At 47.7% G+C, this 72,089-nt stretch overlaps 1 protein-coding gene and 1 long non-coding RNA gene across 2 annotated transcripts; one reads left to right on the top strand and one right to left on the bottom strand.

Annotated features, from left to right (window-relative positions):
* Positions 1 to 20,497: 20,497 nt before the first annotated feature.
* On the bottom strand, positions 20,498 to 24,627 carry LOC141025600 (uncharacterized). The gene is made up of 3 exons (XR_012187573.1): positions 22,901 to 24,627; positions 22,055 to 22,143; positions 20,498 to 20,832 (listed from the first exon to the last, which is right to left on the bottom strand). It is a non-coding gene; the product is annotated as an uncharacterized lncRNA (long non-coding RNA).
* Positions 24,628 to 45,816: 21,189 nt separating this feature from the next.
* On the top strand, positions 45,817 to 47,253 carry LOC141025964 (uncharacterized). The gene is made up of 2 exons (XM_073501894.1): positions 45,817 to 46,225; positions 47,207 to 47,253. The coding sequence occupies exons 1-2, from the start codon at positions 45,817 to 45,819 to the stop codon at positions 47,251 to 47,253; spliced, it is 456 nt and encodes a 151-aa protein (XP_073357995.1).
* Positions 47,254 to 72,089: the final 24,836 nt, after the last annotated feature.

The raw sequence follows: 72,089 nt of genomic DNA, 5'->3' as shown, positions 1-72,089 counted from the left end.
AAAATACTGAACATGGCTGAAACAGCATCAGGTAGCAATGTTCAGAGCAAGAAAAACACATGCTACATGAACTTATCATATCAAAGCAAGGCATGGAAGGATAGTACTACATGCATAGAACAAAAGTTCCTTACTGATCATGAGCCAAAAAGGCACAGAAGATATGATGGCACCCATGTAAACATAGCAAGTTTCGTTAACAGGTTTCAGACTTGGCAGAAAACAGAGCATGGCAGTAACAGCATTATGAAGGCTAATTTGTGAGCTCGATTCACTCATCACAAAGAAATGCATGACAAAACAAGCATACCTACAGAAATATGGCATATTCATGAAGCTAAAAATGGCAAGAGCAAGTTCATAGCATGTATGGATCAACTACAACAACCTTGGCAAAACTGAATATCATGTTAACATTCTGCCAAGAACATTTTCTAGCAAAAGTAGAGCAAGATTGAGACATGCTAGGTCACTCCAAATTTGCAAACTGGGTCATGGATGGATAGAGAACAACTATATCTACAAAACATCCTTACTGAACATACTCAAAAGAATCATGGATCTCACTTTAGACACATGGATACATGGCAACAAAATAACAGCAGTAAAAGACAGCAAAATCCTAAGTCCCTGAAAACAGAAATATCACGAAGCCTAGTTTGCATGCTTGTGCTAGTCGCCACATAGATCACAAAAATACATGAGATACACCTCTGTAAAGATGGCATGGCATAGATCAAAACACCTGTAGAGCTCATGCCCATAAGATGCACACATCAAATGCTACAAAAATAACAAAACATCAAGTTCTGATAAGTAACAGCAGTAAACATCATATAGCACTCTTGCACCAGAGATTTGGGCATCAAGATGACCTCAAACAAGCATGGCAGAATGGAACAAAATGAATAGCATCTCGTGATGAATATTTCATGCACGCAAAACGGAGCAGTATGCAGTGAGATATGCACGCAAAACAGAGCAGTATGCAGTGAGATATGCCATGATGAACAGAGCAACATAATGCGATATAATCGGGACTTAGCAGAAAACAGAGAGGGAAAACGACCTCGATCTAGGGTTTGACCGCGCGCGGATATCGAGGCGGCCGCGGATCTCGCCGGAGTTGGAGCCGGGGAAGGCGCCGGAGTCGGGGCGGCGTCGGGGCACGTCGGCGCGGGACGGCGCGGGTCCCGCGACCGGGCGCGACGGCGAGGGAGAGGAGGCGGCGGCGGACGCCAGGGCGGACGGAGGCGGCGACAACCGGCGGGCGGCGGGGCGCGCGCTCGGGCGGCGGGGAAGCCGCGGGAGGGCGCGGGCGGCGGGGGAGCGCCCGGGCTCGGGGGCCGACCTCGGGCCCGGCGGGCTTCGGCGGCGGGGACGCGGGCGGGGCCACGTGGCGCGTGCCCGTTGGCTCGGGGCGGCGGCCGCATCTCGTCCGACCGGACCGGACGTGTCCGGCGGCGGAGAGGAACGGGCTAGGGTTTCGGGGCCCGGATTTGGAGGAGGGTGCACATATTTATAGGTAGAGGGAACTAGGAGGCTCCAAATGGAGTGCGGTTTTCGCCCACACGATCGTGATCCGACGACGGAGAGCATGGAAGTGACTTAGATGGGTTATTGGGCTGTTTTGGAGGGGTGTTTGGCTGCAACACACCAAAGGCTTTTGCGGTTACCCGGTTAACCGTTGGAGCATCAAACGACCTCCAAATGGAACGAAACTTGACAGGTGGTCTAACGGTGGTGTACCAAGGCCACTTGGCAAGACTCGGTCCATTCCGAGAACATTTAACACCCGCTCACGAAAAGAGACAAGAGGGGTGCGCCGGTGCATGTGGGATTGTCGAATTGCAAAACGGACAACGGGGAAATGCTCGGATGCATGAGACGAACACGTATGCAAATGAGATGCACATGATGACATGATATGAAATGCATGACATGAACAAAATGCAAAACGAAGACGAAACCCAACCACGGAGGGAATATCATAACACATAGCCGAAAATGGCAAGAGTTGGAGTTACAAATATGGAAAGTTACATCCGGGGTGTTACAACACTCCACCACTACGAGAGGATCTCGTCCCGAGATCTAGGACTGAAAGAACTCCGGATATTCGGAACGGAGGTGGTCCTCACGCTCCCGGGTGGCTTCTCGGTCGGAGTGGTGCGACCACTTCACTTTTAGGAATTTGATTGACTTGTTGCGAGTCTTGCGCTCAGTTTCTTCAAGAATAGCAATGGAGTGCTCATGATAAGACAGATCTTCTTGGAGGTCAATCTCTTCGAAGTTGATGGTGCGCTCAGGAGTCTTGAAGCACTTGCGAAGCTGTGACACGTGGAACACATCGTGCACGTTCGCGAAGTTGGAGAGAAGCTCAAGTTGATAGGCGAGGTCGCCTCTTTTGCCAATGATCTTTAAAGGACCCACGTATCTAGGGGCAAGCTTCCCTTTGATACCGAATCGACGAGTGCCTTTCATTGGAGAGACGCGGAGGTAGACATGGTCTCCGATCTCGAAAGCCAAGTCACGGTGCTTGCTATCATAGTAACTCTTCTGGCGCGATTGCGCGGCATTGAGATTTTCACGGATGACTTTACACATTTCTTCAGCCTCTGTGATTAAGTCATTGCCAAGAAGTTGGCGTTCACCAGTCTCTGACCAATTGAGAGGAGTACGACACTTTCTACCATATAGAATCTCGAATGGGGCCTTGCCCGAACTCGCTTGGAAGCTGTTGTTGTAGGAGAATTCGGCATATGGAAGACAATCTTCCCACTTCATGCCAAAGGAAATGACACAAGCCCTGAGCATATCTTCAAGGATTTGATTGACTCACTCGACTTGGCCACTAGTTTGAGGATGGAAAACTATGCTGAAGCGAATGTTGGTGCCCATGGCTTTCTGGAAGGAGTCCCAGAACTTAGAAGTGAAGATGCTTCCACGATCTGAAGATATCAATTGTGGAATGCCGTGCAAGGAGACAATCTTGGAGGTGTATAGCTCTGCCAACTGAGCTGCTGTGATAGATTCTTTGATTGGAAGGAAATGAGCCACTTTAGTAAGCTTGTCGATGACAACGATGATAGCATCATTTCCGCGTTTGGAATTTGGAAATCCAGTCACGAAGTCCATTTCTATATGATCAAACTTCCATTCTGGAATAGCAAGAGGTTGGAGGAGACCAGCTGGTCGTTGGTGTTCTGCTTTCACCCTTCGACAGACATCACATTCATTCACGAACTGAGCTATTTCTCGCTTCATTCGAGTCCACCAATACGACTGCTTGAGGTCATGGTACATCTTCGTACTTCCAGGATGAATGGAAAGAAGAGAATTGTGTGCCTCGTTCATAATGACTTTCCTTAGATCACCTTTAGGAACCACAATCCGGTCCTCGAAGAATAAAGTGTCTCTGTCATCAATGCGATAGCACTTGTATTTGGAAAGACCCTTGTCGATACCATGTTTCACCTTCTTCACCATGGTATCCAGGAGTTGTGCCTCACGAATTTGATCTTCCAAAGTAGGAGAGACTAGGAGGTTGGCAAGAAAGCCTTGAGGAACAACTTGGAGATTCAGCTTGCGGAAATCTTCACAAAGGTCCGGTTGGAAGGGCTTGAGGATTAAACTGTTGCAATAAGCCTTCCTCCTCAAAGCATCTGCAATGACATTGGCCTTGCCTGGAGTATATTCAATACTCGGATTGTACTCTTGAATCATTTCGACCCATCGAGTTTGCCTGAGGTTGAGGTTGGGCTGAGTGAAGATGTACTTGAGACTCTTGTGATCGGTGAATATGTCCACTTTTCTTCCCAACAAGAGATGTCTCCATGTTATTAATGCATGGACAACTGCCGCCAACTCAAGATCGTGAGTGGGGTAGTTCTTTTCGTTGGGCTTCAACTGACGAGAGGTATAGGCCACAACTTTCTTCTCTTGCATTAACACAGCACCGAGACCTTGAAGAGAAGCATCACAGAAAACTTCGAATGGCTTGGATTCGTCAGGAGGAGTTAAGACAGGAGCTGTGACGAGTTTCTCTTTGAGAGTGTTGAAAGCAACTTCACACTCAAGAGTCCAGACATACTTCACATGCTTCTGGAGGAGGTTGGAAAGAGGCTTTGCAACCTTAGAGAAATTCTCAACGAATCTTCGGCAATAGCTTGCAAGACCAAGAAAACTGCGGAGCTGCTTGACATTCTGAGGAGGTTCCCAATTCACAATTGCAGACACCTTCTCGGGATTAACAGCAATGCCCTTGGCAGAGATGATATGACCAAGGTAAAGAACTTCATCAAGCCAAAACTCACATTTGGAAAACTTCGCATAGAATTGATACTCTCTGAGCTTGTCGAGCACCAATCGCAAATGTTTGGCATGATCCTTCTTATTCTTGGACAAGACCAAGATATCATCGAGATACACCAGGACGAATTCATTGGTATAGGGGTTGAAGATGAAATTCATCATTCGAGAGAATGTTGGAGGAGCATTGACAAGGCCGAAAGACATGACAGTATATTCGTAAGAACCAAAGCTTGTTCTGAATGCTGTCTTGGGAATATCTTCTTCACGAATGCGAATCTGATGATAACCCATTCGAAGGTCAAGCTTGGAGAATACTTTAGCACCTTTAATTTGCTCGAATAGCTCATTGATGTTGCGAAGTGGATACTTGTTCTTGATTGTCTTCTTGTTCAATGGACGGTAGTCGACACAAAGTCGGTCCGTGCCATCCTTCTTCTGGACAAAAAGAACACCACAACCCCATGGAGATGAACTCGGTCTGATCAGACCCAGACGCTCTTGTTCATCGAGCTGTTTCTTCAATTCCTTCAGCTCCTTGGGTCCAAGCTTGTAAGGACGCTTGCAAACGGGTTTAGTGCCGGGCTCAAGATCGATAACGAACTCAACTAGCCGGTGAGGAGGCATACCCGGAAGCTCTTCTGGAAAGACATCTTGGTACTCACAAACGACTGGAATTTGAGAAATTGCGTCTAGCTCGCCCTTCTCATTGAGAGAAAATAACCGAATGGTCTCATCACGAGCGGCATAGATGATCACATCCTTAGAAGAGTGTGTCAATTGAATTTCCCTGGCAGCACAATCAAGTTGAGCCTTGTGCTTAGAAAGCCAGTCCATCCCGAGAATTAGATCAATATCCGAGTCACCATGAACAATTGGAGAAGACAGAAATTTATAGTTGCCCAAGTTGATAGAGACATCGGGAGCAACCAAACTAGAAGTCATAAGCTTTCTCGGAGAAACAACTTGCATAACTTTGGATAAAATCTCTGTGTCAACATTGTGCTTCGATGCAAATGGGTATGACGTGAAAGAATGCGATGCACCAGTATCAAATAAAACTTTTGCAGGAATATCATTAACTGAGAGATTACCCATTATCACAATAGTAGATTCCTCCGCTTGAGCTGCATTCATCATGTTCATTTGGGATTATGCTTGACCACTGCATTGCTGGAAGATCTCATAGGAGGAGGAGGCGGAAGGCGCCTTTGGTTGAAGCACTTGTTAGCATAGTGACCTTTTTGCTGACACTTGTTGCAAGTCACCTCTGAGAGTGGACGATGATAAGGAGCATTCGACTTTGGAGCTTGATTCTGGGACTTGTTCTGATAGCCAGGGTTGGGTGGGTGGGAAGATCCATGGCCACCTTTGTTCTTCTGCTGGAAAGGCTGACGAAACGGAGGAGGAGGAGGCAACCAGAACTTCTGTTCCTTAGCGGCCACTAGTGAGGAAGAAGAAGACTGAACTGTGTCCCTGACTCTCTTCTCAGAAGCCTCACACTTGAGCTGAGCAGCCTCTTGCTTCAGAGCCATGTTGTAGAAATCATCATACTTGGTCGGCTCAAAAAGCACGAGAGGTAATTGCAGATCTTCTCTGAGGCCACCTCTGAATTGATAGATCATGCTCTTTTCATCAGGAACGTCTTGCTCAGCAAAGCGAGCGAGTTTCTGAAACTGGGTATTGTATTGATACACGGACATGCTGCCTTGCTTGAGATTGCGGAACTCCTCACGCTTGCTCTCAACAACACTTTGTGGAATGTGGTGAGCTTTGAAGTCTCGGCGGAAATCATCCCAGGTAATCACACGACCTCCTCTGGAATCTTTGTATTGTTGATACCACTCGGCAGCTTGATCCTTGAGTTGAAAAGAAGCGAACTTGACAAAGTCCTCAGGCCTGACCATGCTACATTCAAAATGCTTGTTGATGTCCACGAGCCAATCATCGGCGTCTGTGGCCTCGGCACAGTAGCTGAAAGACTTCGGCTGATTAGCGAGGAACTGGTTGAGGGTAGCGAAGTGAGGCTGATTGTTACCTTGGCCTTGATTTCCTTGATTGCCTTGCCCTTGGGTACGCTCTTGCAAGAGTTGCAAAATCATCTGAGCATTGGCGTTGGTGGCTACCATGATAGCTTGCCATGCCTCCGGAGGCGGAGGTGGTGGCGGAGGGTTCGCCTGACTCCCATCATTGCGTTCCGGATTCTGACGCGTTGGCGGAGCCATCCTGAAGAGGGTGACATCTGTTAGCATCTTGATAGACAGATAGACAAGTTGAATCAACGGATAGAAATTGCAACATATAGTCTTCACAATAAACATTTGAACGAGGATGAGCGAATGAATTCCATAGTAAATCATCACACTTCCATAAGGTGAGAAGCCACTTGATAAGGGGTTGATGAATAAAATAACAAGGTGCAACTGGAACAAATAAATGGTAAGGATTACCCAATCACAAACCAAATATCTGCGGGAAGAAACGCTAAGAGCTACTTGAATCCCACCTATAAACTCCCTAAACTTTCTGGTTATGCAATCTGGTGTTGGGGATACAAGGGACACAAAATATATCACCCAAACTAGCAATCCCTAGATCCAGTTGTATCCATCCGTCAACACATAACCAAGAAACCTTCGGAAATCGTGTACCTCAACCTTCAAAAAGCATCCGTTATACAAGTTATGGCAATACTCCCGAACTCCCGCCCCAGTACTGGGTGGCGTCGAGGTGATCTCACCAACAACTGCATAAAAGAGATTTTCGATGTCGGCGAAACTCAGGTATTCCAGAACTGCAACCATAAAATTGTGACGACAACACCTCGCAGCTCAACTCCCCGGGACACTGCCACAACCCCTAAATGTCAGGAGGCACCAAGAACAATGTTCTCGTCACAAAACCATCGGAACGATTCTAAGATACCCGCGTGATCCTAAAAAAATTAGTGAAATTTGAGGAGAGAAAAGTCAAAACTTCTACGTCAGGAGGCCTCACCAGAGCGACGAAGGGACTGAGGAGTAAAAAGAATCCTACTCTCCGATATATATAATCCTAAGACTCAAAACATTTTTGTTCTAGACTCAACAACACTAGTGATTCGATCAAGCAGGGGACTCCTAAGTCGGGATGGCTCTGATACCAACTTGTAACGCCCACGATGCGGCTATATCGCCCACGTGTCGAGGCACGACTTAGAGGCATAACCGCATTGTAGGTATTGTCGCAAGAAGGGTCATCTTCACACAATCCCATGTAATGAACAAGAATGGGATAACGAGAGTTGGCTTACAATCGCCACTTCACACAATACATAAAATAATTCATACATCATCCAAAATTCACACATTGACCGACTACGGTCAAATCCAAATGAAAATAAGATAACCCCAAATGCTAGATCCCCGATCGTCCCAACTGGGCTCCACTACTGATCATCAGGAAACGAAACATAGTAACGATCACGTTCCTCGTCGAACTCCCACTTGAGCTTGGTTGCGTCATCTGCACTGGCATCGTCGGCACCTGCAACTGTTTTGGTAGAATCTGTGAGTCATGAGGACTCAGCAATCTCACACCCGCGAGATCAAGACTATTTAAGCTTGTAGGAAAAAGGATGGGGTAATGAGGTGGAGCTACAGCAAGCACTAGCATATGGTGGCTAACATACGCAAATGAGAGCGAGAAGCGAAGCAATGCAATGGTCACGAAGCTAGAAATGATCAAGAAGTGATCCTGAAACTACTTACGTTCATACATAACTCAAACCGTGTTCACTTCCCGGACTCCGCCGAAAAGAGACCATCACGGCTACACACACGGTGGATGTATTTTTAAATAAGTCAAGTGTCAAGTTCTCTACAACCGGACATTAACAAATTCCCATCAGCCTCATAACCGCGGGCACGGCTTTCGAAAGATAATACCCTGCAGGTGTGTCCCAACTTAGCCCATTAGAAGCTCTCACGGTCAACGAAGGATAAACCTTCTCCCGGGAAGACCCGATCAGTCTCGGAATCCCGATTTACAAGACATTTCGACAATGGTAAAACAAGACCAGCAAAGCCGCCGATGTGCCGACAAATCCCGATAGGAGCTGCACATATCTCGTTCTCAGGGCACAATGGATGAGACATCCTACGACTAAAACCAGGCCTCAAGTTTCCCTGAGGTGGCCCCGCAGTCTACTCGGTTCGGACCAACACTCGAAGGAGCACTGGCCCGGGGGGGTCAAAATAAAGATGACCCTCGGGCTCGCGAAAACCCAAGGGGAAAAGGCTTAGGTAGGCAAATGGTAAAACCAAGGTTGGGCCTTGTTGGAGGAGTTTTATTCAAGGCGAACTGTCAAGGGGGTCCCATAAATCACCCAACCGCATAAGAAACGCAAACTCAAGGAACATAATACCGGTATGACGGAAACTAGGCGGCAAGAGTGGAACAAAACACCAGGCATAAGGCCGAGCCTTCCACCCTTTACCAAATATATAGATGCATTAATTAAATAAAAGATATTGTGATATGCCAAAATATCCATGTTCCAACATGGAACCAACTTCACTTCACCTGCAACTAGCAACGCTATAAGAAGGGCTGAGCAAAAGCGGTAACAGCCAAACAACGGTTTGCTATGAAAGGATGGTTAGAGGTTTGACATGGCAATATGGTAGGCATGATATAGCAAGTGGTAGGTAGCGCAGCATGGAAATAGAACGAACAACTAGCAAAGCAAAGATAGAAGTGATTTCGAGGGTATGGTCATCTTGCCTGCAAGGTTCTCAGAGTTGTCGAAAACTTGATCCTCGTAAGCGTACTCAACAGGTTCCTCGTTCACGAACTCATCTCCCGGCTCTACCCACAGCAAGAACACAAGCAATGGAACCACAATCAATCACGGGAAATGCACAAGCAACATGATGCAATACATGCATGATATGCGAGATATGATATGCGATGCGTATGCGTGCTCCGGAAAAAAAGGATGAACAAGGCAGCAACTTGGCAAACCAAGTATGCCACTGGAAAGATGAGATGATTTCGGACGAAATCGATATAAAGATCACCGGAAACGGATGCACGGTTTGCAAATGGCAAGCAAAACAAGAATGACATAAATCTGCGATTAACAGTAGGATAACACTTAGATTACATCAAGAAACTATACTACAGCAACCCAACATAGCAAAAAAGCATATGACAGTGATCTACAGGAGATGCTAGACAAACGATGAACACTGAGCTATGGCTAGATCACACAATAACAGGCTCAAACAAGCATGGCAAAAGTGCAAAAGAATATCAGCTTCACAGACTTGGTGAAAATACTAAACATGGCTGAAACAGCATCAGGTAGCAATGTTCAGAGCAAGCAAAACACATGCTACAGGAACTTATCATAGCAAAACAAGGCATGGAAAGATACTAATAAATTCATAGAACAAACGTTCCTTACTGGTAATGAGCCAAAAAGGCACAGAAGATATGATGGCACCCATGTAAACATAGCAAGTTTCGTTAACAGGTTTCAGACTTGGCAGAAAACAGAGCATGGCAGTAACAGCATTATGAAGGCATCTTTGTGAGCTTGATTCACGCATCACATAGCAATTCATGACAAAACAAGCATACCTACAGCAAGATGGCATGTTCATGAAGCTAAACATGGCAAGAGCAAGTTCATAGAATGTATGGATCAACTACAACAACCTTGGCAAAATTGAATATCATGTTAACATTCTGGCAGGAACATTTTATAGCAAAAGTAGAGCAAGATTGCGACATGCTAGGGCACTCCAAAATTACAAACAGGGGCGTGGATGGATAGACCACAACTATATCTACAAACTATCCTTACTGAATATACTCAAAAGAAGTATGGATCTCACTGTAGACACATGGATACATGGCAACAAAATAACAGCAGTAAAAGACATGGCATAATCCTAAGTCCCTGAAAACAGAAACATCACGAAACCTAGTTTGCATGCTTGTGCTAGTCACCACATAGATCACAAAAATACATGGCATAAATCTCTATAAAGACGGCATGGCATAGATCAAAACACCTCTAGAGCTCATGCCCATAAGATGCACACATCAAATGCAACAAAAATAACAAAACATCAAGTTCTGATAAGTAACAGCAGTAAACATCATATAGCACTCTTGCACCAGAGATTTGGGCATCAAGATGAAATCAAACGAGCATGGCACAATGGAACAAAATGAAGCGCATCTCGTGATGAACGTTTTGATATATCATGCACGCAAAACGGAGCCGTATGCAGTGAGATATGCCATGACGAACTGAGCAACATCATGCGATATAATCGGGAATTAGCAGAAAACAGAGGGGGAAAACGACCTCGATCTAGGGTTTGACCGCGCGCGGATATCGAGGCGGCGGCGGATCTCGCCGGAGTTGGAGCCGGGGAAGGCGCCGGAGTCGGGGCGGCGTCGGGGCACGTCGGCGCGGGTCCCGCGACCGGGCGCGGCGGGGAGGGAGCGGAGGCGGCGGTGGCGACCGGCGGGCGGCGTGGCGCGCGCTCGGGCGGCGGGGAAGCCGCGGGAGGGCGCGGGCGGCGGGGGAGCGCCCGGGCTCGGGGGCCGGCCTCGGGCCCGGCGGGCTTTGGCGGCGGAGACGCGGGCGGGGCCACGTGGCGCGTGCCCGTTGGCTCGGGGCGGCGGCGGCGTTTCGTCCGACCGGACCGGACGTGTCCGGCGGTGGAGAGGGAGCGGGCTAGGGTTTCGGGGCACGGATTTGGAGGAGGGTGCACATATTTATAGGTAGAGGGAGCTAGGAGGCTCCAAATGGAGTGCGGTTTTCGCCCACACGATCGTGATCCGACGACGGAGAGCATGGAAGTGACTTAGATGGGTTATTGGGCTGTTTTGGAGGGGTGTTTGGCTGCAACACACCAATGGCTTTTGCGGTTACCCGGTTAACCGTTGGAGCATCAAACGACCTCCAAATGGAACGAAACTTGACATGTGGTCTACCGGTGGTGTACCAAGGCCACTTGGCAAGACTCGGTCCATTCCGAGAACGTTTAACACCCGCTCACGAAAAGAGACAAGAGGGGTGCGCCGGTGCATGTGGGAGTGTCGGATTGCAAAACGGACAACGGGGAAAATGCTCGGATGCATGAGACGAACACGTATGCAAATGAGATGCACATGATGACATGATATGAAATGCATGACAAGAACAAAATGCAAAACAAAGACGAAACCCAACCACGGAGGGAATATCATAACACATAGCCGAAAATGGCAAGAGTTGGAGTTACAAATATGGAAAGTTACATCCGGGGTGTTATACCCTTTCTCAAGGGAAACTGAAATTTAATATTCCCTTCTTTCATATCAATCACGGCACCTATAGTTCGTACAAACGGTCTACCAAGTATGATGGGACAAGATGGATTGCAATCAATATCAAGAATAATAAAATCTATGGCACATAGTTCCTATTTGCAAGAATAAGAAGATCATTTATGCATGTCAAAGGTTTTTAAGTAGAATTTGCCAAGTGAAAATTAAGAGAACAATCTTTCAACTTGGTAAAACATAGCACATCACATAGAGATTTCGGAATTGTGGAAACACTATCACCCAAATCACAGAAAGCAAAGCACTCATAATTTTTAATCTTGACTTTAATGGTATCTTCCCATTCATCATATAATTTTCTAGGAATTCAAATCTCTAATTCCAACTTTTCTTCTAAAGCTTTCATCACCGCTTCTAAAATATGTTTAGTAAAAGCTTTATTTTGATCGTAGGCATTAGGTGAATTTATCATGGATTGTAACAAAGAAATACATTCAATCAAAGATCAACTATCATAACTAAAATCTTTGTAATCCAAAAGAGTGGGCACATCACTAGTTAAAGTTTTGACCTCTCCAAACCCACTTTTATGATATATTTTTTTCAACAAGATTTTCACCCTCCAAATTATGGGGACGCCTTCTAGCTAAAGTTGACTCTTCTTCAGTCCCCATATCATCAGGTTTAATATTACTAAACAAGGAATCAATAGAATAAACACCAATCATATTAAGATCTTCATCATTATGGCGAAAACAATCGGTAGAAAAAGCTCTTTCTAAAAATTCTCTTTTAGCTCTAAGCACAGCGGTTCTTTTCTTACTTTCATCCATAGAAACATATAAAGCTTTAATTGACACATTAATATCAACCTTAGGTGAAAAAAAAATTAATCTTGATATTTTGTACACCATGCAAAATTCTATGAATGCTACTAGACATATCATCAAGTTTACTCAATTTTTCTTCTATCGTAGTGTTGATAAAAACTGCGCATTTATAAATTCTTTAATATTACTCTCAAGATCAGAGGGGTTCCTATTATTATTATAAGAAGAATTACCATGGGAGTTGCCATAATTATTAGAGGAAATTCCAGGAAAAGGCCTAGGATTAAAATTACCTCTATAATCATCCAAAGTGCAATCCCGCATAAAAAATTATAATCATCCAAAGATTTAAACCATGAGTAGGACAATTTCTTAGAATTAATTTCATTCTTTCCCAAGATTGTGCAACATATTCATGGTCAAGTTGCTCAAAATTGATGATTTGATTTCTAAGGGAAATAATTTTTGCGGGAGGAAAATACTTAGTAATAAAAGCATCTTTGCACTTATTCCAAGAATCGATACTACTGCGAGGCAAAGAAGAAAACCAGATTTTGCATGATCCGGCAAAGATAAAGGAAACAATTTCAACTTCACAGTATCATTTTCCACAATTTTTTTCTTTTTCATATCACATAATTATACAAAAGTGTTTAGATGGTACGCGGCATCCTCATTAGGAGTACCAGAAAATTGATCTTTTATAACAAGATTCAACAAAGCGGTATTAATATCAAAAGACTCCGCACTAGCGGCAGGAGGAGCAATCGGTACTAATAAAATCATTATTATTAGTATTGGAAAAAATCACACAATTTTTGTTTTCTTGAGACATTGTGACTACATGTAGGAACGAAGTATGTCTACCAGAGGGGGTGTCGGTTCTATGTCGGGCATATCTCGTAGTCGGGGTCCTAAGATAGGCGTCTTGGAGCGATGGTATCACGGACACGGGATTTTACCCATGTTCAGGCTCGCTCAAAGAGATAATACCCTACGTCATGCTTTTCATTGTATTCATATGGGGGGATTGTACAGAGTACATGTATCTACCACGATATTGTTCTAATGAATAGTCGATCATCTATTAACTAGCCAAGCCTCGGTTTATATAACACACCGGAGGTCTAGGGTTTTAGGAGAGTCCTCGGCATGTGCGCCAAGTCTTGTGGAAACCTCCTTGTATACCTCATGGGCTGCCCGAAGTGGCCCATGAGTGAACCTTCATGGGGGTCCTCGGCCCGATCCAGGTGGTCGGGAAATGACGTGGTGAGTACCCCCTAGTCGAGGACAACGTCAGGGGGTGAATGGGATTTTCAGTTTTCTTCGGAAAACTTAAATCTCTCAGAACCCAGCAGCGGAATGAAGTAAAAAGAGACTACAGTGAACTGAGGCAAAGTACCGAAAGGAAACTAATGCAAGCATTGAAGAGAATCATACGAATGGAAGTGCATTGAAGTTAAATATGGGTGACAGAGGTAACCGAAGATGCTCAATGACTTAACACGGAAGATAAACTCTCTTCACCCTATTCTCCTCGACAATTGATTCGTCAACCGATGTTGATCACTCGTGGTAGATACGTGAAGGCGATCTTCGAACCTTTACAGACTTCTTCTTCGAGAACCACAATTACTCTTGGTCTTTGAAGAAATTTACACCTAACCGTCTAGAGAGTTTGCAGCTCTCAAGAGTAATAGGCGGAGTGTACTAAACTTAGATTCTAGTAATGTTGAACCACTATCTAATTCTTCGGCTCTAGGGGTTTTTCTCTCGGTGGATTTTAAACTCAAATCACTCAGAGAGTGGGTTGCTAAACAATCTTTTCAAAATTCAAACGGAGCAGCCACCAGACAAAGCCAGCACGGGGTGGCTATTTATAGCCGCAGCCTTCCCTGATGGGAAATGACCATTTTGGACATGAAGTCTAGCCAATGGCCAACCGACATGTTCAAAACGGTCGGATTTTGGAGCAACGGTAACATTACTTGAGGAACAAGCAATGCTAACTCCCCGATCCGAGGAAAATCTCTCGTAGCGAAGAAGATCACAGTCTCTTCCTGGCAAGTATTTGCTCCGAGCACAAAGAGATTTCTCTCACAACTTTCATAGGATTTGGGTTTAGTATCAGAGAATCAAAGCTTCGAACTTTCCACCGCTCGTAATAGTACGATGGTCCTATGACTCAAAGAAAGAAGAAGAACAACGAAACAAATTCTACATATTCACTTCGTTTTAGTTCTTCCTCGAACGCGGTAATATGCTTTGAACAGACACTGAACCAATTGCTCAAATTCAGCAATTTTTACGGGTTAGTTTTTTAGCTTCATCTTCGTTGATAACCTTCATTGCACGGCAGGGAGATTATCTTCGATGGTTGCATCAAACTCCTCGATACTTCAGGGACCTGTTACTCTGTGTGCACTAGCAAACACATAAGTCCCACATTGTATATGCCAACAAACTCCAAAAACATAAGGGGCCTATCATTGCACCAACAATCTCCCCCTTTTGGACGGTTGTTGACAAAACAGATAATCATCAAATTGAAGATAGAGAAGTTAAATGTAAATCGAACATGAGTGAACTTGCGTTACTTGACTCGATGATGAAATGTACTTCCCATGAATGTATGCAGGGTCAATTTATATACAATGTGATTCCTTGCTATTCATTAAAGTAAGTGGAGGATTTTTCAATCATTCGAAGTAATGATTCACACTAATGATAAATGATCCAACGAGAATATAGTGCAATCTATCATGACTTCTAACAAAAGTTTCACCTGCAAAACAAATACTTCGAGAGAATATAGTGCAGCAGGCGGGGTTATTAATATTACTACCCATAATAGAAGTTTTACATCAGAGCACATAATCAGAGGACATATAAAGTCACAAATAGTCTCAAAAGATACTCAAATAAACACAGAGACCAAATCCAACAGAGAAAATCTATCGAAACTCCCGATGTAATTCTCCCCCTTTTTGTCAACTAGTGTAAAAAAGGTGACGAAACATGAGTGCGAAAATAGGTGAATTATGAATCCCTCTTAGGCATCGCCCGAATAACTGCTTGAAGAAGTTTCTGACTTGGAGGTGGCTGGAACATCTTCATCTTCACCAGCAGCAGCAGATCCTTGAAGGCTGGCTTGTGGCTAAGAGGAGGAAGTCACATTGAGATCAGCCTCTTGAGTCTTGCAAGATAGAGTATTTCCTTCAGCAGGTTTTTCAGTAGGCGATGTGGCTTCTGATTCGTCGAGCAATTTGCGTAGCTGAATCCAAAGTAAATTCGTTGTAGGTTCACGAGCTGGCAAAGGCGGAGTACTGCAGTTATGAAAATCTTCAGCTGAAAACCCTTGATCAATATACTCATAGACTTCTTTGAGATGAGAGTGGCTCAATTGCTTCTTTGAAAAGAATTTCTGAAGAAATTTCCAGAGATGCTTCTTGTTTTCTGTTGTGGTCATGTTCACAACTTTGGTCGGTTGTGGATTGCATTTAGTTCGGCAGCTAGGTACTCTTTCAATTGGCGAACCTCAGCCATATGCTTCAGCAGCAATTTTTGGGTGCGCAGGCTCACTTCCAGATGTGAAGGAGGTTGATTGTTGGCCTGACGATCATGCTGAGGCAGCTGGGTTGATTGAAGGTGTTGTGATAATCAGGAGGGCTTGAAACTGGTGCTTTTCCCGAGGAAAAATCTTCCATGATTTTTATTGTATCACGAACTGGAGGAGTGAAGCCCTTATGACTGACTTTTGCAAGATATCCGGTCTTCATTGCATAGTCAACCACTTACTGAATCCAGGGCGCAAAACCTTTGATAGTGTTCGGGTGCTGAGTTGAATCCATCAAAATGCACATGAACATATCTTCAACATCGAATATGAACCCTTGAGAGATGGCATGGACGGTGTTTCGAAGAATACTAGAGATAGCGTTGTCAGTATTCATCCCAGCCAGCGGACAAAGGGTATAAGTTAGGATATGGTAAAGCGAATGATTATTGAATGTCAAATGCTCAGGCGGAGGAGGACCATTGTAGTCACAGATTTTCTCTTCATCCATTATGCATCGGAAATCTTCATCAGAGATTGCATCAATGTTATGAACCCGAATCTCAGTCTGGCCATGTTCAAACCAAGGGAAATGAAAATGAGACACAAAGTCTATTGCAGATCATTTGATTCTTTTCCCTTCAGTCATCCACTCCATGATCCATTTTGAGCTGTCAGATGCATCACCGGAGATATACAGAGTGGCATGCAGGATGATCTCTCTGTTCCATGGATGCTGATATGCAAACACATGTGTGAGGCCAAAGTCTTCGATGTCTTGCAATACTTGGTTGAAACAAATGATGCTTTTCACTGCAGCAAAGTACGGGAACTTATGAGGGAAAATCTTGCGGCTATCATATAATATCCGAGAGTAATAAATGTCCTGTTCATGAGTCCAAAACCAAGGAGATTCTGAAGTGCGTGACTTGTTGTATGGACTCTCTTGAAAGAAATTTGGATGAGTGTCTTGATTGAAGAGTGGTGCTTTGATGCCAAAGCCGATTGAAAACGGCGGCAGCTGTTCACGAGGATATGGGTACTTGAGTTCATCTTCAATAGATATCACTTCATCACCATAGATGACTGAGTTTGAATGATGAGCAGAAATTGATTTTGCTGCGGAGGGATCAATATCTAAAGTTGTTCATGTAGTATTGAGTGAGATTCTCAGAGGAGATGGATTGGACACTTGTTCAGGTGCTGACTCAGGCACTGAATCCTTATCAGCCACCGGGGGCAGTTGTTGATTTGCTACAGGAGTAGTTTGAGGAGCAGACGGAGGAACCGAATCATTTGGTTCAATATGGGCAGGAGAAGCTTGTAGTTTAGACTGAGGAATTTCACCTTCTTCTGACACTTGGTGCTGAGAAGGATTTTCTTCATGAACAGGAGAAGCCACAGGCACTGTTTCAGTTGGCCTTGGCGAATTAGACACATCTGCAACTGGTTCATGAGTTGGCGAAGGAATTTCTCGTTCAGGAGAATTTTCTCTCAGTGTATCAACATCTAGAGGAGGAGGAGCATTCTTATTCGCTATCTTCTTCTACTTCTTCTTGGACGGATCTATGTGCCCCTTGACTAGATCATTGTAACCAGTAACCTTGGTTTGGTGATCAAGGCAGATTTTGTGAATGATTTGATCTAGATCCGAATGAAATCCCAATCTCCTGTGCCGAAGAAGAGTCAAGGCCTTGTTGACATCCACATAAGACTCTTCAAGTTGCCTGATGATAAACTTGGATTTCGTACCTTTCATTCGGTTGTCAAGCTTGGTGAGTTGGGCTGTGAGATCATTGATTTCAACCGAGTCATTTCTCATATCGCTGACCAAATCAGAAGCTTGAGCTATGACTTTAGAGGGAATGGGCAAAGATGCCACTTCTCCATCAAACAAATCTTCAACAAAACGGTCTTGCTGCTCCATGATGAATGTATGATTGAAATAATGCAGTGCATGTGAATCTTGATTCTGTGCAGCAACCTGTGCAGTAGGAGCAGTTGGTGTTGCACTTTGATCGGTCGGAAGCAAATATGCCAGACGTTGAGTCAATTGAGGAGCAAATTCAGCAGCTTTCTCTTTCACAACTTTAGCTCTAGGGGCATTTTGCTCAGCAGGAGGAGCTTTGATTTGCTTCGTCTTTTGCTTCGGAAGCTTTTCTCCTGGCTTGACAGTGCAGACGGGGGCATCAACTACCAAATCCTGAAGATCAATTGCATCAGGATGAAGAGTTGTGTTAACTTTGTCAACCATAGTGACAGTGGTTGCAGGGGTCTTTCTCTTCAGTGGATTCTTCAGAGGAGGAGCAGTTGGAACAACACTTGCTCAGAGATCAGGCAGAACAGTGGATGTAGTGACATTCACATGTTCAGAGAGAGTTGCATCAATTTATTCTCTCGTGAGCGGAGGATCATCTTGATCAGAAGAATCACTTTCAGGTTCAACTGGTTTAGCAGGCCTTTTCTTCGGTGCGCTCTTTTTGCCACAATGCTGCAGATCTGGGATCATTTTTCTGCTTTGAGCAACCTTCAGATTTTCCTTCGGACTTTCTCTTCTCGACGTCTGATTTAATGAGACGATGATTTTGTTCTTCTTTTGCATATTCCTTTTTAGCCTTCTTGGCCCTCTTTTCAGCATTCTTGATGCATTTGGCTTTTTCTTCGGGATAAGAATCCAGTGTCTTAAGAGACGAATCATCAGTGTCGGGCGGTCGAGGTCTTTGTTGGGGTTCACCTGCCCTGATGAGTCCAATTTCACGGCAATCACTCCAGGGGGGATGGAAGGCAAAGGTCTTGTCATATCGAGGATGAACCATCTTGTAGTGGAACCACTTCCAAACCCAGTGATGTTGAATCTTTTGCACCCGCCTCTTTCTCTGAGTTGAATCTTCTCTAGGTACTGTGTTGTAATCATCATGAGAGATGTACTGTGCCGAATTTTTTAGAGGTTGCCTGCCACCTTTTCTTTTCTTCGGAGCATCTGCTTCTTGCTCATTTGGTTCGGGTCTCTTCCTCTTGCTAGTAGAAGGGTCTGCTGTTGGGCCCTTTGCATTTGGTTCTTTAGATTCATTTGCAGTGCCCATGAGTACCTCTTCTTCATCAGCCATACTGTGGGGTTTGGCAGAATCCTCAACAGAATGCATACACCTGTGAATAAGAATAGGTACGAGGGAAAATGGGGACATGGTCACAAATGCTCTTAGTGAATGATTTTTTTGAACAAGTACCATTTTGAGGAAGAATTAGATATAAACTTTGTGAAATGGTTCAACTGAATGAAACAAATAGATCGAGCTAGCAGGTTTGAAGAAAATACTAGACAACGAGCTAGGCATATCGTTCGAGCGAATCATAACACAAACCCTAGATCTGAGACATTCGGATGCGAGGGACAACTACAAACCTCATCCTCACTAGAAGGGTGAAAACCTAGATCTAAGATATGAGGAAATTCAGAGATAAATAACCGTGGATTAACTCGAAGCAAGAAGATTGGAGGTCCGAGTTCGAATCACACGTACCCTAGCTTGGTGACGTGTAGCAACTACGGCACCTCGGAGGAAGATGTCCCGCAACAGCGTGGAATGACTCCGGTGACCCCGGCAGTTAAGCGGCGAAGGGGTTGTCGGCGTCGAGCTCAAGGAGGAGCGCTACGGCGAGGGTTTTGGCAGAGTAGGAACGAGGAGAAAGTGGGTAAAGGTGGACAGAGGAGCGGTGCGGTATATATATAGGCGAATGGAATTAACCACACGCCGAGGATTTTGATGGAACGGTCTCTAAGCAGATACGATTATGATTCAAATATTAGGATGGAGTATCAGATGATGTATTTCATGTGGCAACCGTCATAAAGATCGTGGTCCTGACTTGGGTGGAAAAATCAAAATTTTGGACGGCTTCTGCCAAATTAGATATATCTTTGGACCAAACCTTAATCGTGGTTAAGGACACCAGATAAAGTTTCGTTCCAGATAAAATAGACCATTTGCAACGGAACATCATAGACTGGAAGATATAGAACAAAGGGAAAACAGGGTCCTAGGCATTTCACTCAGCGAGAAAAATACAAACACTCGAGCAAATAGCTATGAGGGAAATGCATTCGGACAAACACTAAAGCTTTTGATCGAGACGAAATTCAATGAAAGAGAATTGTGGCGAAACTCCATATAAGAACTGTGTGACCCCAAGCGTCGCACAATTATCATGGCTCCCGATTAGTCGAGTTCTTCATTAATGTATTCACTCTCAGAAAGAAATTTTCACTTTGTCGAAATTTTCAAACTCTTCGAGTGTTATGCACCCATTCCTTCAATGATGTGGAAGGGGTAGCACGGGTGTTGAGTCCAGCTTACTGCACATTTGTGAAGTCTAGATATTTAGCTCACACCGTAATGCACAGAATCTTTTCTCGTTGAGAGGCTTTGTAGCGCCCAAGATGCGATTCTATCCCAATCACGTGATGAATTCATGAATGGGGAAAAACCGCATTTCGAGCGTATAGCAAGGTGGATATCATTACAACATACCATGTACTGAATAGATGAGAATACAAGATAAAGTCTTACACTCGCCACAAGCTACATCATGAATACAACAATTCATCAATACATAGCAATCATCATACAAAATACCAGGATCCGTCTACGGATGAAATCAAACGAAAAAGAAGAACGACATCCACCTTGCTAGCCCAGGCTCCCCCGACCAGGAACCTATCCCTTGATCGAAGAAGAAGAAGCGGAAGAACTCCAAACAAGCAAGCAACGCTCTCACGTCATAGCATCGCACTACCTATACCTGCAACTGTTGTTGTAGTAATCTGTGAGCCACGAGGAGACTAGCAAAGCTTACTGGGTATGGAAAGGATAAGTGGTGGGGTTGCAGCAAGCGACTAAGCATGGTATGGTGGCTAACTTACGAGTACAAGAATAAGGTGAGAAACTATGCAACAGTCGCAAACTAGTAATGATCAAGAAGTGATCCTAAACTACATATGTTCAAACTTTACCCAACTGTGTTCTTTTCTCGAACTCACCCGAAAAGAGACAGTCACGGTTACGCACGCGGTGGTGTATTTTAATTGAGTTTAGTTCAAGTCCACTACAACCGGATATTGACAAATTCCCATCTGCCACATAACTGCGGGCATGGCTCTCGAAAGTTTAAACCCTACAGGGGTGTCCCAACTTATCCCATGACAAGCTCACGATCTGCGGAGACAATCCTCCATCGTGGGACTCTTCGATCAGACTCCGAATCCCGGTGCACAAGACATTTCGACAATGGTAAAACTAGTCTAGCAAGACCTCCCGGCGTGCTAACACCCTGATAGTAGCCGGGCGTATCTCATCTCAGGCCACGTCCGCATGGGAAAGCCTACGAGTAAAACCAGATCCCCGGGTTGCACCGTGGTGGCCCCGCAGTCTGCCCGTTTGGGACCAACACCATCATCACTGCCCCCCTGTATTATGTTAAATTACTCCTTGGGTAGCGCTAACTCCCTATGCGTCAAATTTAACATCAGGTTTAGTTATTATGTTGAGCAAATGGTAAAACCAATGTTGGGCCTTGCTGGAAGAATTTTTTTCAAAGCGAACTATCAAGAGGGGCCCATAAACCCTCACCTTGTTAGGGACGCAAAATCAAGGAACATAACACCGGTATGACGGAAACTAGCGCGACATGAGTGGAACAAAACACCAGGCAAAAGGCCGAGCCTTCCACCCATTACCAAGTATATATGTGCATTAATTAAGTAAGAGATATTGTGATATCCCATGATATCCATGTCCCAACATGGAACAAACTGCAACTGCACCTGCAACTAGCAACGCTATAAGAGGGGCTGAGCAAAGCGGTAACATAGCCAAACAATGGTTTTCTAGGACGGTGGAAAAGGTTAGAGGCTATCATGGCAATTTGGGAGGCTTTATAAACAAGTGGTAGGTAGCGCGACATAGCGATAGCATCGAGACAACTAGCATAGCAAAGATAGTAGTGAGATCCAAGGTGACGGTGATCTTGCCTGAAATCCCGCTAGGAAGAAGACCGAATCCATGAAGTAGAGGAACCAACGTAGCTGAATGGATCCTCACAATCGCAATGTAACTGGACCTATTGAGAAGAAGCGCAACCGGAAAGAAGCAAACTACATGGTAAACAACCATCACATAAACATGGCATGATGCACAATAAAGTATGATGCATGTCCGGTTTAAAGAGGCATGGCATGGAAAAGTGCAACAAACAATACTACACAAATTAAGTGGAGCTCAATATGCAACGAGTTGCATATTGACAAAACACCACATTCAATTATTTAATTTGCTGTCGTTTAAGCTACTCAACAATATTCAATGTTGTTAAACATGGCAAGAGATGAAGCATAATTAAACTAACTATTTAGGCAAGTTTAAATGAGGCCAAAAATATCAAACAACAATTCTGGTAATCCCCATTTGCATTTAGCAATTTAATGCAAACAACAATTTTAAACATTTTAAATGTTGTTAACATGATGCGGATGACATATAAAAGTTTTATGCAATTTTTATGAAAATGTTGACATGAGCATATTATGAAGCATTTGTCACCATGGTGGAAAGAAAGTGTGCCACGACACCGAATCCAAAAATGATGCCACGACAACATATCGGTTCCGGTAGCTCATGGAGACACCGGTGCAAAAGGAAGTGTGGCGGGAGCGTGTCATGCAAGGATGGTGGGGTGGTCCCGAATACCGGGTTCCCACATGTCGATGGCATAGAAAACGAGGAACGAGCAAGCGGCGATTCAAACATGGTGCAAACATGGGCATCTCATACAACACATCACATGCATTCGTTCACGAGCGGTCGTCTCATCATTATACCTTTGAAGCATGCATTTTCAGAGCAGATCGGGTTCGTCGAGGGAAGTAGTGGTTCACGTTTCGAAGAGGAACGGATATGAGGTCTTCGGCATAGTGGTACACATTTCGTAGACGAACTTGGCGATCCGGAGAGGGTACTTGCCGGATCCACAACACTGTAACCGTTCGTGGAAGAGGAACTTGATGTTCACGGTTCTCGCAAAGATGTCCTGGTACTTGGGGTCTTCAGACTTGCCGATCCCGGTTCTTCTGATGGTAGTGGTACAAGGTCACCGTGGAACTTGCATTCCGGTCCTGTAGTCGTACTAGGCATCGGTGGATCTCCGAGGAACTTGGCGTATCCAAAATGAGCAAGGCAAAAAACCCTCGTTCAGCGGTGCTCGAACTTGGCAAAAACCACGAAGGCGTCCTTGGGCGTTCCTCGTTGCCGCGTCTTGGCAGCGACCAGAGGGGCGACGAGGCCAGCGGGGCAGCAAGGTGGGTGGAGCTCTTCTGCGTGCTAGCCGTGAAGGGGCAGCAACCGAAGATGGTCGGGTCGGGCGTCGGGGTTAAAGGCCGGTGGATGCTGTCTGGCCAAGGACGAAGCCGGAGAAGCAGGGGAGGAGCTGGGAAGCAGCGACTGCAGCAGGAGCTTGGGGTCGTCCATGGCGATGCAGGCGGGGCGCGGTCAACGGGAGTGGTCGAGGCACCAGCTCCTGTTGTTCGATGCAGGGTGAAGCAGAGGGCGTCGTGGCTGAGCGTGCTGATGCAGAAGCAGTGTCGCAGGGCAGAGCTTGGTCGTGGTGGCGGCTGGGTTCCTGCCAGTGGAGGACCGGGAACAGGCGAGCAGAGGAGGCGCGGTCGGCGCCTGAGCTATCGTCGTGTCCGTGGTTCTGGACGACGAAGATGTGAGGCAGGGCGACGCGAGCGGCTGCGCTGGCGTCGGGACTTGGCGCGGAAGACGGCGAGGGGCTCCAGGAACGAGATGGCAGCGGGCGGAGGCACGGGTCCGGGCGGTTCGACTGCGGAGGGAGGAGCGGCACGGCTCTGGCTGGCGCGGAGGCGGAGAGGCGCGGGGCGTGCTTGGTGACGAGGCGGCCCTGGTCGCGGGCGCGCGAGGAAGAGAAGGAGGCGAGCGCGACGTGGCTAACGACGGAGACCACCTCAGGATCGGGGGAGGAGGACGGCGGGTCGCTGGCGAAGATGGCCGGGAGGAGGGGAACGGGCGAGGCACGGTGCTGTGCTGCGCTCTCTCTCGGACGGCGCATCGAGGGAGGAGGGATCGAGCAGGGCTCTCCCTGGCTCGATGCGTGCGTGTGTGAGAGTGGCGGCGGTGTGGAGGACGAGAGGGAGAGGTCGAGAGGAGGGGTCGGACCTAGGGTTTAGGAGGGTTAGGTGGGCCTGGGAGGCCGGCCCAGTGGAGAGGGAGGCTGCTGGGCTCTCCACTCCCTCTCTCATATTTCCTTTAACAGAAAAGCATTAGAGAGAAGAAAAGAAAGAGGGGGTTAGGGAAAGAATTTGAGCATGCGGATAATTTTCAGGGACTCATAAAAATGAGCTTGATCCAATAAAATAGAAGTGAGCGTGTGTGTGAAGATTGGATTCGAACTCGTTTGAATTAAATTCAAATGAGTTTGAATAAGAAGTGGGTATTCGGTAGGTCCAAAAATATTGAGAATTTGGGAGGAGCCTCGATAAATGGGAAAGGAATTGTTGGCAAAGTTTGGAGGTGCAACTTGAAGCATAAGAGGCATGGAATTAAATTGCAAGTGAGTTCATGGGTAATTTCCAAAGATAATGGAATATTTTAATATAGCTCCCTAATAATATTGGGAGACTTTTATATGTTGTAAAGTGAAATCACCATGTGCATTTCCCTCGATATAAATAGATCAACGATCTATGCAATTTATTTAGTTGAGTTTTAAAAAGGGTTGCATGATGACATGATGCAATGCAAATGATGCAAAATGAATGCGACGAACAAAACAAATCACACGACGAATCTCGGAATCCATGGAAGGCATCTGGAGCGCCGGTCTTGGGGCGTCACAACTCTCCTCCACTTACAAGAGATCTCGACCCGAGATCTAAGGATGGCACCGGGGAGAAACGGAAGAGGAAGAGATAAAACAAAGTTGCTTCTTTGACAAACGAGTGAAACCAATGAACCTTAAGAGGTTGAAAAATTGAAAGAAAGAACACAACAGAGTTGAACACAATTGAGAGCACTCCGGTACAAAAGAGAAACAAGGAACACCATGTGAATCTTGGAGGTTGCAAAGCTATGAATGACGAGCACAATGGACAAGAAGGAATTGAAACCACTCTGGTTGAAATGAGATAAACAAGGAACAAGGAAGAACAAATTCGGACAACACTCCGGTTGAAAAGAGATGCAAGACTTGATAAGATGAAAATAACTTGAGCAGAGGACACAACACTCTTGCTAAACGGATAAGCAAGGAAAAGAACATGATATTTACAAAATGAGATGATGGGTCGAAGAGAGTAACGTCACAATCCTATAGAACAAATGTAAGAATGGAATCAGAAGAACGGAGAAGAAAACAACATCTTCTACCTCAAATGAATTTGAAAGAGCATCCTTAGGAGAAGGGTTGAACGGAGTTGTTGGAAAACCAACAAAGAAAAGAGTAAGCTTGTTGTGGGCTTATGGAAAACATCTCAAAATTTGAGGTGAAATTCGGCCACTAACGAAAACAATGATTGATTGAGATGAATGAAGAGATGAACACTTCTTTCTCCGAGAGGACAGGAGAAAACTTGAATCATTGATGAGCACCACAAATAACAACATTCCCAATGGAAGGCTTTAGGTGAACTCTATACGAAGATAACCTCAAATGAAAAAAATAGATGGGTTGAAACAACTCATGAATGAAGAGAAAACGATGGTTTAAATATCCCATTCTTGTGAATCAAGAATGATATACTACCACCTCAAAAGATAAGGGAGAACAATTGCACTTCAGAATGCAAGATGAAGAATGCTTGAGCTCCTCCAACAAGAATCTTGGAGAACACTTCGAGAAGGAATTAAATCCTTGATGAACCACCATGAAGAAACTCTTGAAGAACTCCGGTGATCGCAAAGAAAGGAAGATTGAAAAGAATAAGACGAATCCTTGCATTGATTAGATGGAGCTTCGCGATGATATAACCGAGAAAACTTGGAACTACGAAAAAGAAAGATGAACAATTGAAACCAAGAATTTTGATGAACCTCCGGAATCGGAATTGAATTTACACGATGAAACAAGAATAAGAATTACATTATGCTTATCCTTCATCAATTAAATTGATGACCCACAATGGATTTGGCATACTACTCATTCTCGTTGAAAGGGGTTAAGGAGAGATATAGCGCAAACTTGAATAAGGTCTTCAACGAATCGCCAGTAGGATTTTGGAAGGAACAAATGAATTGAAATGGTAACAAGAGAAGAGGAATCTTGAATAGACCACCATAAGATTTGAAAACGAACGAAGATACTTGAGGGAATTTAGATATGAGAGCACGAAGAGATCATAAGCTGACTAGAGAATACTTGAACGATGCACCCGAAGAATGGGAAAACGAGAGCAGAAAGTTGAAAATGAATAATTTTGAGATGATGGGCTCCGGAGAATCAAACTGAAAAGACTCCTGAATTGCTCTGGATGGGTGAAAAGAATTCTCACAATGGAAAACAATTATGAGAGGATGGCATAATGCTAGAACCATGAATCTTTGGAAGAACGGGTAAGGATTTAGGAGGAACTCTTCTTCGGTCTTCAAAATCCAAGAATGACAATGAGAAACACCACCATGATTTGTTGAGGCACTCCGGAATAGAAAGGTTGAGCGAAAGATGAAAACAATTTGAAAAAATATTGAAGAAGGCATAAGAGTGATGGAAATCCATTCTTACATCAAACATTGAAAAGAATTTGAGAATAGCTCCGGAAAAAATTAGAAGAGTCAGGTAAGATCCTGGGAAAAGACCCGTGGGTTAGGGCCCACTCAAAGAAACACCGTTGAACAATTTTAAGGAGAGACCGCACCGGTCGAATTAGATGGCTTGAATAAGGTAAGAACCTCAAAATAGCTTGAAAGTATTAAGAATGGAGACTTGAATCTTCTGAGATATCTTCAGCACTCCAAAACAAATGAATAGCGAGAAGTGAACGATTCAGAGGGTGGACCGGCATGAGAAAGCATTTGGAAAAGGAGGAAATGGTATGATCAACACCGAAAGCTTGAATTGAATCCACCGGATAAGAAAAAGAACGAAGAATGATGAACATGAAACTCCTGACCATCTTCATGATAATCACCGGGTACAAACATTGATTGGAAAGAATGAAGAGACTTCACATGAATAAAATGGATAGTTGATTTGATATCTCTGAGTCTTTGAAGAAAAAGGGTGGGAGGGTGGGAAAACAAAGGCAACTTCGGGACGGATGAAACGAACAATGTTGGGAAAACTGAGAGGTGATCTTCCGAATGAGGAAAATGATAGGATCATCTTGACGAGAAGCAAACCGGTTGGAAAAGAATTGACATGACAATCTCGATAAACAAGAAGGATTAGCATCCACATAGAAAGATGGGAACATTGTTTAGAAAAGGTATGGAATCCACATTTGACTTCGAAGCAACTTGAATACCACAACACAAAATATAAAAAAGGATTGGCTTGCAGAATAAGCCAGAAACAAACATATGATAGACCCCATATCGTATCATGTGTCTGTTGGAAAGATATCCTACGTGATACTTGAATTCCCACCTATTAACTCCCGAAACTTTCTGGTTATGCAATCTGGTGTTGGGGATACAGGGAGGCACAAATATATCACACAACTAACAAGCCCTACGCTCCAACTGTATCCATCCGTCAACACATAACCAAGAAACCTTCAGAAATCGTGTACCTCAGACCTTCGAAAACATCCGATATACTAGTTGTGGCAATACATCTGATCGCTCTCCCCAGTACTAGGTGTCGTCAAACTACTCTCACCACAAAGAGTATAGAAGCGTTTTCGATGTCGGCGCCCTCTGGTATTCTGGAACTCAAATGATAAGCACTGTAACAAAAACACCTTGGAGTTCAACTCCCCAGGACACTGCCAAAACCCCTAAATGTCAGGAGGCACCAAGACAGAATTTCCGTCACAATGATATCGCATCGATCCAACAATACCCGTGTGATCCTAAAAAATTGAGTGAAAAAGAGTAGAGTGAAGTCAAAACATCTACGTCGGGAGTCCTCACCATAGAGACGAAGGAGATAAGGAGTAAAAAGAATTCCTACTCTCCGATATAACTAAGACTCAAAATAGTTTTCTTTCTAGACTCAACATCGTCAGCAGTTCGATCAATCAAGGGGCTCCTAAGGTCGGTAAGACTCTAATACCAACTTGTAGCGCCCAAGATGCGATTCTATCCCAATCACGTGACGAATTCATGATTGGGGCACAACCGCATTTCGAGCGCATAGCAAGGTGGATATCATTAGAACATACCATGTACTGAATGGATGAGAATACAAGATAAAGACTTACACTTGCCACAAGCTACATCATGAATACAACAATTCCTCAATACATAACAATCATCATACAAAATACTAGGATCCGACTACGGATGAAATCAAACGAAAAAGAAGAACGACATCCACCCTGCTAGCCCAGGCTCCCCTGACCCGGAACCTATCCCTTGATCGAAGAAGAAGAAGCGGAAGAACTCCAAACAAGCAAGCAACGCTCTCACGTCATAGCATCGCATTACATGTAATTGCAACTGTTGTTGTAGTAATCCGTGAGCCACGAGGACTCATCAATCCCATTACCATGGGTATCAAGACTAGCAAAGCTTAATGGGTATGGAAAGGATAAGTGGTGGGGTTGCAGCAAGCGACTAAGCATGGTATGGTGGCTAACTTACGAGTACAAGAATAAAGTGAGAAACTACGCACCAATCGCAAACTAGTAATGATCAAGAAGTGATCCTGAACTACTTACGTTCAAACATTACCCAACCGTGTTCTCTTCTCGTACGCACCCGAAAAGAGACAGTCACAATTACGCGCGCGGTTGGTGTATTTCAGTTGAATTTAGTTCAAGTCCACTACAATCGGATATTAGCAAATTCCCATCTGCCACATAACCGTGGGCACGGCTCTCGAAAGTTTAAAACCTGCAGGGGTGTCCCAACTTAGCCCATAACAAGCTCACGATCCACGTAGACAATCCTCCATCGCAGGACCCTCCGATCAGACTCGGAATCCTGGTGTACAAGACATTTCGAAAATGGTAAAACTAGTCCAGCAAGACCTCCCGATGTGCTGACACCCTAATAGTAGCCGCGTGTATCTCGTCTCAGGCCACGTCCGGATGGGAAAGCCTACGAGTAAAACCAGATCCCCGGGTTGCCCCGTGGTGGCCCCGCAGTCTGCCCGTTTGGGACCAACACCATCAGCACTGCCCCCCTGTATTATGTTAAATTACTCCCCGGGTAGCGCTAACTCCCTATGCGTCAAATTTAATATCAGGTTTAGTTATTATGTTGAGCAAATGGTAAAACCAATGTTGGGCCTTGCTGGAAGAGTTTTATTCAAAGCGATCTGTCAAGAGGGGCCCATAAACCCTCATTGTGTTAGGGACGCAAAATCAAGGAACATAATGCCGGTATGACGGAAACTAGGGCAGCATTAGTGGAGCAAAACACCAGGCAAAAGGCCGAGCCTTCCACCCATAACCAAATATATATGTGCATTAATTGAATAAGAGATATTGTGATATCCCATGATATCCATATCCCAACATGAAACAAACTGCAACTGCACCTGCAACTAGCAACGCTATAAGAGGGGCTGAGCAAAGCAGTAACATAGCCAAACAACGGTTTGCTAGGACGGTGGAAAAGGTTAGAGGCTATCATGGCAATTTCGGAGGATTGATAAACAAGTGGTAGGTAGCGTGACATAGCGATAGTATCGAGACAACCAGCGTAGGAAGATAGTAGTGAGATTAAAGATAACGGGCATCTTGCTTGAAATCCCGTTAGGAAGAAGACTGAATCCATGAAGTAGACGAACCAACGTAGCCGAATAGATCCTTACAATCGCAATGTAACCGGACCTATTGAGAAGAAGCGCAACTAAAAAGAAGAAAACAACATGGTAAACAAACATCACATAAACATGGCATGATGCACAATCAAGTATGATGCATGTCCGGTTTAAAGAGGCATGGCATGACAAAGTGGAGCTCAATATGCAACAAGTTGCATATTGACAAAACACCACATTCAATTATTTAATTTGCTGTCGTTTAAGCTACTCAACAATATTCAATGTTGTTAAACATGGCAAGAGATGAAGCATAATTAAACTAACTATTTAGGCAACTTTAAATGAGGCCAAAAATATCGAACAACAATACCGGTAATCCCCACTTGCATTTAGCAATTTAATGTAAACAACAATTTCAAACATTTTAAATGTTGTTAAGATGATGCAGATGACATACAAGTTTTATGCAATTTTTATGAAAATGTTGACATGAGCATATTATGAAGCATTTGTCACCATGGTGGAAAGGAAGTGTGCCACGGCAACAAATCCGAAAATGATGCCACGACAACATATCGGTTCCGGTAGCTCATGGAGATACCGGTGCAAAAAGGAAGTGTGGTGGGAGCGTGCCATGCAAGGATGGAGGGGTGATCCCGGATACCGGATTCCCACATGTCGATGGGATGGAAAACGAGGAACGAGCAAGCGACGATTCGCACATGGTGCAAACGTGGGCATCTCATACAACACATCACATGCATTCGTTCACGAGCAGTCATCTCGTCATTATACCTTTGAAGCGTGTATTTTCGGAGCGGATCGGGTTCGTCGAGGAAAGTAGTGGTTCACGTTTCGAAGAGGAACGGATCTGAGGTCTTCGGCGTAGTGGTACACATTTCGTAGACGAACTTGGCGATCCGGAGAGGGTACTTGGCGGGTCCACAATAATGTAGCCGTTCATGGCAGAGGAACTTGATGTTCATGGTTCTCCCAAAGATGTTGTGGTACTTGGGGTCTTCGGACTTGCCGATCTCGGTTCTTGTGACGGTAGTGGTACAAGATCACCATGGAAGTTGCGTTCCGGTCCTGTAGTCATACTAAGGCATCGGTGGATCTCCGAGGAACTTGGCGTATCCAAAATGAGAAAGGCAAAAACCCCTCATTCAGTGGTGGTCGAACTTGGCAAAAACCACGAAGGAGTCCTTAGGCGTTCCTGGTTGCCGCTTCTTTGGCAGCGACAAGAGGGGCGACGAGGCCAGGAGGGCAGCATGGTGGGTGGAGCTCTTGTCCGTGCTGGCCGTGAAGGGGCAGCAACCGAAGATGGCCGGGTCGGGCGTCGGGGTTGAAGGCCGGTGGATGCTGTCGGGCCGAGGACGAAGTCGGAGAAGCAGGGGAGGAGCTGGGATGCAGCGACTGCAGCAGGAGCTTGGGGTCATCCATGGCGATGCAGGCGGGGCGCGGTCAACAGGAGCGGTCGAGGCACCAGCTCTTGTCGTTCGATGCAGGGTGAAGCAGAGGCCATCGCGGCTGAGCGTGCTGATGCAGAAGCGGTGTCGCGGGGCAGAGCTTGGTCGCGGTGGCAGCTGGGTTCCTGCCGGTGGAGGACCGGGAACAGGCGAGCAGAGGAGGCGGGGCCAGCGGCTGAGCTATCGTCGTGTCCGTGGCTCTGGATGACGACGATGTGAGGCAGGGCACCGCGAGCGGCTGCGCTGGCGTTGGGACTTGGCGCGGAAGACGGCGAGGGGCTCCAGGAAGGAGATGGCGGCGGGCGGAGGCACGGGTCCGGGCGGTTCGACTACGGAGGGAGGAGCGGCGCGGCTCCGGCTGGCGTGGAGGCGGAGATGCACGGGGCGAGCTTGCTGACGAGGCGGCCCTGGTCGCGGGCGCACGAGGAAGAGAAGGAGGCGAGCGCGAGGTGGCTGCGACGGAGAGCACCTCAGGCTCGGGGGAGGAGGACGGCAGGTCGCGGGCGAAGATGGCCGGGAGTAGGGGATCGGGCCAGGTGTGGTGCTGCTCTCTCTCTCTCTCTCTGACGGCGCATCGAGGGAGGAGGGGATCGAGCAGGGCTCTCCCTGGCTCGATGCGTGCGTGTGTGAGAGTGGCGGCGGTGTGGAGGACGAGAGGGAGAGGTCGAGAGGAGGGGTCGGGCCTAGGGTTTAAGATGGTTAGGTGGGCCTGGGAGGCCGGCCCAGTGGAGAAGGAGGCTGCTGGGCTCTCCACTACCTCTCTCATATTCCTTTAACAGAAAAGCATTAGAGGGAAGAAAAGGAAGAGGGGGTTAGGGAAAGAAATTGAGCATGCGAACAATTTTCCCGGACTCATAAAAATGAGCTTGATCCAAGAAAATAGAAGTGAGCGTGTGTGTGAAGATTGGATTCAAACTCGTTTGAATTAAATTCAAATGAGTTTGAATAAGAAGTGGGTATTCGGTAGGTCCAAAAATATTGAGAATTTAGGAGGAGCCTCGATAAATAGGAAACCATGGAAGGCATCTGGAGCGCCGGTCTTGGGGCATCACAGGCTTGGTAAAAATATCAGCGAGATTGTCTTCGGTGTTGACGTGATTGATAACGATATCCTCTCGAGCAACACGATCGTGAATAAAATGATGTCTAGTGGCAATGTGCTTCGTGCAAACTAATGATGCAATGATTGTGTGCAATTTTGATGGCACTCTCATTATCACAATATAGAGGGATATGCTTGACCTTGATGCCATAATCCTTCAGATTCTGCTTCATGCACAATAACTGAGTGCAACAAGAGCCAGCAGCAATATATTCGGCCTCAGTCGTAGACAGAGATACACGATTCTGCTTCCTAGATGACCAACAGAACAAAGATCTACCGAGGAAATGACATGTGCCCGAGGTAGATTTCCTATCAACCAAGTCACCAGCCCAATCTAAGTATGAGTATCCAACAAGATCAAACTGTACTCCCTTAGGATACCATAAACCTAAGGTGGGGGTGTGAGCCAAATATCTCACAATGCGCTTGACCGCTTGGTGATGCGATTCTTTCGGTGCAGCTTGATAGCGGGCACACATACAAACACTCAACATAATGTCAGATCTTGATGCACAAAGATAAAGAAGATATCCAATCATAGAACGATAAGCTTTCTGATCGTAATCCTTACCATACACATCTGCATCCGGCTTACTATTCGTGGGCATTGGAGTTTTATAGCCCTTCAGTTTGGAGTCTTGCATTTTGAACTTATTCAGACACTCTTTCAGATTTTTCTCCTGAGAAATGAAAATGCCATTTGCTTGTTGACGTATTTGCAGTCCGAGAAAGAATTTGAGTTCCCGCTTCATGGACATTTGATATTTATCGGACATCATTTTCCCGAATTCTAAGCTGCAAACATTGTTAGTACAGTCGAAGATAATATCATCCACATATATTTGACAAACGAATAAATCATTGTCAACTGCACGAGTGAAAAGTGTGGGGTCTGTGGATCCTGACTTGAAACCTTTGTCGAGCAAAAACTTCTTCAGGGTATCATACCATGCTAGAGGGGCTTGCTTTAGCCCACATAAAGCATTCTTCAACCTGAAAACTTTGTTAGGAAACTCAGGGTGTTCAAAGCCAGGTGGTTGTCTAATATAAACTTCCTCATCAACTTCAACATTTAGGATGGCACTTTTCACATCCATTTGATAAAGCAAGATGTCATTGTAATTTGCATAAGCAAGAAGAATGCGAATTGCCTCATGGCATGCAACAGGTGCATATGTTTCACCAAAATCAATACCTTCTACCTAAGTGTACCCTTGAGCAACACGTCGTGCCTTGTTTCTCACCACAATGCCATTTTCATCTTGCTTATTGCGGAAAATCCATTTTTGTGCCGATGATATTGTGCTTCTTGGGATTTGATTTGCCAACCAATTTCCATACAACATTCAATTCGAATTGCACCAACTCCTCTTGCATGGCATTCATCCAATCCGAACCATTCATGGTTTCTTCATACATCGTAGGTTCTGCTAGTGAAACAAAGGAGAAACTGCCGCAGTAGTTAGCCAAACGAGTGCGTGAATGAGTTGTGGGTCGATAACCTAGATTCTCAATTTCATTAAGAATTAGTGAAGGATCAACTCGATTTGCCACACGGGGATGAGCATTTGTATCATCATTTCCTTCAGGATTGCCATTTTGATTGGCAATTGGATTTTGATTTCCATTTCCATTCGGAGGAGCATTTGCTTCGGCAGTGGTTTGACGAGTTCTGCTTTGAGTCATAGGAGCATCATCATCAGAGGATTCATGTGCTTTTCCTTCAACAGGCTTGACGCTCCCAATGGTGATTTGTTGAAAGCATCCGATATCAATGGTTCATCTATCACATTTGGTAGGTGCTCCTTTTGAGTGCCGTTAGATTCATCAAACCGCACATTTACCATTTCCATAACTTTCATGTGCTGAGAGTCATAGACATGATATGTATGCGAGTTTGAGCCATAACCAAGAAGAAAACCTTCATGTTCCTTAGGTGCAAACTTGGAAGAGTGATCCATATCAAGAATGTAACAAGGTGCCCCAAAAACACGTAGATAAGAAACATTAGGTTTCTTGCCAGTGATAAGCTCATATGAAGTTTTCTTAAGTAACTTGTGAAGATAAACACGATTGATAACATGACAAGCAGTGTTAATAGCATCAGCCCAGAAGCAAATGGGAGTTTTGTACTCACTCAGAATTGTTCTCGCCATTTCAATGAGAGTTCTGTTCTTTCATTAAACAACTCCATCCTGTTGGGGAGTGTAAATAGCAGAGAACTCATGAGTAATACCACAGTACTGTAGGATGCTGCTCACGCGACACTACAATTAGAGACCCTTCGACAAAATTATGTGTAATGCATTAATCACAAACGGTGATGTATAAAAACCGTAAAAAAAAGATGAAAAATGTTTGCGATGGCGGAAACATCAAACACGGTTCAGATTTTCGTTGCGTGTGCGATGCAGGGCATATGGCTCAGTTCAATGAACTATTTGCGATGAGCCAGAATAATAGAAATGGGCAGCCAGATGAAGGTGTGTGCGATATATGGCATATAGTTCACTCGGATAAACTGTTTGTGGCGAGCAAAGACAACAGAAACGGTCAGCCAAATCAAGGTGTGTGTGATATATGACATACAGTTCACTTGGATCAACTGTTTTCGATTAGGCAACGCAACAGAAATGGTTAGCCAGATCAAGGTCTGCGCGATAGAGGGCATACAGTTCATTACAATGAATTGTTTGCGTTCATCCGAGAGAACAGAAATGGTTCAACTTAACAAGATGTGTGTGATACGCGGCAAACAGGTCCGTATTCAGAAATGTGTGCGAAGATCGAAAATAACACAGACGATTCCTGCTAATAAGCTGTGTGTGTTGTGGGCAAATGCTTGCTGGTATACAATTGTCAGCGATTGATGAAATCATCACCCACGGGTTGCCTAGTATGGTCCGTGTGCGATGTCATTGCACACAGAACAACATCATATGTACTTATAACTTATAGGGACTTGATTCCACAAACAGATTGAACATCCAATTACATAGGTGGCTAGTACACACATGACCTTTGCACACACCAAAGTATGTTCCAAAATGCCTAGAAACCTCAAATAATGTATAAAAAGGCAAAACAAACCCTGTATAATTTCATATTTTTAGGACGAAACTCATGTAGTTGAATGTTGCCTGTCTAAAATAAATCAAGGCGGGAAGAGATAGCGTATGTCGTTTCGCACACATAGGTGACAAGTTCTCTCTCGGAACGATGAGCCTTTTTGAGAGAAGTTCTGATCTGTAAGAAGTTTATACCAAAACTTGTCACAAATTGGACTAATTTTTTACCACAGCATATTGGTGCCATGGCATAATACCATGCCAAGTTTCATGATTTTCAGGTGAGTTTTTGGATTTATAGTATTTTTAAAACCAGGTTTCTCAATGTTTACTGTCGAGTCGACACGGCCTTGGATATGCTTTTTCCTCGTGGGTCCCAAATGTCAGAATCCAAATCTGCCAGTACCATGCAGGTTTTCTTATTAAGAATTACATCACATTTGGTGTGCTAGCTGAAAATAATTTTGTGGGTGCTAGCGGGTGCTAAGAACTTGCGGGTTCTGTAATGATCACTGATCTCAAGGATCCCGCAAGAATGATGTTCTTTCCCTATGTTGTGAATGCTTATAATATTTATGTCTTAATTAAAGAAATGGCAACACATTGGACTTGTATGAAAAGAAAATATTGGTCAAAGCCGAGTAGAAAAGGGCAAGAATATCTAACTCCAGCTTACAAAACATACAAAAGTACGAGGATAAATTGTTCACATAACCCAGAATGAACAGGGCAATAACGTCTAACTCAACCAAAGTTTTCGGCAGTCACAATCAAATGGATCGGCCCATTCCATAAAATCAATATCCTGGTACAAAAGATCTACTAGTCCACAATGACGAAAAGTTGTTGTAAATAGAAGCCGAGTATGATCAGAAGCCCTTTGGTCCACGTGAAACTTCTTTTTATGATGTTCAACATGTCCATCTGTGAGAAATTTCTCATCGAAAAACTTAATCCTCCTGGACAATAGTACCCTCACAATGAACATGAAGAATGTGGCAAATCTAGTGTTTGCACGGTTGGATGCATATCCTTCCACCGTTATTGTCTTCAAATGAATATCATGAGATCTGACAAAATCCTTGTGCTTCATCTGCCATCGATTGGTTAGACATTTTTCTCGAAAATCTAATACCTAAATAGACATGAAGATTGAAAACAGTTAATATTTAAAATAGAGTATGTTGAAGGAGCGACAGCTGAACGGTTAATTCTAGTACATTATATGTGGGCTTTCAATGTGTCTGAAATGATCACCTCTATATACAAATTCACCAGACATGGAAAACATCATAGCTAGCCAATAGTGGTGTTCAGATCAAGACACCATATATGAATACATAAGGTCTTGACAGAATCCAGCACCCCTGATAGGCCATCCATGGACAAGCTCTTCATTCAGCATGTAACATAATATTAGCACCGAAAGTGTACTCCAAGGTGATATTCAACTTATGCGCACAAATGAAAAATGCAGATTACAAAAGTGTACATGGATAATATACCGTACCTGAATAAGTGTGGAGCCAACCACCATCTTGTAACCTTTAAACGGTTCATAAATTTCACCCAAGGTCTCCAGTTTAGGCGCAGAGACCACAGTTTAGGCGCGGAGACCACAGTTATTTGTGAAGGTTTATAACAGGAATCATGGAGCAATATTTGAAGTGAAGGGGCATCTTCGATGATGAGCTCCTGTCCTTCAAAATGAATTCCAGTTCTTACAAGGTGAGGCGACTTTATTTTGAGACAAGGGACATGGAATCCTTTTCCAAAAACAAGCACCAAACGCTCCAGTGCAGGGTAGCTGGAGTGGACGATGTTGTGCAGTGAGGCCACCGACAGATCAACCAACACAAGCACATGTTTTTCAGTAGTGGGCGATGAAGCATTTGTACCAGATTGTCTGCTAGATGGCACTGGCTCAAGGTGGCGGTGTGGAGAGAGGAGGAAAACCATGAGATGGGCATCGGTGGTGAGGCACAGATGCAGCTCTTGGTGGTAACCTATCGCTATAGTAATGCGAGAACTCGAGTTGCTGGAGTTTATCGAATTGATGGGATGTCAGCTAGGCGGCCACCTTGTAGGGTATGTCCAGCAGGTAGCGTGCTGGGATGCAGATGCGTTGAACGGAGCCCTAGATGGAGGGGATGAAGGCTCTGGGGAGTTCAGAATCATCATCGACAGAGCTGACGACAGTCGAGATTAAGAGGCGTGGGGCGGCACTGAGTGCGCCACCGAGATACGAGGATTTGTGTTCGGCAGCCATCCTTGGTGGGGAGAAGGGAGATGATCTCCCCAAGGATGGTATCCGGGAGATCGCTCATGCGGCCCACCGGAGATTCTACTGGTTCCTCAAGTCTAGGGGGCGTGGCCGCTTCTAGCGGCGCAGCTGGGTCCAAGATCTAGATGAGGCGGCGGCGCTAGCCGGAGCCTCATCTATGTACATACCAATCTGAAAAGAAAATGGCAGAAACATACATGTAGGACATTCAAAATCAATTCACAAGATCTGGAAGAAAAAGAAGGCACAAACATATATGTAGGACATTCAAAATCAATTCTCAAGATCTGGTCATGAATTATTATCACGCATACTAACCCTAGTCGGATTATTAGCAAAAATCATTTGTAGAGAACAAAATTAATCACTAACCCTATACAGATAACATTCAAACAATCAATAAACTATGTGCATCTAAAGGATCTTAATTACTCTGATTTCATGGACTGAGAGAACATAACCATAGGATTTGTATTCCAAAAAATTAGAGAGGGGGGGAGTAACCAGAGAAAACACATAATATTTTTTCTGCACAAATGGGTATATAGATGACTAACTGGTTTTCCGCCGGAGTCACAGTCATTTCCGGAGTTGCTGTTGACCCCCGACTCCAGCTGGGGGGGGCACGACGGTGCCGATGAAGTCAAGGTTGTGTTGCTGGCCGCGCGAGACCTCGTCGGCGGTGACGACAACTTCTGTGCCCAGCTTCACGCGTTGCGCGGGTGCTTCACCAGCCCCAGCGTCGCCACTGCCTCCGATGGTGCGCTTCGACAGCATCCTCATACACTCCAGAGTCCAGACTTTGGTGACCACCATGGACCAGGAGTGTGGCCGCCTATTATGGTCGATGGCTCGGGCGCGCCATTAATACGGACCAGTGGGAGCGAGGTGGGCGGCGGTCAAAGGCTGTCTCGCCTCCCAATGAGCTTGTGCGGCGGACTTCTGGCATTCCTACCATCATTTCACACAGTTATACTCGCACTCCTCTCGGTGACACTGAGCAGCGAAAATGACTCCCGTCAATTCACACACATGCACGCCCGCCTCTCGGTCTGCCTACGCGATGGACTGCTCGCATGCGTCCCGTCAACTCACAGCTGCTCACACGCCACACGGGGCCCGTGGCGGCACGTATATTTTTTTTGATGATTCATTCTGTTGCTTTACTGCTTAACCGAAGCATTGCACGGTATAAAGCACATGGTCCAAAAAATATTTCGTATGAAATATTGGTTGCGAGTTATTAACGATCTCCCGTTTTTAAGTAGATTATATCAAAACTTGTCTCAAATTTGACGAAAAATAGAATATCACAGTCTACTGGTGTCCATATATGACACCAGGATAAGTTCCATGAATTTCAACTAAGTTCTGGATTTACTGGATTTTAAAAATCAATATTCTCAATGTTTACAAATGGCTTTCACGGGGAAACATGCACCCAGGGACACACATATGATTTTGCAATCCATTTTGGTGCACATGTAGCTCAAATTTGATTTTTGCACATTAAATCCCTAGGAAATCAATCAATGTATACAACGGGTCGAATGATCTCTGTTTTTTTTCAAACTATAACACGACACTCGTTTGGTCACATGTTCACTATTGAAAAAGCTTGACATGCCTTAGAGTGGAGGTGCTGGTGTGGGATGTGTGTCTATGTGTGTGTGTGTGGGGGGGGGGGGTCCATCAGTACAATACTAGTCGCGAGCCTCCTTGATGTGGGATTATTAAAGCATTACACAACCCTTTCATACATACATGTTCGGGTCACATACATGCATTGGTGGTCCTCTCAGACACTCCCTCGTACGGTTAGCAGCGACGTGCCCATTCATTAGCTCGCAAAGGTTTTAGTTTCCACCGACAACGAGAGGCATCGGACCAAAGGTAGATTCATCTTGGTATGTGTGTTACAGTGTGGATCATGGTGGGATTCCATCTCAAAGTTTGGGCACGTGCTTACACATGAGTTCCTCCCACCGGCTCGAAGTGAGGGGGCTACTCATCGTGAACCTCTGTGTAGTGCGTGTCGGCGGACCACGGCGTGGCTCCATCAACGGGCTGGTGCGGCCCATCTACAAGACCTTCAAGACAAGACCCTCGCGAGGGGCTAAGCCTCGCGAGGCAGGCGACGTCAAGACCTTCGGAGGGAGCGGCCTCCGCGGGCTGCCTCATGAGGAGCGGAGATTTCTATGCAAGTGCCCAACCTCATGAGGTTGGGGTGACGCAAGCCATGATGACCAAGGCCAGGCGGGCGCTAGTGGGCACAGAAGAGCCAGTTCCCTCTTTGGTGCTAAGGAGGCAAGCCCAGGCGCGGGGTCCCGAGGAATCAAGCAAAGGTTTCCATTCCCATGCAACAAGACCAAGACCGCCAGGACGGCAGGACGGATGTCATCACCGAACCCACCTGTGTGTCATGACCAGAAGCTTTGCAGGCGAAGACCACCTTTTGTCGGGATAAGATGTACTACTTGTCCCCTTTCAAACTGGCCACTGTGGGATCCCTTCCTGCCTTCATTTGGGAGGATGAGGACCGAGGCCATTATAAATATAGGTTAGCCACCACCGTAGCAGAGGATCCCGAGGCCGGAACCTCTCAACTCATTCGCTCACCAGAGCAAACCTCACGAGGTTCTTCTTCCCTTGTACTAGTTCATCCTCAGCCCCTCGTGAAGCAAATCCACCAGAAAGCACGAGTAGGGTCTTACACCGCAAGGTGGCCCGAACTTGGGTAAACTGCCGTGTCCATCTTCTTCCTTGTTCATCGAACTAGGCCATGAGGGGCGGCGAATTGGTTGGCCGAAGATGTTGAAATCTTCGCACATGCCACAGAGTTTGAACCTTTCTTAGGTGTGTGGAGCACTGAATCCGACATTTGGAGCGCCAGGTAGGGGTGTGTCGAAGCTTCGCCTCTTCTTCCACTACGCTCCGCTCGTGCCGAGTGGTTCCTATGGTTGGCGCCGGCCCACCCGCCGGGTCGCCGGGCATGTTCGGAGGCATCGCAGGCCTTCGAGCTTTCTCCCCCGCCTTGCGACAGGTGCAGTGGCCGTTGAAGTTCAGGCCGGTGTTGCCACCGCGGTACGACGGCGCGACAGACCCCATAGAGTTCCTCCAGGTGTACATGGAGGCCATCTGGGCGGCGGGTGGCGACTACAAGGTCATCGCGAACTGGCTCCCCATGCCCCTCATGGGTATGCCGCGCTCCTGGCTGCTCAGCCTACCAGAATCTTCGGTGGCCTCCTAGGAGGAGCTGCGCGATCTATTCATCGCACGCTTCGCGGCACCGGCGCCCCACGCCGTTGCGGCCATCCTCGGCAGGTCGCAGGCGCCGGCCACAAGCCGCCACGTCAAGCAGCTCTTCCGACAGGTGGGGGCTGCCCGGCCGTGGCAGGGGGCTCCTCCAGGCAGGGCGGCGCCCGATACCGACATCACCTTCGACTTCAGGGATGACCACAAGACCACGGGCGGCGCCGGTGCATTCCCCTTGCTCCGCACGCCCACCATTAGCAACATGGTAATCACCAGGACCCTCATCGACGGTGGTGTTGGCCTCTACATCCTATCCATGGAAGCTCTTTCAATCAGCTTCATGTGCCTTACGACCAGCTCGCCCCCACCAGACCCTTCTCAAGGGTGGTCGACGGCTCTGCCGTTCCTCTGGGGCAGATCCGCCTCCCTGTCACCTTCGGCACGCGCGACAACTACCACACTTAGCTCATTGACTTCGACGTCCCCCGCATCGGCCTCCCGTACAACGCCATCCTTGGGTACCCGGCTCTCACCAAGTTCATGGCAGTGACGCACCCCGGCTACCACTTCATCAAGATGCCGAGGAGCGACGACATCCTCACTGTGGTGGGGGATACCCGGGATGCATTCCTAGTCCTCAAGCTCGCCTTCAAGGCTGCGGCGATGGCACGGCTAGGCACCAAACACACTCCGGATATCTCGGAAACCACGCCCATAAAGAAGAAACAATTGTTCTCTCAGGATTAGGCAGAGACGAAGCAGGTGCCGGTCGACGACAGGGGCTCCTGCCCCAGCTTCACCATAGGCGCTGGTCTCCACCCAGATCAGGAGGAGGCACTGGTTGGTTTCCTCCGTGTGAACAAGGATGTGTTTGCATGGGAGGCAACAAACCTGGTCGGCGTACCACGAGATGTGATTGAGCACCATTTGATGGTGTGGCCCAGCGCGCGCCCGGTGAAGCAGAAGGCACGGCGACAAGCCCCGGAGAAGCAGTCGTTCATCATCCAGGCGGTCCACAAGCTGCAAGAGGCTGGCGTCATTCGGGAAGTGTGGCATCCAGATTGGCTGGCGAATCCGGTCTTCGTCCCCAAAAAGGGCGGGAAGGAGCGCTTGTGCGTCGACTTCATGAGCCTTAACAAAGCTTGTCCTCGGGACCCTTTCCCTCTTCCGCTCATCGACAAGATCGTCGACTCCACCGCTGAGTGGGACTTGCTGTGCTTCCTGGATGCCTTCTCGGGCTACCACCAAATCAAGATGGCGGTGCAAGACGTCGAGAAGGTAGCTTTGCTGACCCCATGCGGGGTGTATTGCTACATGATGAGGCGCGGACTAGCGAGATGCTAATTCACGCGTGTAGATGGCCGGATCTTTCACGGCGATGCTTCATCAACAGTTTGTCCCTTTGTTCCTCCTCGCAACCTCCAAGATAATTTTCACCCGCGTACAAAAATACGCAAATAAAAAATAATGACCCCCTTGGATCAGCACGTAGGCGTCGATGTGATGATCAACCCTCCGTCGCTAGTAAATTTACACGATGGGAAAATCACAAAAAATACACAAGATATGGCCACCCAAAACCTGGACGTTTTACTGTGTTGTTCATAACTCCTCAATAAACTCAAAACTAATCTGCTCTCATCTAACGCATATTGGCTATTATATAGCCGACCCTCACGCACGCACCTGGCCAAAAGCCAACACAATCTGGACTCTTATCAATACGACTTGGTCATCATGTTTATAACATACATGGACCTTTTTACAAGGAAAAATACTACTTTTGCTACTCACATAGCACTACCTAATGGGATAAAGCCCAATTTAAATAAAACATGGGAACTTATCTTTAGCAGATCCATCAAATATATTGGCTTGGAGATTGAAAAGGAAGCTGCCGATCCTAATATTCCCTGGAGGCATACGAAACGTGGGAATAATATAATCTGACTGTGGCTCCTCTTGACTCTTGCATTGCTTGTGTATCCATCGTTGCACTTCCAGATGCGGCAGACTATTTATTTCACGTAAATCATGTGCCATATATTTACGAAACTCATCATGTCTAGCAGGCACCAAATAAACCCGGTTTAATTTTCTTGTACCGCTGAACCATGATCCACATATTTGACGCAACACACCATCCTTTCCTCGATGAAATTTGGCGGCACATGTAGGATTATTTTTTGCAACTTTTTCATGGCTTGATTCCTTAACTGGTTCAACTTGTATAGCATTATCAACTGATGATACGTGTGGCGATATTGTGTGTGTATCACTACACCTGCAAGTCGTTCGGGCTGCGCAATGCCGCCGCAACCTTGCATCGATTGATGCACATCGCCCTGGGCCTGCAGCTTGGGAGGAACGCCGAGGCGTACGTCGACGACATAGTGGTCAAGTCGCGGGAGGCGAGGACCCTCATCGAAGATGGAAGAAATGTTCTCCAACCTGCGCAACGTAAACCTGCGACTCAATCCGGAGAAGTCCATGTTCAGCATCCCATCCGGCAAGCTGCTAGGCTTCCAGGTGTCACACAGAGGGATCATGGCTAACCCGGAGAAGATCTAGGCGATAGAAAGGATGAGCCCACCGCAGACCCTCAAGTAGATGCAGAAGCTCGCAGGATGCGTAACTTCGTTGGGGCACTTCATCTCCAAACTAGGCGAGCGCACCCTCCCGTTGTTCAAACTGATGAAGAAGAATGGCCCATTTGAATGGACTCCGGAGGCCGAGGTGGCCTTCTAAGACCTCAAGAGCTACCTCACCAGCCCGCCGGTGATGGTGGCACCTCGTCCACTTGAGCCCCTGGTGCTTTACTTGGCCGCCACACCCACTCGGCCAGCACGACACTCGTGGCGGTCCGAGAAGAGCGTGCGGATGCGGGTGTGCGGCGTAACTCCCCGTGCCCGACAGCGCCGTCGCCGCCTCAGGACGGCACTCCTGAGGCCCCGACTACCCCACCAAATGGCAAGGCTCCCAAGGTCCCTCGTCTCAAGAGGGGCAGGACGCCATCGACACCTCTTTCTTCATTGAGCACCCTGTGTACTTTGTCAGCACGGTGTTGCGTGACGCACGTGCATGCTACCCCATGACACAGAAGCTCTTGCTCGCACTCCTCGTCGCCTCCAGGAAGCTGCGCCACTACTTCCAAGGCCACCCCATCAAAGATGTCTCCGCATACCCCCTGGAGAAGGTGCTCCAGAGCCCCAACGCCGCGGGCAGGGTTGTTGAGTGGAACATCGAGCTGCAGGTGTTCCAGCTGAAGTTAAGCACCACCAGAGTCACCAAGGGCGCGGCCCTCACTAACTTTGTGGCAGAATGGACTAACACCCCTGACCGAGGGGTGGGCAAAGAGCGTTCCCTCACGTCCAGAGACGAAGCACCGGATGGCTGGGTCATGTACTTTGACAGTGCATTCGCATGCCAGGGCGCGGGGGCTGGAGCCGTCCTCATCTCACCTACCTAGGACAAGCTCTACTACGCCGTGCAACTCTACTTTCAGCATGGTGAGAAGGTCTCCAACAACATCGCGGAATATGAGGGCCTGATTGCCGGCCTCAAGGCCGCGACGGGTCTGGGGGTCAGGCGTCTCGCCATCAAGGGCGACTCTCAGCTCCTCGTCAACTTCTCCAACAAGGAGTACAAGCCAAAAGACGAGCACATGGAGGCATACCTAGAAGAGGTATGCAAAATTGAAAAATGACTCTTGGGCTTGGAATTGCAGCACGTACCGCGTGGCACGAACAAGGAGGCGGACGACATCGCCAAGAGGGCGTCCCGGCGTGAACCCTAGAAGCCTGGCGTCTTCGAAGAGTGGCTCTTCAAGCCATCGGTTGCACCCCCCCCACTGTAGGCCTGGCGCTGCTTCGGGCGGAACCGCCCATGGCACCCTCCTCGGGCGCCCCAGCCTGTGGTCCGACTTTGGGTGCTCGCCTGCTCATCGCGGTCGAACCTCAAGAGTGGTGCTAGACCGAGGAGTTCAAGGCGTACCTGCTCTGAGGCACCTTGTCGGAGAAGGAGGAAGACGCAGAACGCATGGGCCACCAGGCCACCGCTTACTACATCCAGGATGGCGAGCTCTACCGAAGAAGCCCAAACACGTGTCTCTATGGTGCATCTCCAAGGAGCACGGGGAGCTGCTAGCTGACATCCACAGTGAGGATTGCGGGCATCACTCTTCGTCGTGCACCCTCGTGGGCAAGGCGTTCCGCAGCGGGTTCTACTGGCCCATGGTGCTCTACGACGCCACTGAGCTGGTGAGATCCTGCGAGGCATGTCAATCCCATGCCAAACAGATCCACCAGCCCACTCAGGGCCTCGAGACCATCCCGCTCTGATGGCCGTTCGCGGTCTGGGGGCTGGATATCCTGGGCCTGTTTCCCCGAGCTGCCGGGGGCTACCGCTACCTCTACGTCGCCATCGACAAGTTCACCAAGTGGGTAGAGGTGGAGCCCATGCGCACCATCCCAGCTGGATCGGCTGTCAAGTTCATCAAGGGCCTCGTGAGACACTTTGGGATCTCCAACCGTCTCATCACTGACAATGGCTCTCCGTTCATGAGCCACATCTTCAAAACATATTGTGCTATCCTTGGAACGCAGATATGCTACGCTTCGGTGGCGCACCAATGCAAAGGTCCTGAGGGGCCTCAAGGCGAGGAGACTCATGAAGAAACTCGAGGCCTGCGGCAGGGGTTGGTTCGATGAGCTTCAGTCCATGTTGTGGTCCATCCACACCACCGAGACTAAGCCCACTGGCAAGACCCCATTCTTCCTCGTCTACGGGGCTGAGGTGGTCCTCCCTCATGAGGTCAAACATCGCTCCCCGTGGGCCTTGGCGTTTGATGAGGTGCGCCAGGATGCCTCACAGAGGATGGACCTCGTGCTCGGGGAGGAGGGCCACCGCCAGGCCTCGCTTTGCACCGTGAGGTACCAGCAGGCGCTGCGGTGGTATCACTGTTGTAGCATCCGCTCCAGGACCCTCGAGGTGGGTGACCTCGTCCTTAGACGGGTGCTCTCCAGCGAGGGGCTTCACGAGCTATCGCCCATGTGGGAGGGCCCGTTCGGGATCGCCCGTGTCTCTAGGCATGGCGCCGCGCGCCTGGAGACGCAGGATGGGGTCCCCATCCAGAATGCCTGGAACATCCAGCACCTCCGGAAGTTCTATCTGTGACCAAGGGCATGCGCCTCTCAAGTCTCCGCCGGTGACACTCTCACGTAATAATGAGTGGGGTTGTACACTCCCGGAGTCTCTTGAGTGCCACCCCTGGGCCTCACGGGCGCTCCCACCCACATCCTACGGGAAGCCCCATGCTCCGCACTGGCGAGAAGACCAGAAGACTAGTATAGGTGCCGGACACGGCTGTTCTTTTTCTTGCTTTTTGTAGCTAATTTGCAACTTCTTGGAATGAAATTTTAAGTTCTCGCGTCTTTTATTTGAAACTATTGGGAAATTTTTCTCCTCGCAGCATTCGCTCTTTCACGTCTTGCCTTAGGGAGAGTGACAATTGCCCGTTGCTCTTCCTCGCACGTCATGTGCGTGGGGGTTGGGCATGGTGTGTGTGCTTGGGCCCGCGTGCAAACACACCTCACCAAAGCCTTGGTGTCCTAGCCATTGGCCTCTTAATCCTCATGTGACACTCTCAAACAAGCCATCGGGCACGCATGTCCTCCTGAGTCCGTGCCTCCGGGCATCGCGACGCGGCGTACCAGCGGCGATTGGCCACGATCGGGGGCTCGCGCGAGGCATGGCATCTCCGGAGGTCCCCTAACCCTACAGCCACAGGGTGCCTACCGAGGCTTGAGGACTCTCGAATCTTCAAGAGGGAAACCCCTAGAGGACCTCTTCGGGACAAGGGGCATGTAGGAAGTCCAAGCCCCAGAAAGGCACGCTCTCGCGGCATGGGAGTCTACCGCAAGCATACTAATCTAGGTCACCCCAATCACAATCAGGACTAACACAGATATCAGGACGCAATATAAAAACGATAATATAATGGTGCAAGCACCATGGTTCATTACACGCACCGACAGGTCCTTCTACTTTTCTGATGCAGGGGAAAGAAAGAAGCAAAAGCAGTCATGCGACTACAACCGCTCCTGAGAACCGGCTCCAACAGCGCCCGAGCTCAGTCGAAGTCTTCCTCCTGCTTCACCGGGGCACGTCGGCGAGGCAACTCGTCGCCCTCCCCGGTCCGAATTGGTGTCGTGGTGGCTTGTTGTAGTCGCCGTCGCTTGTGCTCTCCCCAGAGGAGGAGCTGCCACCGCTGGAGTTCTCGCGACTGTCGTCAAGAGAAAGCTCACCGCTGGAGATGCTACCACGCCTCTGGCCGTCATCATCGGTGGGGTGGACGTCGTCATCTTCGCCGTCGCTCTCCAGGTAGCACCCCAGGCGCTTGCCATCTTCCCCGAAGACCCTGACGTAGAGGGTCACAACGCCGTCATACCTGAAGTGGAGGGTACACCTCCGATACGTCTCCAACGTATCTATAACTTTTCATTGTTCCATGCTATTTATTATCTGTTTGGATGTTTTATATGCATTAATATGCTATTTTATATTATTTTTGGGACTAACCTATTAACCTAGAGCCCAGTGCCAGTTCCTGTTTTTCCTTGTTTTAGAGTTTCACACAAAAGGAATATCAAACGAAATGAAAATTTCGCGATGATTTTTCATGGACCAGAAGACAACCAGAGGACTAGGAGTACACGTCAGGGAAGCCACGAGGCGGCCACAAGGACAGAGGGCGCGCCCCCACCCTTGTGGGCCCCTCATGACTCCACCGACCTATTTCTTCAGCCTATATATTCGCAAATATTCCAAAACCTACCAGGAGAGCCATGAAAACACTTTTCCACCGCCGCAACCTTCTGTACCCGTGAGATCCCATCCAGGGGCCTTTTCCGGCGTCCTGCCGGAGGGGGATTCGATCACGGAGGGCTTGTACATCAACACCATTACCCTTCCGATGAAGCATGAGTAGTTTACCACAGACCTACGGGTCCATAGCTAGTAGCTAGATGGCTTCTTCTCTCTCTTTGACTCCCAATACCATGTTCTCCTCGATGTTCTTGGAGATCTATTTGATGTAATACTTTTTTGCGGTGTGTTTGCCATGATCCGATGATTTGTGGATTTATGATCAGCTTATCTATGAATATTATTTGAATCTCCTCTAAATTCTTATATGCATCATTTGATATCTTTGCAAGTCTCTTCGAACTATCGATTTGGTTTGGCCAACTAGATTGGTTTTTCTTGCAATGGGAGAATTGCTTAGCTTTGGGTTCAATCTTGCGGCGTCCTTTTCCAGTGATAGTAGGGGCAGCAAGGCACGTATTGTATTGTTGCCATCGAGGGTAAAAAGACGGGGTTTACATCACATTGCTTGAGTTTACTCTGTCGGATTACTGGTTCCGGCAAACCCTTGAGAGGTTCGAACTCTGGGTGCACACTAAGAACACTCTCTCCCCAGCCCGCTCTCTCAACGATTCCGCTGCCTAGCTAGACGAACCCAAAGAACAAGAGACGCGGGGGGTTTATACTGGTTAGGGCCACCTTTTGGTGTAATACCCTACTGCAGTGTGTGGTGGATTGCCTCGAGGGGCTGAGGATGAACTAGTACAGTGGATGAACAACCTCAGGAGGTGAGGTGTTCTTGAGATCGACGAGCTGGTGGGTGCGTGGATGGTCTGAATGATCCGTCCCCTGCTATGGTGGTGGCTAGGTCCTATTTATAGTGGCCTTGGTCCTCTTCCCAAATGTTTAGGCGGGAAGGGATCCCACAATGACCAAGTTTGAAGGGGGGCAACTAGTACAAGCTATCGTGACAAAAGTAGTCTTAGCCCACCAAAGGCTCTGGTAGCGACGCTGCTGTGGGCTCCGCGATAACCTCTATCCTGCCGTCCTGCTAGTCTTGGTCTTGTTGCACCGATATGGAAACCTTTGCCTGATGCCTCGAGACCCCGCGCCTGCGCTTGCCTCCTTAGCACCAAAGAGGAAACTGGTACACTGCGCCCGCTGGCGCCCGCCTGGCCTTGGTCGTCATGGCTCACGTCACGCGAACCTCGCGAGGTGCCCCTTGCATAGATATCTCCGCTCCTCAGGAGCCAAGCTAGTGAGACTGCCCCCAAGGAGGTCTTGGTGTCGTCCGCCCCGCGAGGCTTGGCCCCTCGCAAGGGTCTTGAGTTCTTGCAGCAGGCAAGTCTGGGCACCCCCGGTCCGAGAACGCCAACAGCAACCCCCAGGCCCAAGGTGCGCTCGAGCTTGGCTTCAAGGCGAAGCCAAAGGCCAAGTGCGGAGCGCCGCGTGCCCCAATCGCCCGCGGCCTTGATTGACATGTGGCGATTGAAGGGACGTGGGCGCCTCCGCTACCCCACCCTACCTCGGTAACCGTTCGAATTGACGAGACCCTGCTGCATGCAGGAGAAAATCATCATTGCATGCGATCGTGGAGGCCGGCGGTTGGCCTCCTCCAGGATATAAATGAGGGGGGGGGCTGAGCCCCCTCGCTCATCTCTGCCTTCTCGCCGATTGCTTCTTCTTCCTCCTCGCCTCGCTGTCTTGCCGCAATCCCATGGCACCGATTAGGAGGTTCTTCGCCACGGAGAAGGGAAAGACCCCCTGCGAGGAGCTGGGGCCACTCCCACCGAAGAAGAGGTTGAGCCGCTCCCGCGACATTGGCGTGAGGCTGGAGGTGACGCGGCCTTGGTACGAGCGACCGCTGCCTAGCTACCCACTCCCTTTGTACGCGCAAGCGCAGGGCTCACGAGAAGGCCGAAGCGCCCCGTGTGACACGAGCCACGAGAAGTCAGGCTGTGGTGGTACGCGCCGCTGGCCCATGAACCCATGCCGAGGGTTCCTCGAGCGAGTTCGTCGTGTGGGCGGTGATGCCACCGCGCACATGGATCAGGCTTCTGCAGTTCTTTGCTGAAGAGATGCCACCGAGAGGGCCGCTCGAGTTATGGTTACAGCACGCCGAGTGCAGCACTCTGGCCACGGGGGCGGAGGTTGAGGTCGTCTCCTCAGGCAAGATCTTCATGACCCGTGGATGGGGCGAGGTCGCCTGTGCTTGCCGCGTGGAGGGGGCCTTCGCCATCATCTTCGAGTACGACGGCGCCTCCTGTTCTTGAAGGTCTTCGACGAGGAAGGCCACCGCCTGGGGTGCTGCCCAGGAGGAAATCGTCGAGAGGGCGCGGCGGCAGGTGCCAAGCCTGCACCTGGTCCTTCTGGTAGCCCCTCCAGCAGCAGCGACGGCTCCTGGGTGTCCAACGACACTCCCAGCCCAGCAGGTCTCCGGAGACGAGCGACGACAGCTACATGCCACCAAGCTCTCGCCGAGCCTGAAGTGCGGCAGCAGCGTCCGCCCGTCGTTGCCGATGACCTGGATGGGGTTGCCGTCGGCTCCTCGTGGCCCACTGGTGATGATGGCATCGGCGGTGACGTCTGTAGTCAGGGTTCCTTGGGTCTTTTCCTTCTTTTGTTCCCTGCAAGGAATCGAGACGAACCCCATGGGGGAGTGTGTGGAAATTGTAGCGCTTTTGCTCCGACGCTTATTATTCCTACTATAAGATTTGTGGTGACCCGTCTTGCTTCGGCTCTGTCCCCCCTTTTCGTCCTCGCGGTAGCTTAGTGCTCTACACCGGCAGGTCCCAATCCCCAGGAAGACTTCAGCCGTCGCTGGTATGCCAGGTCGTGATGCCGTGGTCAAGGCCAGGAGGTGAGCCGCCCAAGGTCCGGTAAGAGCCCCTGAGGCGCGATGCTCAAGGGGTCCCCTTCGGCGTGCAAGCAGCATCCTGAAGGCAGAAAAGGAAGGCGGCATTGCCAGGGCAAGGCTGCCCAAACAGAAAATTCCAATTGCGATGTCGTGCTAACGCGAATACGTGACTTATCTTGTTGAGTCCGAGTTGGTTCCTTGCACAGCGTTCGATTTGCGCTTCAGCGGTAGTGCTTCTAGGTGAGGCTCACGCCGGCTTCCCCCTTCCTTGCTCATCTAAATGCTATGCGTCCTCGGGTCCCGACCCTCGAGCAAGCTCAGCCGCCGCTGGTATGCTAGGTCACGATGCCGTGGTCAAGGCCAGGGGGTGACGGCTGGAGAGTCAGTAGGAGCTCCTGAGGTGCGATGCTCAGGAGCCCCACCTTTAACGTGCAAGCAACTCACGCGAAAGGAGGGAGGCCGGCGAGGCCACTATAGCCAAGCTCCGTAGATCCCTGCGGGTTAGTTTGAGGGGAGAATGCAGCTTGTAACTATGTTTACTGTCCTGCCGCTGATCTTTCCGCAAGAAGATGAAGGCACTGAGGATCTGATGAGGTGACATGCGCGGGGCGCGAGCCAGAGCTCGATCTCTCAGGTTTGTCAGTGTTACAGGGACGGACCCGAGCACAAGCGCCGTGCCAGCATGTGTAGCCCCCGTTGCGGGATGAGCCGGAGGCCGGGTCAGTAATGCGGAAGGCCGCGAAGGGCAACATGCAAGAAGGTGATAATCGTAAATTATTTCATGGGAGGAGGCAAGCTTGCTTGGATAAATGCAAGAGCGATACATGCCGCAGGGACCGACCCACGCGGCCAGGGGATGATGCAGCCTGAGGGTCGCACTCAACAGAGTGAGTTAAAGACGCAAAAGGATACACGTCACAGGGACAGGCCCGTGCGACTTGGGGATAATGCTGCGCGAGGGGCACCCCCAACTGAATGAATTGGAAAGAGTCACCTGGCCCCGTTGCTGGAGGGATGTTGACGCAGCTCAAGACGCGTGTTGAAGAAGTTGCCCCTCATGAGCCGCTTGGGTCCAGAGCCTTGGGAGGCTTTGGGGGCCCAGGAGGCTCGTGAAGAACCGTTGCCATCTCCACAAGGATTGCGTGATGCCTGTAACGTCTCCATCGTATCTATAATTTTTGATTGTTCCATGCCAATATTACACAACTTTCACATACTTATGGCAACTTTTTATACTATTTTTGGGACTAACATATTGATCTAGTGCCCAGTGCCAGTTCATGTTTGTTGCATGTTTTTTGTTTCGCGGAAAATCCATATCAAACGGAGTCCGAACGGGATAACAACTTACAGAGATTTTTTTGGTATATATGTGATTTTTGGGAAGAAGAATCAACGCGAGACGATGCCCGAAGGGGCCACGAGGCAGGGGGGCGCGCCCCAGGGGGGTGGGCGCGCCCCTGACCCTCGTGGCCACTAAGGGAGTCCTGGATTAGGGGGTCCTCGGATAGCCGGACTATATACTTTAGCCGGACTGTTGGACTATGAAGATACAAGATTGAAGACTTCATCCCGTGTCCGAATGGGACTCTCCTTGGCGTGGAAGGCAAGCTTGGCAATACGGATATGTAGATCTCCTACCTTGTAACCTACTCTGTGTAACCGTAGCCCCCTTCGGTGTCTATATAAACTGGAGGGTTTAGTCCACAGGACAACAACAATCATACCATAGGCTAGCTTCTAGGGTTTAGCCTCTACGATCTCGTGGTAGATCAACTCTTGTAATACTCATATCATCCAGATCAATCAAGCAGGAAGTAGGGTATTACCTCCATCGAGAGGGCCCGAACCTGGGTAAATATCATGTCCCCTGCCTCCTGTTACCATCCTCCTTAGACGCACAGTTCGGGACCCCCTACCCAAGATCCGCCGGTTTTGACACTGACAGCCACCCCGTAAGGCGGTTGGTGCCCTTCTTTCGCCACAAGAAAGCGAATATCCGGACAAAAATCGGGTCCAAATTTCAGCCCAATCGGATTTACGGATCTCCGGGAATATAAGAAACGGTGAAAGGGCAGAATCTAGAGCACAGAAACAGAGAGAGACAGAGAGACATATCCAATCTCGGAGGGGCTCTCGCCCCTCCCATGCCATGGAAGCCAAGGAACAGAGGGAAAACCCTTCTCCCATCTAGGGAGAAGGTCAAGGAAGAGAAGAAGAAGAAGAAGAAGGGGGGCTCTCTCCCCCTCTCTCCCGGTGGTGCCGGAACGCTGCCGGGGCCATCATCGTCACCGCAATCTACACCAACACCTCTGTCATATTCACCAACATCTTCATCACCTTCCCCCATCTATCTACAACGGTCCACTCTCCCGCAACCTGCTGTACCCTCTACTTGAACATGGTGCTTTATGCTTCATATTATTATCCAATGATGTGTTGCCATCCTATGATGTCTGAGTAGATTTTCGTTGTCCTATCGGTAATTGGTGAATTGCTGTGATTGGTTTAATTTCCTTGTGGTTATGTTGCTGTCCTTTGGTGCCCATCATATGAGAGCGCGCATGGATCACACCATAGGGTTAGTTGTATGTTGATAGGACTATGTATTGGAGGGCAAGAGTGACAGAAGCTTCAACCTAGCATAGAAATTGATTCATATGGGATTTAAGGGGGACCAATATATCTTAATGCTATGGTTGGGTTTTACCTTAATGAACGTTAGTAGTTGCGGATGCTTGCTAATAGTTCCAATCATAAGTGCATAGAATTCCAAGTCAGGGATGACATGCTAGCAGTGGCCTCTCCCACATAAAACCTGCTATCGGTCTAGTAAAGTAGTCAATTGCTTAAGGACAATTTCGCAACTCCTACCACCACTTTTCCACACTCTCTATACTAAGTTTATTGCTTCTTTACCTAAACAGCCCCTAGTTTTTATTTACGTGCTCTTTATATTCTTGCAAACCTAACGGACAATACCTACAAATTACTTCTAGTTTCATACTTGTTTTAGGTAAAGCGAACGTTAAGCGTGCATAGATTTGTATCGGTGGTCGATAGAACTTGAGGGAATATTTGTTCTACCTTTAGCTCCTTGTCGGTGTCAAAACCGGTAGATCTCGGGTAGGGGGTCCCAGGCTGTGTGTCATGGATCGATGGGTAACAGGAGATAGGGGACACGATGTTTACCCAGGTTCGGGCCCTCTTAATGGAGGTAATACCCTACTTCTTGCTTGATTGCTCTTGATGATTATAGATATTACAAGAGTTGATCTACCCCGAGATCATATGTTGTGGTCTAAACCCTAGGGGTATGATGATTAATGTCATAATGGTCTATCGACTAGCCTGGCCTTGGCTTATATAATGCATCAGAGGCCTAGGATAACAAGAGTCCTAGCCGAATACGTTGGTGGAGAGGAGTCCTTGTCTTGATCACCAAGTCTTGTGGAATACTCCTTGTATGCGGCATGGGCTGCCCGAAGTGGCCCATGAGTGAACCGCCATGGGGATCCTCAGCCCGATCCACCTGGTTGGGAGACGATGTGGTGAGTACCCCCATGTCCAGGACACCATCAGTAGCCCCCTGAACCGGTCTTCAAGTTGGGGACACTCCTCGATCCTTCCGAACTGTTCTTCATCTTCGGTCGCCAGTCTTGAAAACTGGTTCACCAAATCTTCTCATCTTCGATCTTGAGGATCGCCGAAGTAAATCCAAAGAGTTTACACGTCGGGTATCCGAGGAGCCCCTTTAAGTTATCGGCCTTTATCAACGCCTTGTTATTTTTATGCCCACCTCGGGTTTGAAGTTGTTCCCGTGCAGCGGTGTCCTCTTGCATTCGAGCCCCAATGCCGGACTGCATTTGAGGTATCTTTTGCAGCCGAGCACCAACGCTGGACTGTATCTGAGCTCCAACTCCGGACCGTATCCAAGCTCCAACGCCGGACTATATCCGAGGTGTCATAGATCACCTTGGCTTGAAAAAGTTTGAAGGATGTTATCCGAGATTAACGCTGAAAAGTTCTCTATGGAGCCAGCCGCTCGCAGCCGAACTTTATGCCGAACTGCCTCCGAGGTGATGCACCACCTCAGGCTCGGGCTGATTGTTTGATCATTTTATTTCTGATTGATGCAATTTATTTACTGACAAGATATATAGCCAGTAGCCCTCAAGGTGTGTGTCGGCCTAAAAATCCGAGATGCACATTAGAGGCGATAGTGATCGGCGGACGGGCCCTTGAGAGAGGGTTTTGAGAAGTCGCCGTAATATCTTAACTTGATGCCGGATTGGGCCAGAATGGTGCCTATTGTTCTCCGAAGACGTGTTTTCCCATAGTTCGGTCAAGCCGAACACTGAGCACTTCAAATTTTCTGCATTGAATAGGTGATGCAGTAGCCCCCGAGACACTGGTCGGGTGGCAACACCAGATGTCACGACTGGTTTTTCAATAAAATATTTATTGAGAGACCAATCCCTTTTACGGACCAGTAAAGAAGAACTCCTTCTCACTGATAGACAATATCTTGGTCACAGAAGAAAAATACCAGGAGTACTGAATATAATACAAGGTTGAGCGGAGACTGCTCAACAATTTATTACATGTACGCCGATAGAACACAACGGCGGATAGGGTGGCATAACTACTAACTCACGATAACAACGGTGGTGGATATATCACAGCAAAGTGGGTGATATGACTCCTGAAAACTACAGCTCTTCGAGCGTTGGGGTGAAGCTCGAGGAGATTTATTGCGGGTGGCGGAAGCGTATATAATACAAGTGACCAATATCCAGGATCGCACGGGACTGACTGGGATTCCTCTAGGCGTCGGACTCACTATCAAACTCTTCATCCATGAGATCGCCTTCGTCAACATCTGGCCAAATCAACAAGCCAGGTGAGTACTATGAAAGTACTCGCAAGACAGTTCGGACATAAGATATAACAAATGTAGACATGATGCATATGAACAGGTTAACAAGTGCACTCAGACATAGAGATAATACTGCACGGAAAATAAAAGAGAAGTCGGGCGGTAGTCCTCCCGAAATCCCAAAATAATATACTGGGTGCCAAACGAGGGTCTGAATGACTCCTCGAGAGGAAAATGCAAGAATAACAATGCCGCAGTCGGGCGTCAAGGCGACACCACATAAAGGGCTTATAATAGAAAATAAAAGGCAGTGCGTGCCACAGTCGGACGTCTGAGCGACATCACATAAAGGGCTTATATTGAAAGTAAAAGACAAACATGCCACAGTCGGACGTCTGAGCGACATCACATAAAGGGCTTATATTGAAAGTAAAAGACAAACATGCCACAGTCGGATGTCTGAGCGACATCACATAAAGGGCTTACATTCATAACTTAGTAGCTCATGAATTTTTAAATCATATCAAGAGAATAATCAGGCATGAGATAAACAACAGGGTTAGTCCGTCCACAGGAATAAAGTTCAACCAAGTTTACCACTCAAGTTTGTTCACCGGGGATTTTTCCACGAGGATTGACATAGATATGGATACGCTGATCACGTTACTTGACCATGGATACAATGACTCGGAAGGATTTGACTCTGCAGAGTTTGTACTTTAACCACAACCAACGGATTTCAGTAGTCACGGGGACTAGTTCCGTTTACGGTGTTTTGGAAGAAACACATCTAACCAGTACACACCCATTCAACATTCCGAAGCCAGGAATCACCCTCGGCAACGTTCAAGAAAAACCTTGAGACGGGGAGGCTACAACCTCGCGTAGCATGGGATCAAATTTCTATACGCGCGCTCTAAGGGGTGCCCCCCTCTCGGTCCCAACCGGAAACACCCATGCCCCCTGACAGGATGACTGGCTTTAATCCAGGGCCATGGAACCATCATCCCGGCCCCTCTGTTTGGTGTGTACACGGAAAGAGGTTACCAACTTACTAAACCGCATTCTGGCAGAATACATGTGGTAGCACGGAAGGGGGAAGAATGATAACGTGACTCCGTCCACGTTAACGTCGGAATTAATCGGATGACGTAAGGCTGGCATGCTACAACAGTACCACCTTACTGCCCTTCATGTCACCACATGACTAGGCCATCTCTCATCAGAGATCACAGTAACTTTGGAACACACGGGTAGTTGCCTCACATGCAACGAGATACTCGCTGATACTCATATGCCATGCACAACCTTTCACGCAAACATGCAAAACACCTATCATATCAAAGGTTCAAACATGCTTGCCTGGTTCGGAGAAGTCGGAGTCTAGCTCGGCGAAGTTCGCGGCTCCGTCACCTCTCCCGGAACCTACGGTATAGCGAAGAAATGCATACTAACGTGAAAACCAAAGCGTGCATAAAAGTTGTTCCAATTTTTTTTCAAATAAATCCCATAAAAAACTTAACAAAATTATAAGGCTGTCAGAAAAAGAATTGCTCAAAAATCACTATTTATTAAAAAGTTATAAGGGTTTCTGTCCAGGGACTCATCTGTAATGAAACAGAAAAGTTCCAGGGGCTTAACTGAGAAAACAGAAAACGGTTCGAATAGAAACGCGCCAGCCCACAGAGAAAACATACTCTGCCCGAAGGCGCCTACAGAAAACGCTTCGGGGGTGAAAGAAGAGAGGCTGACGTGGGGGGTCCACATGTCAGGTTTGAAAAACCTCGCCGGCGCCCGAAGGCTGCGGTGGTCGCCGGCGTTGAACCACGGCGAGTCAGGGAGATCGGAGTGTACCAAGAGTATCAGCGTGTCCTTCCGCGTCGGTGGGTGGTGGACTTGGGCGTCGGAGAGCACCACGTCGACGGCGACACTTTCACCGGCGGACGGCGGCTCGGGCGATGGTGGGGAACTCCGGTGGTGTGCTGCAAACTTCGAATTGAAGAGCGGGTCAGAAGGAGGGATGCACTAGAGAGCTACAGGCAAGAGATGGGAGGCAGAGGTGCACACACGGGAGCGAATCGAGCTGGATCCCGTGGCGGGTCGCGGCGGCCGGAGTTGAGGAAGAAGACTCCCTCGGGGCTCTTCAAGTGGCTAGGCGGGGTCTTGGTGGAGTGCAGAGGTGGTGTGGGTACTAGCTGGAGCTCGGGGCCTCTATTTATAGGCGGCTCGAGGGGGTGGCCGTGAACGGAGAATCTCCGGCGAGCGATTACGGCAAGGCAGTGTCTTGGCAGAGGGTTTAGGTGGCCAGGCAGCACCAGTGAGAGTTACTGGTCCCGTTCCACTGCTAAACTCGGTCGGGCATGGCGTAATGGCGTCGGTCTTCGTCGGGGTTGCCGTACTGGCACGACGGCGGCAGAGAGCGCGCTCCGCGCCTAGCGGTTCACGACAAGGGTGGCAGCACACACGGGGGAGTGGAAGACCACGCGGCGGCCTCCGGTGGCTTGGGCGGCGCTGGACGGCGCCATCTGCGCTCCTCCTGCTCGTCGCTGACGTCGGTCACGGGGCGGCGCACCTCCTCCAGCTCGTCGCCGACGCCCGCAAGCATCCAGGCGCTCGTGCGGTGCAGAGGACAAGGGGGAGGGGACAGGAAACACAGCGACGCCGGGGCACTGGTGAGATTGGCAACGGACACTGAAGAAACGACAGTGGTTCAGACACTGTTAACTGAATTTGACTGAACATGACATTGACAGTGCTCTGAAGGTGTTCGATGAAATGATTTGGTGTGAAGAAATTTTTTCCTGGAGCTGGGACTTGGTGAGGTGACCTCTCAATGCACCCAGAGGCTGCCTGATTTTTCTCAGAATTTTTGGAGAAGGATTTGAATGAATTTCATCAAATTTGGCAAATCTGGTCCAAACTTGCAGCTAGTATAGTTTGAAAAATTTGAACTGGAGACCAGTGGATCTTCATGGATCTTGGTTGATGGTTCAAAGGACTAGCTAGGGAAATTGGTTTGGAGACAAAACTCAAAGCAGAAAGGGTAGCTCCTTTGAAAACCTCCAAGGATCAAGATAGAAGGCATAAATTGTTTTTGATGAGAGATAAATGGAAATAATTATATGGAGAGGTTCAACTTGCTGTAGTTGAGGTACATCATGATCCAAAGGTGGGGAAAGGTTTGTGGAAGAGGATTTGCACATAGGTCATGGCAAGAGAGATTTGTTGAAAGTGGAAAAAAGATCATTCCAAAAGCTATAGGGCTTTTCAAAGGAATTGTCAAAAGACATTTTTCCAAGAGAGAAGTATTTTGGTTTGAGTCCAAATAAAAAGAAAGAACCTCCAAGACCAAAATCATGTCTAGGGTGAATCCAAATAAAAACTCTTGCCAATAAGAAAAATATCTTGAGAGGAAGGGTTCTTTTGAAGGAAAATTTAAATCACCTCCCTCAAGTCAAATAAATTTTTTGAAAAATCCAAATAAAATTTTGGGTGTCACAACACCTACCCCCTTAGGAAAAATCTCGTCCTCGAGATTTCAGCTGATCCTCGAATAGATGTGGATACTCTGCCTGAAGAAAATCTTCCCTTTTCCCATGTAGCTTCATCCTCGGTGTGGTTGCTCCACTGAACTTTGAAAAAATTTGTTGTTTTCTGTCGGGTCCTCCGTTCAGACTCTTCTAATATCTTTACTGGTCATTCTCTGTAGGTGAGATCTGGTTGCACATCAATGCTCTCATGGGATACATGCTTTTCCGGGTTGTTCACACATTTTCTCAATTGCGAGACGTGGAATACGTCATGGACGTCTGACAGCTCCTTGGGTAGGTCTAGTTGGTAGGCTACTGTGCCTCTTCGTGCAGTCACACAGAATGGTCCAATAAATCTCGGGGCTAGCTTCCCTTAATTTTGAACTGTTGCAGGCCCCTCATAGGAGACACTTGTAGGTATACGGAATCACCGGGTTCAAAGCTGACCTCACGATGTTTTTGATCGTAGTAGCTCTTTTGTCGGCTTTGCGCTGTCTTGAGTCTGTCCCTGATCCGCTTAACTTTCTCCTCGGCCTCTTTAAGCATGTCTGGGCCAAAGATACGGCTGTCACCTGTTTCTGACCAATTCAGTGGGGTACGACACCTCCGTCCGTACAATGCTTCAAAAGGTGCCATCTGTAAGCTGGCTTGGTAACTGTTGTTGTAAGCAAACTTGGCATACGGCAAACTCTCTTCCCAACTGGATCCATAGGTGAGCACACAGGTTCTCAGCATGTCCTCTAGGATTTGGTTCACACGTTCCGTTTGTCCATCAGTCTGAGGGTGGTACGCTGTACTGAAAGCTAGTTGCGTGCCCAGAGCTTGTTGCAGGTGCTCCTAAAATTTAGAGACAAATTGAGTGCCTCGGTCGGATATTATATTCTTTGGGACTCCGTGCAAACAAACTATACGGGAGAGATAAAGCTTGGCCAGCCTTTGTGTGGAGTAGGTAGTCTTCACGGGAATGAAGTGAGCAACCTTGGTTAGTCGGTCTGTAATGACCCATATGGCGTCATTTCCGCGTTGTGATCGAGGTAGTCCGACGATGAAGTCCATTCCTATTTCATCCCATTTCCACTCCGGTATCCTGTTTGGCTGGAGTAGCCCTGCTGGCTTTTGATGCTCGGCTTTTATGCGTTGACATGAATCGCAACAAGCAATAAATGCGGCTATATCTCTTTTCATACCGTGCCACCAAAATCTTTCCTGAATGTCTTTGTACATTTTGGTTCCTCCAGGGTGGATTGAATATGGGGCGGTGTGGCTCTCGGTTAGGATTTGTTGCTTGACTTCCTCAATGTTCGGGACGCAAAGTCTGTCCCCGTACCATAGTATTCCTTCACTGTCTGTGACGAACTCTGAAGCCTAGCCAAGGCTCATTTTCCTCTTTATTCCTTCGATGCTGGGGTGCCCTTGCTGAGCCTTCTTGATTTGTTCCACGAGGGTGGGATGTATCTCCAGATTCGATACGGTGCCCTCAGAGACTAACACCATGCTGAGTCTAGCGAACTCCTGCTGAAACTCAGGCCTCAAGTTTTGTGGATCGTCGTTGTCTGGGCTGGGGTTCCGACTAAGGGCATCTGCCACTACATTTGCTTTCCCTGGATGGTAGTGAATACCGACATCATAGTCCTTGACCAATTCCAACCAGCGTCGTTGGCGTAAGTTTAGCTCTGGTTGCGTGAAAATATATTTAAGGCTCTTATGGTCCGTATATATTTCACAACGATTTCCCAACAGAAAGTGTCTCCACTCCTTGAGTGCATGAATGACTGCGGCTAGCTCCAAGTCATGTGTTGGGTAATTTTCCTCATGTTTCCACAGTTGCCTGGAGGCATACGCGACAACTTTGCCATCCTGCATCAGCACACATCCGAGGCCTTTCCGGGATGCGTCACAATATACTTCAAAACTCTTGTGTATGTCTGGCACGGTTAAGATCGGTGCGGTTGTTAGCTTCTTCTTAAGCTCTTGGAAGCTTCTTTCACATGCTTCCGTCCATACAAATTTCTTGTCTTTCTTGAGCAGTTGCGTCATTGGTTTTGCCACAGTGGAGAATCCTTCAATAAATCTTCTGTAATATCCGGCCATTCCAAGGAAACTCCGCACATCTGTCACGTTGGCGGGTGGCTTCCAGTCAAGTATGGCTTTGACTTTTTCTGGGTATACGGCCACGCCTTCTTGGTTTAATATGTGGCCTAGGAAACCAACTTGCCTTAGCCAAAATTCACACTTGCTAAATTTGGCGTACAACTGATGTTTCCTTAATTCTCCCAAAACAATTCTGAGATGTTCAGCATGCTCTTCCGGTGTCCTTGAGTAAACCAGAATATCGTCAATGAACACCACAACAAATTTGTCCATGAATTTCATAAACACTTTGTTCATGAGGTGGACGAAATATGCGGGGGCATTCGTTAGACCAAAAGGCATCACTATGAACTCATATAATCCGTATCTGGAGGTGAATGCTGTTTTAGGGATATCTTCTGCCCGTACTTTCAATTGATGATATCCTGATCTCAAATCAATTTTTGAGAACACCTTGGCTTGCGCGAGTTGATCAAACAAATCATTTATCCGCGGCATCGGATATTTGTTTTTGATGGTGACCATATTGAGAGCTCGATAGTCTATACACAATCTTAGTGTCCCATCCTTTTTCTTGGCGAATAATACTGGCGAACCCCAAGGTGAGGAGCTGGCTCGAATAAAACCTTTGTCTAGTAATTCCTTTATCTGCTCCTTCAATTCTACCAATTCTGAGGGTGCCATTCTATAAGGCTTCTTATAGATGGGAGTGGTGCCAGGTGCTAGTTCAATGATGAACTCTATCTCTCGGTCTGGTGGCATGCCTGGTAGTTCTTCAGGAAATACGTCAGGAAACTCGCATACCACTGGAACTTTTCTTAGTTCTGAAATGTCCACTTTGTTCAATTTTGGTTGCCGTGACCGTGGCCTTTCTTGAGCTCTAACCTTTATTGTCTTGCCGTGATGGTGAGTGAGAATCACGGTCCGATTGAAACAGTCAATGAATCCTTTGTTGGTGGTCAACCAGTCCATCCCTAAAATGACATCCAGTCCTTTATTTTCCAACACGATGAGATTAGCTTGGAACTGTAGTCCTTCGAACTCAATGATCACTCCTTTACAGTAACTCTGAGCGATCTGCTTATTTCCGGGGGACTTGATGACCATAGACTTTTCCAAGGGAAGTATCGGAAAACCATGATGCAAAACAAAATTCTTCGAAACGAACGAATGGGAAGCTCTAGAATCAAACAAAACCGTGGCAGGTACTGTGTTGACAGGGAACGTACCGAGCACGATGTCTGGGGCATTCTGCGCCTCTTCCCTGGTCACATGGTTCAGGTGACCCTTCCTGTGGTTGTTGTTGGGATTGAAATTGTTGCGCTTGGGGGCTGGATTATTCCCACCATTGTTTGGCTTGGGGGCCGAGTTCCTTGGCTTTCGGCACTGTTTAGCATAGTGCCCTTCTTCACCACAAGCATAGCAGGTGACCCCTGGACGGTACGTGAACTCCTTGTCCCTGGCATGAAACTGTCTGACTGGCCTTATATCAGTAGTCATGGATTTCCTTGCTTCTGTCCTTGGAACTTCAGTCTTGCTTCGGTTGTTGCGAGCAAGAGTCGTCTTGTCCCTCTTTCGCTTACGGATATCTTCCAGACTACGGCGCTCATTCTCCAAGGTAATGGCCTTGTCAACCAGAGTTTTAAAATCCGGGAAAGTGTGTACAATCAGTTGGCATTTTAGTGCCGGTGCCAGGCCGTCCAGGAACTTTTCCATCTTCTTGTTCTCTGTCATATGCTCGTCGTAGGCATAGCGAGATAGCTGGGTAAACTGACCGTTGTATTCTATCACTGACATGCCTCTCTACTTGAGGTCGTCAAATTATCTCTTCTTGATTTTTATGATGCTCCTGGGGATGTGTGCCCCACGAAAGCCTTCCTTGAACTCTTCCCAGGTGATGTTGTGTTCACTGGGATGCATGTGTAGGAAGTTTTCCCACCATGCTGCAGCTGCTCCAGTAAGGTAGTGTGGTGCATAAAGCACCTTCTCATGATCTGAACACTGAGCAATAATCAGCTTCCTTTCGATGTCACGAAGCCAATCATCGGCTTCCAGCGGCCTATCGGTGTGAGCAAACGTTGAAGGGCGAGTCTTCTGTAACTCAGATAACTTGGAATGTGGTTGATAGGGTTCACGGTGGTTTCCCATATTGATGACGTGGGTCATCATCTCTTGGTGCTGTTGCTGGCTTTGTTCGAAGAGACGGCATACTTGAGACAAGGCTGCTTCGCTGTCCTGTTGACTGGACTGTCCCTGAGTGAAGTTGTTGCTAGTCTGTGTCCCATAAACTTCTTCTGGCTGATTGGGCATGGAGCGAGTCCACGGGCGAGACATTTTTCCAGTCTGGGGGTATTATTTTGCAAAACTCATGAGAAGAACTGTGTGGCACAAGGGAAATCTTGCAAAGGCAAAAATTTAAAAGACCTCAAGATTTTTTGAAAAAAAAACATAAACAATTTCGCACGGAGAAGAAACGCTTAACACAAATCTTACGTGCGAAAAGCAAACACATGATACAGCACTCAGGATGTGCGTACACCATCCTGACATGTTATTTAGACTAGCACACTCCTCCGGAAAGCAGCGAACACACTAATACAAACTAGCGTACAGATAAAACACATCATACAAGCGGACATAACGCGCGGCTACTCGGCGCTCTCAGTCGGAGATGGTGACGATGTCCTTTCCCTTGCCGATGGCAAGACTCAACGGTGCAGGAGATTCAACCTCCACCTCCTCTCTAGCAGGCTCCTGGCGCGTAGCACTGCGCTGCGGTGATGGCGCGGGTGCGACAGGCGGTAGTGCGGGTGTGGCAGGCGGTGCAGCTCTGACTGGAGTAGGAGCGATGACTCGGTCGAACTCCTCAGTGGTAGGCAGACGGCGAGCAGTGGCTAAAATGGCCGGTGCATAAGATGCTGAAGACAAGACGAATGTCAGTGGTGGTGCCGTGTGAAGAAGCTCCTTCCTGCAGGCAGGACCGCCCCGAACTAAGTCCATCCGGGCAGCCACAAGATCGTCCACGAGGTTGTCGAAAGACTCCTCCAGAGCCTTGAGATACTCCACAACCATCTCGATGGCTTCATCTCGCTCTCCCCTATGGAAGGCGAATGCATAGTGACAAGTGTATGGCACATGGCATGGGAGGTAGCGGTAGCGACGAGTCTTCATCATAGGAAGAATGTCCCGAAGGCGAGCTATCGCCTCGCGGGCAGCCATCTGCATGGCATGCCTCTCCGTAGGCATGGCCCTTCCCACAAAACGGAAGTGGCGAGACGCAGAATGTCCTCCCTTGAATTGCACCACGTCTTGGTGCATAGACACGTCGTCGCTGAGCTTGTGCTGATAAAGCATGAACTCCGGATGAGTCGCTGGCCCGATCGCGAGCTTGGTGATGGAGACGAGGAGTTTGACAAACCCCTCGGGCACGTTAGTGAACACTCGAGTCTCGCAGTTGCTGCCAGCCATCTACAAAAGTAGGCAAAAATTCTGAGTAGTCAAGTCATAAATTTATGATGACCAACAGAAAATAGCTACATTTGCAAAATGCACAAAAGACGCTAATAACCGATTAGCGATCGCACCTGGTGGCTTCCTACAGTCAGCCTGGCTCTGATACCAAGCTTGTCACGACCGGTTTTTCAATAAAATATTTATTGAGAGACCAATCCCTTTTACGGACCAGTAAAGAAGAACTCCTTCTCACTGATAGACAATATCTTGGTCACAGAAGAAAAATACCAGGAGTACTGAATATAATACAAGGTTGAGCGGAGACTGCTCAACAATTTATTACATGTACGCCGATAGAACACAACGGCGGATAGGGTGGCATAACTACTAACTCACGATAACAACGGTGGTGGATATATCACAGCGAAGTGGGTGATATGACTCCTGAAAACTACAGCTCTTCGAGCGTCGGGGTGAAGCTCGAGGAGATTTATTGCGGGTGGCGAAAGCGTATATAATACAAGTGACCAATATCCAGGATCGCACGGGACTGACTGGGATTCCTCTAGGTGTCGGACTCACTATCAAACTCTTCATCCATGAGATCGCCTTCATCAACATCTGGCCAAATCAACAAGCCAGGTGAGTACTATGAAAGTACTCGCAAGACAGTTCGGACATAAGATATAAGAAATGTACACATGATGCATATGAACAGGTTAACAAGTGCACTCAGACATAGAGATAATACTGCATGGAAAATAACAGAGAAGTCGGGCGGTAGTCCTCCCGAAATCCCAAAATAATATACTGGGTGCCAAACGAGGGTCTAAATGACTCCTCGAGAGGAAAATGCAAGAATAACAATGCCGCAGTCGGGCGTCAAGGCGACACCACATAAAGGGCTTATAATAGAAAATAAAAGGCAGTGCGTGCCACAGTCGGACGTCTGAGCGACATCACATAAAGGGCTTATATTGAAAGTAAAAGACAAACATGCCACAGTCGGACGTCTGAGCGACATCACATAAAGGGCTTATATTGAAAGTAAAAGACAAACATGCCACAGTCGGACGTCTGAGCGACATCACATAAAGGGCTTACATTCATAACTTAGTAGCTCATGAATTTTTAAATCATATCAAGAGAATAATCAGGCATGAGATAAACAACAGGGTTAGTCCGTCCACAGGAATAACGTTCAACCAAGTTTACCACTCAAGTTTGTTCACCGGGGATTTTTCCACGAGGATTAACATAGATATGGATACGCTGATCACGTTACTTGACCATGGATACGATGACTCGAAAGGATTTGACTCTGCAGAGTTTGTACTTTAACCACAGCCAACGGATTTCAGTAGTCACGGGGACTAGTTCCGTTTACGGTGTTTTGGAAGAAACACATCTAACCAGTACACACCCATTCAACATTCCGAAGCCAGGAATCACCCTCGGCAACGTTCAAGAAAAACCTTGAGACGGGGAGGCTACAACCTCGCGTAGCATGGGATCAAATTTCTATACGCGCGCTCTAAGGGGTGCCCCCCTCTCGGTCCCAACCGGAAACACCCATGCCCCCTGACCGGATGACTGGCTTTAATCCAGGGCCATGGAACCATCATCCCGGCCCCTCTGTTTGGTGTGTACACGGAAAGAGGTTACCAACTTACTAAACCGCATTCTGGCAGAAAACATGTGGTAGCACGGAAGGGGGAAGAACGATAACGTGACTCTGTCCATGTTAACGTCGGAATTAATCGGATGACGTAAGGCTGGCATGCTACAACAGTACCACCTTACTGCCCTTCATGTCACCACATGACTAGGCCATCTCTCATCAGAGATCACAGTAACTTTGGAACACACGGGTAGTTGCCTCACATGCAACGAGATACTCGCCGATACTCGTATGCCATGCACAACCTTTCACGCAAACATGGAAAACACCTATCATATCAAAGGTTCAAACATGCTTGCCTGGTTCGGAGAAGTCGGAGTCTAGCTCGGCGAAGTTCGCGGCTCCGTCACCTCTCCCGGAACCTACGGTATAGCGAAGAAATGCATACTAACGTGAAAACCAAAGCGTGCATAAAAGTTGTTCCAATTTTTTTTCAAATAAATCCCATAAAAAACTAGACAAAATTATAAGGCTGTCAGAAAAAGAATCACTCAAAAATCACTACTTATTAAAAAGTTATAAGGGTTTCTGTCCAGGGACTCATCCGTAATGAAACAGAAAAGTTCCAGGGGCTTAACTGAGAAAACAGAAAACGGTTCGAATAGAAACGCGCCAGCCCACAGAGAAAACGTACTCTGCCCGAAGGCGCCAACAGAAAATGCTTCGGGGGTGAAAGAAGAGAGGCTGACGTGGGGGGTCCACATGTCAGGTTTGAAAAACCTCGCCGGCGCCCGAAGGCTGCGGTGGTCGCCGGCGTCGAACCACGGCGAGTCAGGGAGATCGGAGTGTACCAAGAGTATCAGCGTGTCCTTCCGCGTCGGTGGGTGGTGGACTTGGGCGTCGGAGAGCACCACGTCGACGGCGACACTTTCTCCGGCGGACGGCGGCTCGGGCGATGGTGGGGAACTCCGGTGGTGTGCTGCAAACTTCGAATTGAAGCGCGGGTCAGAAGGAGGGATGCACTAGAGAGCTACTGGCAAGAGATGGGAGGCAGAGATGCACACACGGGAGCGAATCGAGTTGGATCCCGTGGCGGGTCGCGGCGGCCGGAGTTGAGGAAGAAGACTCCCTCGGGGCTCTTCCAGTGGCTAGGTGGGGTCTTGGTGGAGTGCAGAGGTGGTGTGGGTACTAGCTGGAGCTCGGGGCCTCTGTTTATAGGCGGCTCGAGGGGGTGGCCGCGAACGGAGAATCTCCGGCGAGCGATTACGGCGAGGCAGTGCCTTGGCAGAGGGTTTAGGTGGCCAGGCAGCACCAGTGAGAGTTACTGGTCCCGTTCCACGGCTAAACTCGGTCGGGCATGGCGTAATGGCTTCTGTCTTCGTCGGGGTCGCCGTACTGGCACGGCGGCGGCAAAGAGCGCGCTCCGCGCCTAGCGGTTCACGACGAGGGTGGCAGCGCGCACGGGGGAGTGGAAGACCACGCGGCGGCCTCCGGTGGCTTGGGCGGCGCTGGACGACGCCGTCTGCGCTGCGCCTCTCTCTGGCGGCCGCAAAGCCGCCGCTGGCGTCGGTCACGGGGCGGCGCACCTCCTCCTGCTCGTCGCCGACGCCCGCAAGCATCCAGGCGCTCATGCGGTGCAGAGGACAAGGGGGAGGGGACACGAAACACGGCGACGCTGGGGCACTGGTGAGATTGGCAACGGACACTGAAGAAACGACAGTGGTTCAGACACTGTTAACTGAATTTGACTGAACATGACATTGACAGTGCTCTGAAGGTGTTCGATGAAATGATTTGGTGTGAAGAATTTTTTCCTGGAGCTGGGACTTGGTGAGGTGACCTCTCAATGCACCCAGAGGCTGCCTGATTTTTCTCAGAATTTTCGGAGAAGGATTTGAATGAATTTCATCAAATCTGGCAAATCTGGTCCAAACTTGCAGCAAGTATAGTTTGAAAATTTTGAACTGGAGACTAGTGGATCTTCATGGATCTTGGTTGAGGGTTCAAAGGACTAGCTAGGGAAATTGGTTTGGAGACAAAACTCAAAGCAGAAAGGGTAGCTCCTTTGAAAACCTCCAAGGATCAAGATAGAAGGCATAAATTGTTTTTGATGAGAGATAAATGGAAATAATTATATGGGGAGGTTCAACTTGCTGTAGTTGAGGTACATCATGATCCAAAGGTGGGGAAAGGTTTGTGGAAGAGGATTTGCACATAGGTCATGGCAAGAGAGATTTGTTGAAAGTGGAAAAAAGATCATTCCAAAAGCTATAGGGCTTTTCAAAGGAATTGTCAAAAGACATTTTTCCAAGAGAGAAGTATTTTGGTTTGAGTCCAAATAAAAAGAAAGAACCTCCAAGACCAAAATCATGTCTTGGGTGAATCCAAATAAAAACTCTTGCCAATAAGAAAAATATCTTGAGAGGAAGGGTTCTTTTGAAGGAAAATTTAAATCACCTCCCTCAAGTCAAATAATTTTTTTGAAAAATCCAAATAAAATTTTGGGTGTCACACCAGATCAGGGGATCGATGTGCCCCTTTAATATTAGTAAATGATAAGCCCGAAGCCCAGTAGTCCCCGAGCCTTAATGCGGGCACGAGTGGCCGAATTCAGGATCGATATCCAAGAGTAAAATCACAAATTATGTGTAATGATTCTATGTATCCAAGTACTTTACATCATTAATGCTCGGATCCGCATCGTACAAAACTTTGTTGACCGACCATCGGCTTCCACCTCCTCGGCCAGTAGCCGAGGAGTGTTTGTCCTACTTTATAAAGCCTTTATGAGGGCGAAGATTTATGAAAAACAAGGCAATCCGGCCATACGGTTTTATAAACAAAGGTACGTAGAGAGATATGTTATATTACTGTTTAACATAAGAAATATCTTCCAAAGAAAATAGTCCCACTATCAGTTCCTTTCTTTGGGTTGTCATGCTAAGCATGATCATGAAACCTCAGATCCGATCAATGGGGGAGCAAACTATTGAGGATTTAGTTTGGGGAAAGTTCCCGAACTATGTGGTCTTTAGCAAACCCAAATTTTCACTTCCGTCGTTGTCGACCAATTATATCCTTTAAGATCGCTAGCTTTCGGCTTCACCTAGTCTGAGGTACTAACCCGGATGACCCGGTAGTAACAATCACAGAGCTGCTCCCTTTACCGCAGGTAAGCACAGGAGCCAGGCAACCTAGCTTGGCCAAAATCTTAAGTCAATTTGATGCATATGTATGGCTTTATAACAATGATTACGGAAGGCAGCCCTTGTATATTAAATACAAATGCCTATAATATGTTTATTTTGACTCTGTTGCAACCGTTTATCAGTTGAGAGTGTCCCATCGTCGGCTTCCACCCCCTTGTAGATGCTACGCAGGGTGTTTCCACAATAACAAACAACCCTTAGCCGACGTCTCGGTGCCCGATGGTGGTTGTGTTAGCGGAAGCGAGGCAATCAAATATGCGGGCTTTATAACTTTCACTTAGTCATAGGAGCTTAAAGTTGGGAGGCCAGTTACTAGCCCCCAGTTAGTGTTGAAGGAAATATGCCCTAGAGGCAATAATAAAGTTGTTATTTATATTTCCTTATATCATGATAAATGTTTATTATTCATGCTAGAATTGTATTAACCGGAAACTTAGTACATGTGTGAATACATAGACAAACAGAGTGTCACTAGTATGCCTATACTGGACTAGCTCGTTGAATCAAAGATGGTTAAGTTTCCTAGCCATAGACATGAGTTGTCATTTGATTAACGGGATCACATCATTAGAGAATGATGTGAATGACTTGACCCATTCCGTTAGCTTAGCACTTGATCGTTTAGTATATTGCTATTGCTTTCTTCATGACTTATACATGTTCCTATGACTATGAGATTATGCAACTCCCGAATACCGGAGGAACACTTTGTGTGCTACCAAACGTCACAACGTAACTGGGTGATTATAAAGGTGCTCTACAGGTGTCTCCGATGGTACTTGTTGAGTTGGCATAGATCAAGATTAGGATTTGTCACTCCGATTGTCGGAGAGGTATCTCTGGGCCCTCTCGGTAATGCACATCACTATAAGCCTTGTAAGCAATGTGACTAATGAGTTAGTTGCGGGATGATGCATTACGGAACGAGTAAAGAGACTTGCGGGTAACGAGATTGAACTAGGTATTGAGATACCGACGATCGAATCTCGGGCAAGTAACATACCGATTACAAAGGGAACAACGTATGTTGTTATGCGGTTTGACCGATAAAGATCTTCGTAGAATATGTAGGAACCAATATGAGCAACCAGGTTCCGCTATTGGTTATTGACCGGAGATGATCTCGGTCATGTCTACATAGTTCTCGAACCCGTAGGGTCCGCACGCTAAACGTTCTGTGGCGATTTGTATTATGAGTTATGTGATTTGATGACCGAAGTTTTTTCGGAGTCCCGGATGAGACCGGGGACATGACGAGGAGTCTCGAAATGGTCGAGACGTAAAGATCGATATATTGGAAGGCTATATTCGGACATCGGAAAGGTTCCGAGTGATTCAGGTATTTTTCGGAGTACCGGAGAGTTACGGGAATTCGTATTAGGCCTTAATGGGCCATACGGGAAAGGAGAGAAAGGCCTCAATGGTGGCCGCGCCCCTTCCCCATGGACTGGTCCGAATTGGACTAGGGAAAGGGGCGCCCCCTTCCTTCCTTCTCCTTCTCCATTCCCTTTTTCCTATTCCATGTGGGAGGTGGAATCCTACTAGGACTAGGGAGCCCTACTTTGGGCGCGCCCTATGAGGGCCGGCCTCCTCCTCCCTCTATCCTTTATATACGTGGCCAGGGGGCACCCCATAGACAACACAAGTTGATCATTGATCTTTTAGCCGTGTGCGGTGCCCCCTCCACCATAATCCACCTTGGTCATATTGTTGCAGTGCTTAGGCGAAGCCCTGTGCCGGTAGCTTCATCATCACCGCCATCACACCGTCGTGCTGACGAAGCTCTCCCTCGACACTGCTAGATCGTGAGTTCGTGGGACGTCACCGAGCCGAACGTGTGCAGATCGCGGAGGTACCGTACTTTCGGTACTAGGATCGGTCGATCGTGAAGACGTACGACTACATCAACTGCGTTGTCATAACACTTCAGCTTACAGTCTACGAGGGTGCTGAGGGAGTCCTAGACTAAGGGGTCCTCGGGCGTACGGCCTGTTAGCCATGGGCCTGACTGATGGGCTGCGAGAATACGAACACCGAAGACTGCACCCATGTCCGGATGGGACTCTCCATGGCGTGGAAGGCAAGCTTGGCGGCCGAGTATGTAGATTCCTTTATTTGTAACCGACCTTGTGTAACCCTAGATCCTCCCAGTGTCTATATAAACTGGAGGACTTAGTCCGGCGGGGGAGACTCATTACCATAGTCATACAGGCTAGACTTCTAGGGTTTAGCCATTACGATCTTGTGGTAGATCAACTCTTGTAATACTCATATTCATCAAGATGAATCAAGCAGGAAGTTGGGTATTACCTCCATAGAGAGGGCCCGAACCTGGGTAAACATCGTGTTCCCTGTCTCCTGTTACCATCGACCTTAGATGCATAGTCTGGGACCCCCTACCCGATATCCACCGGTTTTGACACCAACATTGGTGCTT

This window comes from Aegilops tauschii, chromosome 6 (assembly GCF_002575655.3).
Source record: "Aegilops tauschii subsp. strangulata cultivar AL8/78 chromosome 6, Aet v6.0, whole genome shotgun sequence".
Lineage (NCBI taxonomy): Eukaryota > Viridiplantae > Streptophyta > Magnoliopsida > Poales > Poaceae > Aegilops > Aegilops tauschii.
This window is presented reverse-complemented; position numbering and strand designations above follow the sequence as displayed.

Bases quoted from the DNA above. Each gene is read 5' to 3' on its own strand.
- LOC141025964 (XM_073501894.1), top strand. From the start codon at position 45,817: ATGAAGAAACTCGAGGCCTGCGGCAGGGGTTGGTTCGATGAGCTTCAG. The intron at 46,226-47,206 runs GTGTCTCTAGGC...TTTCTGATGCAG, and splicing joins GGGCCCGTTCGGGATCGCCC to GGGAAAGAAAGAAGCAAAAG.